The sequence below is a fragment of the Hyaena hyaena genome, unplaced genomic scaffold, assembly GCF_003009895.1.
Source record: "Hyaena hyaena isolate Hyena2069 unplaced genomic scaffold, ASM300989v1 scaffold_57, whole genome shotgun sequence".
NCBI lineage: Eukaryota > Metazoa > Chordata > Mammalia > Carnivora > Hyaenidae > Hyaena > Hyaena hyaena.
Genome location: NW_024080690.1, coordinates 1,351,227 through 1,420,822, shown reverse-complemented (window position 1 = coordinate 1,420,822; position 69,596 = coordinate 1,351,227). Strand labels below are relative to the sequence as shown.

The 69,596-nt window shown below is 49.2% G+C and overlaps 2 protein-coding genes across 6 annotated transcripts; one reads left to right on the top strand and one right to left on the bottom strand.

Annotated features, from left to right (window-relative positions):
* The first annotated feature begins 22,695 nt into the window (after positions 1–22,695).
* Positions 22,696–31,963, top strand: FAHD2A (fumarylacetoacetate hydrolase domain containing 2A). 4 transcript variants are annotated; one of them, XM_039231737.1, is made up of 8 exons: positions 22,696–22,805; positions 25,107–25,354; positions 27,370–27,586; positions 30,016–30,075; positions 30,254–30,416; positions 31,361–31,469; positions 31,580–31,667; positions 31,780–31,963. In XM_039231737.1, the coding sequence occupies exons 2-8, from the start codon at positions 25,113–25,115 to the stop codon at positions 31,840–31,842; spliced, it is 942 nt and encodes a 313-aa protein (XP_039087668.1). In that variant the 5' UTR covers positions 22,696–22,805; positions 25,107–25,112; the 3' UTR covers positions 31,843–31,963. The 4 variants fall into 4 exon arrangements, with proteins under 4 accessions (XP_039087668.1, XP_039087669.1, XP_039087664.1 ...); XM_039231738.1 differs by having other exon boundaries at positions 22,696–22,860; positions 25,130–25,354; XM_039231733.1 differs by having other exon boundaries at positions 22,696–22,860.
* A 283-nt stretch (positions 31,964–32,246) lies between these two features.
* On the bottom strand, positions 32,247–46,265 carry GPAT2 (glycerol-3-phosphate acyltransferase 2, mitochondrial). Of its 2 annotated transcripts, none has more exons than XM_039231731.1 (22): positions 46,248–46,265; positions 43,888–44,017; positions 43,639–43,752; positions 42,885–42,958; positions 42,354–42,458; positions 41,981–42,109; positions 39,348–39,447; positions 38,834–38,967; positions 38,421–38,520; positions 38,113–38,325; positions 36,649–36,768; positions 36,397–36,479; positions 35,942–36,060; positions 34,704–34,774; positions 34,354–34,612; positions 34,117–34,265; positions 33,908–33,985; positions 33,311–33,442; positions 33,110–33,230; positions 32,957–33,022; positions 32,666–32,721; positions 32,247–32,363 (listed from the first exon to the last, which is right to left on the bottom strand). In XM_039231731.1, exons 2-22 carry the CDS (start codon positions 43,948–43,950, stop codon positions 32,247–32,249), a joined length of 2,403 nt encoding a protein of 800 aa, XP_039087662.1. In that variant the 5' UTR covers positions 43,951–44,017; positions 46,248–46,265. The 2 variants fall into 2 exon arrangements, with proteins under 2 accessions (XP_039087662.1, XP_039087663.1); XM_039231732.1 differs by having other exon boundaries at positions 38,197–38,325.
* Between the last annotated feature and the right edge of the window lie 23,331 nt (positions 46,266–69,596).

The following is a 69,596-nucleotide window of genomic DNA, read 5'->3' as shown; positions in this document are numbered from 1 at the left end:
AGGGATTGTCTGCTGAGTCCACTGAAATGGAAGCAGCTTTCCCTTACCCCAGTCCTAGCTCAGTAGGTATGAAGTGGGTGGGGCTGCCCATACCCCTCAGCACTAGTGGGTTCAACTCCAAGGTCATAATAGGTCCTGAGAAGAGGTGACAAGGACCAGGAGTTGGGAGCCAGGGAGCCCAGGTGAGAGAACAGGCCTTAGAAGGGGCCTCTCCCTCCTTTCCTGTCTGCCTCTGTCTCCCTCGGCCCCCAGCTTGGATGAGCCCCCCACTACCACTTCCTGGTTGGAGGCCTGGAGCTGTGTGGCCATGCCTCCACACACAGGCTCACCCAGCACCCCCCAGCTCCATACCAAAAGCACAAGCATCCAGAGCGGCTCAAGTTGCAGCCTATAAGGAGGGCCAGGGACACTCCGCTTTTCCAAGATCACAGCCCCATAGTGGGCTGAGGCTGGGTTGCAACGGCCGCAACACAGGCGGCCCTGAGGAAGAAGTATGGGGGTCAGTTCTGTGCCTCAGAGCGGTGGGGCAAAGCCCATCCCTGGCCCAGTCCACCAACATTCAAAAGCACAAACCCCAAGGTCTCTCCTTGACTGGGTCCCGTTCTGGGGACAGAGGAGGCTGATGTCAGCCTGAAGACAGAGCCAAGAGCGAGGGCTGAGGGGCCTGAGGCTGAGTGGTAGGCCAACAGAAACTTCCAGGAGAGAGAGATTGGCTGCTCCCACCCACCCAGGGCTCCCCAAGAAGGCACCCAGTCCCGGGTCGCATGGGCCTTTCCGAGGAACATTCCCATACAATACATTCCACCGGCTGCCATCCCATCTCTGCTCAGGCCTGGCCTTAGGGTGAGCAGGGCCCTCAAAGGAAAGGTGGGATGGTGGAGATTGGCCTGGTTTGGCCATGGGCAACCCTTGGCACCTATACACAGGTGGTCCTCTCCCTCGGAGTTGCACTGACACCCCATCTCCAGTTTGACTGGGGGGTCTTTCTTCCCTCCTCCAGGAGGGCATCAGCTTTCCCTGGCTCAGGGATCTTCTCCCTCTCTGTCAACCCCCAGCCCAGCCCTCCCAGCCGGTGTAGCTGTGCTTCTGAGGGGCCAAGGCCATAGGAAAGGGTCACCACCAAGCCGCTGCCCCCTCTTGGCCTTGGGCCAGACTGGCTGCACGTCCATCCGGGAGGGGTCTGTCTCCCTCACTGGGACGTGGACTGGCCGCATGTCTGCATGGCGGAAGCGTCTCCCTTGGGCGCAGCCTGGGAGGGCGGTTCCTGTTCCCAGCGCCCACCAATATTCAGTCCTGTATATTTTAATAAAATAAACTTGACAAAGAAGAGGGACTCTCATTGGCTTTATCCCAACTCTGAATTCCAGTACAGCCCCTCCCATCCCTGCTGCTATTAGCCGTGGCTCCTGCCCTGTGCTGTGCTGGTAAATGTTTGACATTCCCCGAATTGCAGCACTTGCCAATTTCCACGCTCACTCGCTTGCTGGATTTCAGGCTCTCCCTGAAGGTGGTGTCCCTGAAGGCGGAGTCGGGAAGAGAGACCCACAGTTGGGATACTTTTACGAGAAGCTCCAGTTCTGCAGCCTGTCCAGAGCCAGTGGGGTACGGTGACTTCTTGAGGTGCCATTTGTATTTCATTCCCAGACCATTTTTCTTTTCCAGTTCCAGGAAGTCATTTCTGCTTGTGTCCCCTTGGCTGGAGGGTATGGGTTACAGGGCAGAAGTAGAATCTACCTGAAGGCATCTTCCTTTCCTGGTTTTATTTTCAAAAGTGAGAATTTCAAAAATTCTCAGTGAGAATTATGCCAGGGGAGAGGCAAGTAATGAGAACCTGGCAGGGAGTAGATGAAGGGGTTTCCTCAACTCCAGGATGGGGTTACCTGCAGTGCTTCAAGGACCAGACCCCAGGCCATGTGACATCACCTCCACAGTGAACACCGACTCCATGAGTCACTAGGTTTGGCTGATGGGCATCTCAGCAGTAGTTGGGAGAACAGATGACAGGAGCCCACTTCCACCACCACATACACCAAAGGCTCCACTCCACCTGAGCGCCAGGGCCTTGGCACAATCCAGGTAAGGAAGCCCTGACCTTGCTGTCTAGGATGGGATGTCCTACATTTGCCATGGGCTGACCTCCGTGCCGAGCATGTTCACTCTGGTCACAGCCTAAAGGGCACAGATGGGGAAGCTGGGCTAAAAGATGTTAGGTCCTCCCAGGCATTAAAGAATGGAGCCAAGAAGTGGCTCTAAGCTGGGCATAAGCACTGAATCACCTACTTCATGGTGGGCTACAGAGCTCAGAGTGGGGAAAGCCCATCACCCATCCATGTATCCATCCTTTCATCCATCCATCATCCATTCATCTATGTATCCAACCTCCATCTATCCATCCATTCATGCATCCATCCATCTCCATCCATCCATCCAATTGTGCATCTGTTTTCCACTCATTTCCACCTCCCTCACCTGGACACTCAGTGCAGAGATGGTGACCAGGCTACACCCTCTGTGTGGCTGGGTGGCAATGAAGGGTCCAGAAGGATCCCTGAGTTCAGGGACAGGAGACCTTAGTCCTGACCTAGGCCTGAACTTGGACAAGTCCCATACTGTCTTTCTCTCTCTCTTTCTCTCTCTCTCTGGGTCTTGATGTAGAAGAGAAGGAGGGAACACTTCCCAACTCATTTTAACGACTGGTATTACCAGGATTTTTAAAAAGTCAATCATAGGACAAGAAAGAAAAATTATAGGACATTATCAACTATAAAACAAAGATATAAGAAATAAGAATATCAATAAACTTCTTTCAATGTTATATGTACATGACGTATGCGATATATCATGGCAGATAGGGGTTTGCCCCCCAGAAATGCAAGATTTAACATTTAAAAATATAGGCTTTTTGTTTCCAATAACATGGGGTATCTAGGTATCCGGATTATTGTTTCCACCTAAAACAACTAAAAATCTAGAATAAAATAATTTCTTAGAAGCATCATCGAACTGGCCAAACAGTAAAGCATTCTTGGACCAGGAACTGAGTGGATGTGGAAATTCAGAGATGTAAGCAGAGCCCCGGATGGATTTAAAAAAAATTTTTTTTTTAATGTTTTATTTATTTCTAGGAGAGAGAGAGAGAGAGAGAGAGCGCGTGAGCAGGGGAGGGTCAGAGAGAGAGGGAGTCACAGACTCTGAAACAGGGACCAGGCTCTGAGCTGGCAGTCAGCACAGAGCCCGACGCGGGGCTCGAACCCACGAACCGCGAGATCATGACCTAAGCGAAAGTCAGACGCTTAACTGACTAAGCCATCCAGGCGCCCCCCCTTTTTTTAAAAGAAAAATTTTTTAAATGTTTTATTTATTTCTAGGAGAGAGAGAGAGAGAGACAGTGTGAGCAGGGGAGGGTCAGAGAGAGGGGTGAATGGATTTTTTGAAACGGGAGATTGGCTGTGCTTTGGTTTCACATCCTGCCAAAGCCTAAGGTATAAGAGATAAAGCCCAGGATCCACCCTGGTGAGGAGTCTATCAAGAATCCTTCCTCCATAAGACTGGGGCACCAGTGACACCCTTGGAGATAATTAAGGTGAAATAGAAGAAAACCCAGCCATTCCCGCATTCTCCTCTCCCAGGAGACTGTAAGAAAAGTTGACTACCTCAAGCCCTCAGTAAAACTGTAGGATAATTCACCCCTAAAATTAGAAATCATGAGCTAAACCTTACATGAGTTTGCAACCCAAATTCACACAGAAAATATGATTGAGAATTTAATCTGTAGTGATCCTTGTAAAGTTAAGGAAAATGAACAGATTTCAGTCAACAATGACTTGAGTATTCAAAGAAACAAGGCACCATAATTGATATTTAGCAGAAACAACAGTCTGCATCAACAGACCCAGAGGGCTTCAGATAATGGAATTACCACACGCAATTATAAAATGACTATATTTGGTATGTTTATAGAAATAAAGGCAAACTTGAAAAGGTGTGTAGAAAACATACTATACTGAATGCCTAAGCATATCTGAAAAAAGAATCAAGTAAAACTTCTGGGAAAAAACCTATAATAAGTACATTTAAAACTCAAGGAATGGGTTTAACAGTAAATCAGACCCAGCTGACAAAAGAATCTGACTTGGGAAATCTAAATCTAAAATTATTCAAATTGTAACTTAGAGAAACAAAGAAATAGAAACTTCTGATATAGGTAAATGAGCAGAAAATAGAATGAGAAAGTAAACTTTATTTATTTATTTTAAATTTATTTCCAAGAGAGAGAGAGCATGAACAGGGGAGGGTCAGAGAGAGAGGGAGATACAGAACCTGAAACAGGCTCCAGGCTCTGAGCTGACTATCGGCACAGATCTGACGCGGGGCTCGAACACATGAACTGTGAGATCATGACCTGAGCTGAAGTTGGACGCTTAACTGACTGAGCCACCCAGGTGCCCCGAGAAAGTAAACTTTAATTCTCAATGGAGTCATGGAATCCCTAAAGAAAAAAATGGAAATGACAGAAGTTCCAGACTTGACCAACACCGTTTTAGTCACAGCTCTTCTGGTGGAAGAAGATTGGCTCACACAACCATGGGACTGGCAAGGATGACATACGCAGGGCAGGGTGGAAGGCTTGAAACTCAGGCAAGAGTAAGTCCAAACTTTGCGATCTTGAGTTCAAAATTCATAGGGCAGGCCAGCAGGGTAGAACATGGGGCAGAATATCTACAGTAGTCTTGAGGTAGATTCCTTCCTCTTCCAGAAAACCTAAGTTTTGGCTCCTAATGCCTTCAACTGATTGAATAGACCCACCCACATTCTGCTGGGTAACCTGCTTAAAGTCTACTGGTTGTAAATAGTAAGCACATCACAAGAGACCTTCACAGAGACACTTAGATTAGTGTTAGGCGCCATAGTTTAGCCAAGTTGACACAGAAGACTAACAATTACTGAAACCAATACACTGATTTAAGACATTCAAACAAGTCCCAAGCTAGCTAAATAAAGGAAACTGTCGCCCAAGACGTATTATAGTGGAGCTGCAGGACACCAAAGATCACCGAGCCAGCCAGAAAAGGAAGACCCACAGATTGACAAATGGCATCTCACTGGCAACGATGATGCTAAAAGACAGCGGAATATCTTCAGTCTGTCCAAAATAACTGCCAGCCTGGAATTTTAGACTGGGCAACATAAAAACGTTTTCAGAGCAACACAACTTTGCCATCAACAGACACTAAAGAAAATTTTGAGAGATTTACGTTCCCCCAGCTACGAAGTCCGAGGTGCAAAAGCATGAAGAGCACAGAGAGCAGTAAGTGTTAAGTCCTTGTCTCTGCTCCGGGCACTGCCTCTGTGAAACCTGGCTGCTCACTGCCTCTACTTCCCTGGTGTTTTGCAGTGTCTTCCTGCTACCAAGCCGCTTTCCCTCTGGAGGGCACACTCACGGGCCCCAGAGGAACCTTCCATCTGCAGACCACCCTTTCTGCAGGATATGGCTTTTCACCTGCTAAGCCATCAGCAGCTTATGGGTTAGCTGCTATGGGACAGGTGTCAGGGCTGGTCCAGTCAGCTATGTGGGCCAGGAAGAAGCAAATCGCCACCCGGTAATCAAGAGAAGTCCAGGCTAGAAGGGCTGCCCAAGGTGGTGGGGATGGTAGGGACTTAGGGAGGCTTCTTATCAAAATCTCCTCCTCCCCTCCACCTGCCCCAAGCAAGATAGAGAAGAACCGTGTCCTTATACATCCCCATAACCTCCAGACATGCTATACCCCTAAGGCTCTGTGACATTTAGGGCACAGGACCTGTGCTTTGGTTCTGGAGCTTTCTGTTTCATCCTAAGCACATCAGTTTACCTTGCCGAGCCTCTGTTTCCACGCTGTAAAATGAACAGAAAAACAATCCTCTAATAGAATTGTTACAATGATTAAAAATGGGTATTTACAAGCCTCTTGATAAATATGAACATCTTTCCTTCTTACCCCACAGAAGTTTTCGTATATTTCCCCCCTTTCTATATAAGGGTGACTCATACCAATAAGCCACCAGAGAAAGGACAGATGTTTCAAAAGGAGTTTCCAGGCCTTGGAAAGGAATCTGTCATGGTTCCCAGTTTCTCTGGTAACCCCAAAGCCTATTTGGGGACCAGCTGGCTAAGGAGGAAGGAGCAATCTGTGCCAGTCAGGCCACATCGGGTATCCCACAGTCCACGTGCCCCACCCTCCTGCCACCACTCACTTCGTGGCCAGGCAGACCTGCCCCAGACAGGAGACATGGCCCGGAGCAAGTGCCGAGGGTCCTGTGGTCTCGCTTGTCTCATTCACTCATACAGCCTGTCCAAGAGGCCTCTTCCTTGTTACATTTACTGCAAGGAATGGGGAAAGTGAGGCCCAGAGACACTGGGTATGGGGCCTGTACCCTTCCCTGTCGTGTCAGCTCCACATTTTCCAGAGCAATGACCAGTCTACGATTTAGAAGATGAATGGCTTCTCTTTTCCTTCCGACGGTGCAGGTTTTATTGGGAGACACCGTTTGCTTGTGGTTACAAGTACCGTTCTCCCCGTTGACCACCAGGGGGCGACCGCCCTGCAAACAGGCCTCCTCACAGATTTCCTGTCCTCCACAGGCTCCCAAGGAAACTACTTGGGAGGAAAGCTACTTGTCATTTCTTTCATAGCCCAAAGGCGTTTTCGTATTTCTGCCTCATCTCTCCACATGGTTTTCCCCCAGAAAACTGAATTGATCAAGTAACAATTCCACAAGAGTCTACCAAGCTGGGTGCTGGAAGAGAGAACACACTCAGTCCCTCTTTTATTAACTAGGACACACATAAGCACTCATCAGACTGCATAACTGTTACCACACTGAGCAGATTTAATTCCAGCCCATGGCAAGTAAGTTAACGTTTGGGTGGGGTGCCTGGGTGGCTCAGTGGGTTGAGTGGCCGACTTCGGCTCAGGTCATGATCTCACAGTTCGTGGGTTCGAGCCCCATGTCGGGCTCTGTGTTGACAGCTAGCTCAGAGCCTGGAGTCTGCTTCAGATTCTGTGTCTCCCTCTCTCTCTGACCCTCCCCTGCTCATGCTGTCTGTCTGTCTCTCTCTCAGAAATAAAAAATTAAATAAAAAAAAAAACCAAACACTTGGGTTCACCAGTTAGCCTTACCCATTAGGCTTTTGAAAATCCTAAAGAAAGTTTGAAAGACCCAGTGATACCCTATAGGGTCTAGAAAACCAGACTGGAGACAGTAGTTTGTCGCAGAAACATCTGGGTTGTCAGAGACCCTCTGGGAAAGAGTGGTGTGTAGAGCACGCTTTAAACAGCTGAGGGCATGATCCTGACAGAACCAAACTTTGAAACGACCACATGGTCCCATAAAACACTTGCAGGGACTGAGATCTTTTTGCAGTCTCTCAGCACTCTCCTGTCTCTAACCTTTACTCGGCACCCTAGTCTCAGTAACAGCGATGCTGCCCTTCAAGTTTGCTGCTGCCTCAGAGGCTCCTGAGGTCACAGAGCTGTCTGTCCTCCATGAGCTTCTAATCATCATAGGTGGTTTTCTGCCTCCTCCACACCAAGCAGGGACACTCCTCTTCCCTGCACCTGCCAAGTTCCAAATTCCTTGGTCTACGCTAAGGGAGGCATCATTCTACACTTATTGGCTACCTTCTCATACACTATGTGTGGGCTGCGATGTGAGGAGAGCACGGTGGATAAGCCAATGTTTCTGCCTTTGGGAAATTCAAGTCCTGTGGGGACACAGAAGGCAAAGCATCCAAGGCAGGGATTCAGACCACGACAGAAGTTACCACGAGGCACATGCCAGGGTGGGGGACAAAGCTCACTGGGAAAGAATGCCGGAGGACCTGGACGTCCCACAGAACTGTGAGTAAAACAAGAGGAAACAGGCTCAAAGAGAGGAACTGAGGGGCCCGCCTCAGTATAAGTATTTGTGATGTCCGTTTAGAGTGGCTGGGAGCCTTTTCCCCCCTGTCTGCCCTGCCTTCCCGGACACGTTTCCCGGTGGGAGCTGTGCTGCAGTGAGTAAAGCTTTGAGAGCAAGTTGTGAGGCTCCCTCAAGCCAGGTTCTGTCATCTGGGACACGGCTCCTTGTTCTTTTCATTGGTCCATTAACCTTCTCCATCCCAGACAAGCTTCCAAGGCCATGGACACTGCTATCAGCTCAAAGCTGGGACTAGGTCCCCCCACCCCCACCCCGCCTGCCCCCTCACCCGCTCCCATGAGTCCTAACCCTTCAGGTTAGGGGACTACCAGAGGCAAGCTATCTGCGGTTTCACATGGGCCAGCTCTAACCACATGGACTTTATCCGACCTGGCTTGTTGTAAAGAGAATGTGCAGAATCTGGGCTGCCTGCAAAGTGAGGTCTGCAGGGTTCAGAGATTAGAGAAGAGAGTGGGGTATACGTAGGGTCAATCTGCACAGGGCATGGTGCTTATAGGCCAGAACCAGAGACCATGCATGTGGCCCCAGAGTTCAACCTTTCCTTAAGCAGGGCCAAGACGAGGGATCTGTAAGAAACTCTCTATCCATTGTACCCACTCTCCTGCCCATTCACGCAAGAAATTGCACATATCTTGACGGGGACGATACAGGTTTAACTAGACCTTGGCCAGAGCTGAGACCTATCTACATGTAGCCTCCCAATCTCGCCTGGGGAGCCCTCCTCCACTCCTCATTGGCGAAGCCTCGGTGGCCACGCTACCTCTAAGACCAGACTAAGCTAATCAAGGCAAAGCCTTTCCCCGTCAGTGATTGGTTGAGGGGCGGGCACTTGACCCTAATACAGCCAATGAGGTCCAGGGAGACATGTGCTGGGCATGCTGGGAAAAGGCGCTGCTGCTTTACTCTCAGAAGCGGGCGGGTGTGAGTCCTGGCGTTCTTGCTGCAGCTTTGTGCCTTCCGGGAGCGGTGGGAATGAAGCCGGTGCAGAAGATGGCCTGACTGAGGGATGGAGAGAGACAAAGCAAGGTCCAAGGAAGGCAAGTGGGGGAGGGGACGCTCTTGAGCTCAAAATCAAACTGTACCTTAAGCAAGCTCCCTCCCACTCTCTAGACTCTTCGCTTATGAGCCACTTAGTAATAGGATTCCCCTCCCCACCCCCAGCCCATAAGCCAGTTAGAACTGGGTTGACTGGCACTATTCCTCAAAAATTCTCAACCGCTGTGGCCCCTAATGTCAGGCTCAGCTGTGCAGTAGTGAGTGGAGTCTGCGTTCCAGGCTCCAGCGGGCCCTGAAGGAAGCGGGGTGGGGGGTGGGGGTCAGGGGCCAGAGTGCCCAGCACTGTCTCTTCTGCCAGATTGTGGGCATCTTAGAAGTGGGAGCCATGGTGTTCCCTCCTGGGGCCCAGGCCTGGCACTGTGACTGGCGCACTGGGGAAGAGAGTGGTCAGTAATGCTGCTGAACTCAAGGTCATAGGGAAGGAGGCCGTGGCAGACAGCCCAGGGTGGGGCCAGGTGTCAGGGCCCTGATCCTAATGGGTCACGGGACCCGCTTTTCCGCGGCACCTGGGTCAAAGTCATTTTGAAACATCTCCTCTGGCCTGCACTGTAGCGCCCGGTCTGAGCACTCACCCCCAGCCCAGGCCCCCTTTTTTCCACTTTCCTGAGCAATTCTGGTTGTGTTCTGATCCAGGAGCACAGCAAATGAAGCCAGGCAGTGGTTTTTCCCAGTTTTGAAAAATTACCAAATACAGTAAAACATCCAGAAACTAAAAATAAAGCCCGAAAGAACAGGTCATCAGTCAGTCCCCCACAGCCAACTGCCAGCCCAACCAGTATTGTGAAATCCTCAAGTTCCCTGCTTTGTTGACAAACTTCCCTAGCCCTGAGTGGAACTTTGTCCTGGGCAGAGCAAATGGGGCCCAAAGGGAGGTGGCCCTGGTCTCTGACTTGTGTCGCCCCAACCCTAGGCCGTGTCCCCTGTGTATGTGGGACAGGCATCAAGACACTCCAGCTCCCATCCACCCCAGCCTGTTAACTTCATTCATTCATTGGGGGAAAAAAAAGAAGAAGAAAAAAACCCAACAAGATTTGTACACCCAGCACTCTGTGGGGGTCTGAGGACAAAATCGCAGATATTTGCAGACCCCTCCCTGGTGTAGCCTATAATTTCTTGGAGACAAGACATTGATAAAGTCTTCACTGAAAAGATAAAGCAGATCACTCAAAGAGCATAAATTTACAACCGGTGCCATGGCCACAAAGGTGAGGTCTGAGAACCTTTGGACAGGCCACGTGACCTCAGGAGGCTTCCCGAGGGAAGTCACGAGCTAAACCTGAAGGATAAGTAGGGGTGAGCCAGATAAGGGCTGTGGCACAGGAGGGAGACAGCACTGCCCAGAACTGGGCTAGATTGATGGGGCTTGGAGCCCAGAATCCTGAGCAGAGATGGAGGTGAAATGGAGTGGTCCTCTGAAGGCTTGGGCCTCAGCCTGAGGGCAGGAGGAAGCCACTGATGAGTGTATTATTATCAAACCATTGTTTTGAAAATGCCCCTCTGGGGCACCTGACACAATCCTTTAAGTGTCAGACTTTAGGTCTTGATCTCCTGTTCTGTGAATTCGAGTTCCACATTTGGCTCTGTGCTGACAGCTCAGACCCTGAGCCTGCTTGGGATTCTGTGTCTCATTCTCTCTGCCCCTCCTCCACTTGTGCTCTGTCTCTCAAAAATAAATGAATGTAAACAAAAAATTTGAAAATGCCCCTCTGGCTGAAACATGGTTGCCAAATTGGAGGGGCCAGAGAAGATGCAGGGAAACCAGAGGGGAGGCTTTTGGGGTCAGCTACGACAGCATAGCAGTCACTGATTATTATTACATTTCATGGTGATGCTTGTTCAAGGTCTCTCATGCACTTGCAATTAGGCAGTGGCTGGGGTAGGAATCATCTGATATTTGAAATTTATAGCAGATATGGAGCTTCTGGAAAGCACTGATAAGAGAATCCTTACCCTGAGACTGTAGAGCATGCCTATACCCTCTCCTGAAATAGCTACTCTGACTTTGAAAAACAGCTCTGGCTTGCTGTTGGGTTTTATTAGACTCAGCACCTAACCGTAGGGTGTTAAGTGGCCATGCAGTCTGAGCTTCCCAAATAATCTGCATGTTGTTGGATCCCTCAGTTATAAGGATGGGCTTGTGCAGCATCAGTCTGTAATCAGATGGAAATGGTAGCTGAGTCCAAGCTCAGGCAGGTGTGGAAGATACAGCTAAGTTGCATGCACAGGTGACTTAGATTCTTTTCACACCAACTCAAGTTGCATTGCCGCCTCCTCTCTCTCAACCCGCAGGGAAGGCTTCTTGGGATAATCTTTAGGATCAGTTAATAGAAAATAAAAAAACTCTGGGGCACCTGGGTGACGCAGTCCGTTGAGCGTCTGACATCGGCTCAGGTCTCACAGTCTGTGGGTTCTAGCCTCACGTCAGGCTTTGTGCTCACAGCTCATAGCCTGAAGCTGCTTTGGATTCTATTTCTCCTTCTCTCTCTGCTCCTCCCCTGCTCGCTCGCTCTCTCTCTCTCTCTCTCTCTCTCAAATAAACATTAAAAACAACAAGAAAACTCAAGCATGGTCTTCATATGGGTTTGCATGATATGATGCTGATACTTCCCAAAAGTTACAAGGTAGCATGACCACACTCAGGGATGACCTTGAAGGTCAACGGTAAAGAAAAATGTTCCCTGTGACTAGAACTTTGGGGAATATGTTTGGTTTTCTGGAGATGGCCAGAAGTATGAATCTACTGGTTATTGATTCATGATCAGTTGTTAATGGTTTGGCTTTATGGTCAAGCACTTGGAAGGAACAGGAATGAAAGATTGGTATAATAGAGTTATACCAAAGACCAGAACCTAGATAGATAGATAGATAGATAGATAGATAGATAGATAGATAGATAGATAGATAATTTTAAGGAATTGGCTTATGTGATTGTGGGGGCTTTGCATGTCCAAAATCTAATGGGATAGGCCAGCAGGCTGGCGACTCTGAGAAGAGCTGTAGTTTGAATTGAAAGGCCATCTGCTGGAAAAATTCCTTCTTGCTTGGTGTAGGGTGGGTAGGTGTCAGTCTTTGTCCCATTAAGGCCTTCAATGGATTGGAAGTGGCACATGTACATTATGAAAGCAATCTGCTTTACTCAGACTCCACTGATTTAAATGTTAATTTCAGGAAACCAATATTACACTGTAAACTAACTAAAATTTAAATTAAAAAAAAGAAATATCTTGCGGAGAAAAAGATAAATGTTAATTTTGGGGTGCCTGGGTGGCTCAGTTCGTTAAGCATCCAACTCTTGATTTCAGCTCAGGTTATCATCTCACGGTTCATCAGATCAAGCCCTGTGTAGGGCTCCAAGCACAAAGCCTGCTTGGGATTCATTTTCTCTCTCTCTCTCTCTCTCTCTCAATAAATAAACAGTTTTTAAAATGTTAATTTCATTCAAAGAACACTCTCACAGAAATATATAGAATAATGTGTGACCAAATTTCTGGGCACCGTGAGTTGACACATAAAATTACCATCACAACTGATGACAAGTAAGTCTGGAGAAAAGGTATAGGGATGGACCTCTCTGAAAAGACACAGACTATGAAGATATGAATGCACATGCGAATGCCCACCAAAAGGCATCCATTGCAAAGGAGCACAACAGTAGGTAGACAAAATGGATACTTACTAACATATTCTGGATGTTAATTAACCTCTCTCTCCCCAGCCACCCTAGTGCTCGCTCAATGGGCCCATGAACAGGATGGCAGGAATAGGGTTCATGCATGGTCTCAGCAACGTGCTCTTCCCCTTACCAAGACTGACCTAACACAATTGCTAAGTGCCCAATCTACCAACAGCAGAGACCAGGGTTCATCCCTGATATGGCACCATTCCTTGTGGGCACCAGCTAGCCATCTAGTGGCAGGTAGATTACCTTGGACCTCCTCCATCACAGAAGGCACAGAGATTTGCCCTGACAGGACACATATTAGTAATAAAGTTTAATGAAAAATACACTCGTAGTAAAGGTTAATGAAAATTTACAGAAACCAAAACAGGCAGGACAATTAAGGGCTCAAACATTTTGGGAATGAGAATTTAAGTCACTCCTCTAGGTAAAGAACCCTGACCAGTTGAGGTTCTCATTGAGGGCAGGGGAAATACAGAGTGTGCAGTGAAAGAAGAAAGCTATCAGTATCAGTTACAGCCTTGTGACAAATTACAGAACGGAGAACTGTAGTAGTTTTGCTTCTTTTTTGTTTTCATTGATTTTTATTTTAATTTTTTCATCATAAGTGAACTTTTTAATCCTTTATTCCCCCAACCCCCCAATCCACCTCCCGTTTGGTAACCATCAGTGTGTTCTTTATAATTAAGAGGCTGTTTCTTAGTTTGTCTCTCTTTTCTTTTTCCTTTTTTCACTTGTTTTATTTCTTAAATTCCACATGTAAGTGAGATCATATGATATTTGTTTTTCTCTTACTGATTTCTGACTGACTTAATCTGACCGACTCTGTAGCTCTCTTCATGTTGTTGCAAATAGCAAGATTCCATTTTTTTCTTATGTCTGAATAATATTTCATCATATACCACATCTTCTTTATCTTTTCATCTGTCTATGGGCACTTGGGCTGCTTCCTAGTTGTAAATAATGTAGTAAACATAGGGATGCATATATCCCTTTGAATTAGTGTTTCTGTATTTTTTGGATAAATACTCAGTAGTGTGATTACTGGATCATAGGGTAGTTCTATTTTTAATTTTTGGGGGGAACCTCCGTACTGTTTTCCATAATGGCTGCACCAGGTTGCATTCCCACCAACAATGCATGAAGGTTCTTTTTTCTCCATATACTCACCAACATTTGTTGTTTCTTGTGTTTTTGAGTCTAACCATTCTGACAGGTGTGAGGTTATATAGCTCATTGTGGTTTTGGTTTGCATTTCCCTCATGATGAGTGATGTTGAGCATCTTCTGATGAGTCTACTGGTCATCTGTATGGTTTTTTTGGAGAAATGCCTTTTCATGTCTTCTGCCCATTTTTGAATTGGATTATGTGTTTTGAGGACATTGAGTTGTATCAGTTCTTTGTATATTTTGGATACTAACCCTTTATCGGATATGTCATTTGTAAATATCTTCTCTCATTCAGTATGTTGCCTTTTATTTTTGTTGGTTGTTTCCTTTGTTGTGCATAGTTTTTTTTATTTTGATGTGTACCCAGTAGTTTATATTTGCCTTTGTTTCCTTTGCCTCAAAAGACCTATATAAAAAAAGGTTGGTATGGCCGATGTCAAGAGACATTACTGCCTATCCTCTCTTCTAGGATTTTTATGGTTTCAGGTCTCACATTTAGGTCTTTAATCCATTTTTAGTTTATTTTTGTGTATGGTAAGAGAAAGTGGTCCAGTTTCATTCTTTTGCATGTGGCTGGCCAGTTTTCTCAACACGAGTTATTGAAGAGACTGTTTTTCCCCCATTGTATATTCATTCCTTCTTTGTCAAAGATTAATTGGTCACAAAATCATGGGTTTATTTCTGGGCTTTCTATTCTATTCCATTGATCCATGTGTCTGTTTTTGTGCCAGTACCACACTGTTTTGATTACTACAGCTTTGTAATATAACTTGAAATCTGAGGTATCACACCTCTAGTTTTGTTTTGCTTTTTCAAAATTGCTTTGGCTTTTCAAGATATTTTGTGGTTCCATACAAATTTTAGGATTGTTTGTTACAGTTCTGTGAAAAGTTTTGCTTATTTTCTATTTGATCTTATGTTTGGATATGCTAACCATTAGTTTCTCGCTCCTTCTCAATTTTCCTTTGTACACAAGTTGTCAGAACTTAATTTTACATTTTAGGCAACAGAAGATTCTAACAGGGGACTTTTACTAAATTTGAGCAATGATCAATATAGTGAGTAATGGGTACATTGACTCCTGGGGAAAGGGTGAGAACTCTTCACTCCTAAGAAGGATAACCTCATATTAGATAGAAATCGAGAATTGTTTTATTTGATATACAGAATTCAGATATGTGTCAGGGGTGTATATGGAAGCAGAGTAGTTAATGGGTTGGGCTGTGCCAGTTACCTACTTATTGCTTGTCAGCTCTAGATTCACCTTTTTTTGCGGGGGGGGGGGGGCTACTCTGTAAAAATGGACCCAGACCCTTTAAATATTTTCTCCTTGCCAGAGGCATTGGAGAGACATTCCAGGAGGAAAGGATTTTGCTTCCTGTTTTCAGCATTCTCACTAGACAGGCTCCTGCGGCATGGAAAACTTCTTCAGCACCAGGATCCTGCTGCAGTCCCCACTTCCCCAGGGCCTAGCTCCTGCAGTACCTACCTGGTCCCAGCAGCTCTGGTAGCCAGCAGCCTCCCTGGGCACTCCCTCCCTCAGGTGGCTTTGTAACCAAGAGCTTCCAGTAAAATGTTGCCAGTACCCTAGAGCTTGGATTTCAAGTGAGCTCCAGATTTCTAGTAGGTTTCACCGGCCCAGCACTAACTCTGCCATCTCCAACAAGGGGGGGTGGGGTTATCAGCCTTGGCAGGTTTCTTCCTAGGGTGCTTCCTCAGGTCTTAAGGGCGCCATTGACTCCTTATATCTGATACTTTTATATTCTTTAGAGTCTTACTGGGCAATCCCTCATGACTCCAGTCCCTTGTTCAAGTTAATACTTCCTTATACTAAACTTAAGTCTGTTCATATTACCATGTGATTTCTTTCCTGATTGGACCTGGACTGATGCAATGTCGAGAGAGAGAGAGAGAGAGAGAGAGAGAGAGAGAGAGAGAGAGAGAACCAAGAAGAGGCTGTACCACCTTTTATTGCCTAGCTGTTAGAGGCTGAATTGTGTCCCCTCCCCCCCCAAGTTCATATGTTGAAGTCCCAACCCCTAGTACTTCAAAATGTGACTGTATTTGGAGGCAGGTCTTTTAAAGCGGTGATTAAGTTAAAATGAGGCTGGTAGGGCGGGCCCTGATCCAGCGTGACTGGTGTCCGCACAAAAAGAGGAAATCAGGACACACAGACACAAGGGGTGCATGCACAGAGGGACGACCGTGTGAAGGGCCAGCAAGAAGGTGGTCATCTGCAGGCCAAGGAGAGAGGCCTCAGAAGAATCCAACCTGCCAACACCTTAATCTCAGATTTCTAGCCTCTGAAGCTGAGAAAACGAACATCCGTTCTTTAAACCACCCGATCTCCTGGCAGCCCAAACAGACTACTACACTAGCCTTGGCGGTCAGCCAGAGTCATCCTCTACACTGTACTTAGAAGTGAGTCACTAAATTCAGCTCATAGAAAATTAGGAAGATGAAAATTAGATACCACTTATTGTTGGGAAGAGTATTAAAGAATTTGTGAACATGTTTTAAAATCTATCAGAGAGACATAGTAGGAATGCAGCCATGTAGGATGTAATGGTGGCTTGACCTGGGATGATAAGAAGTCAGACAACTCAGACTTGGGATGGTAGTATTGCTAGGACCTGAAGATGGGGTGGAAATGAAAGTGAGTGAGGGAAGGGCAAAGACTGAATTCTGGCTTGGGAGCTGCTCAGCTGGACAGATGGTCATGACGTCCCCCTGAAATAGAGAAGAAGACAGTGTTTAATGTGGAAAAGTGAAGTTGAGTCTTGGACATGTTCTTTACGGTGCTTTTGAGAATCTCAAACTGTTCATGTCCGATAGACAGTTGGATTTGCGTGAGACTTTGGTGGTAATTAAACCATCAAGCATGAGAAAGATTGCTTAGGGATCCTGCTGAGTGCGGAGAAGAGCAGTAAGGAGCATGCCTTGAGAGATGCCGGCACCTATAGGTTGGGTGGAGGAGGGTGAGTTTGAAAGAGACGAAGATGGAGGAGGAAATTCAAGAAAGTGTGGTGTGACAGGAGACTTAATCAGTTCAAACTATGTGTGACTGCAAGGAACAGGCATCCAAAGTAACAGTGGCTTAAAAAAAGATTTTTTTCCTCTCGTTTGCATGAAATACCAAAACCCCCATCAGTAACCCCTAGCAACCATTAATCTGTTTTCCATCTCTGTAATTTTGAGATGTTCTATAAATGGTATCATACAGAATGTGACCTTTTGAGATTGGCCTTTTTCACTCACCGTAATGCCCTTGAGATCCATCCAAGTTATTGTGGATATCCAAAGTTGTTTCCTCTTTATTGACAAGCAGTAGTTCATAGGATGGATGTACCACATTTTGTTTAACCATTCACTTATTGTAAAACATTTTGGTTGTTTCCATGGTTTCAGCTATTACAAATAAAACTGCTATGAACAGTCATGCATAGGTTTTGATTTCTCTGGGATAATGCCCAGGATTACGGTTTCTGAGCCATATGGTAAGTGCATGTTTAGTTTTTTAAGAAACAGCCAAACTATATTCTAGAGTGGCTGTAGCATTTGACATTCACATCAGCAACATAAGAGATCCACTTATCTGCATCCTCTCCAGCATTTGGCATTGTCACTTTTTTTTTTTTAACCATTCAAATAATTGTGCAGTGATCTCTCTTCATGGTCTTAATTTACACCCGCCTAATTTCTGTAGAAGATATTGAACATCTCTTCATGTGATCTTACGCCATCTGTATAGCTTCTTCAGTGAAATATCTCTTTATGCCATTTATCTGTTGATTGTTTTTTTTCTCTGTTGATTTTTGAGGTTTTTCTTTTTTTTAACTGAAGTATAGTTGACACTGTTTTACATTAGTTTCAGGTGTACAACATAGTGATTCAACAAGTCTATATACTGTGAGTTTTTTATATGTCCTAGGTGTGAGGTCTTTGTCAGATATGTAGTTAGCAAATATTTTCTCCCTGTTTGTATGTTGTTCTTTCATCTACCTAACATCCTTTTGCAGAGTAAAAGTTTTTAATTATGATAAAGTCCACTACTTTTTTTCTCCCCTGTATTATGCTTTTGGGATAATGTCTAAGAACCTTTCACCAAACCATATGTCTTAAAGATTTTCTCCTATATTTTCTTATAAAAGCTTGCTAATTTTAGGGGGACCTGGGTGGCTCAGTCGGTTGAGTGCCTGACTCTTGATTTTGGCTCAGGTCATGATCTCACAGTTCATGGGATCGAGCCCCGTGTTGGCATCTACACTGACAGGGAGCCTGTTTAGGATTCTCTCCCCCTCCCTCTCTGCTCCTCCCCTGCTCATTCTCTCTCCCCCCCCCCCAATAAAAAATAAACTTAAAAAATAAAATAATAAAACCTTGATAACTTTACATTTTAAATTTAAATCTGTGATCCATTTTGAGTTAAATTTTGTTTTGTTTTTTAATTTTTTTAATGCTTTTATTTATTTGTGAGAGAGAGAGAGCACGAGAGCATGAGCAGGGGAGGGTCAGAGAGAGAGGGAGACACAGAATCTGAAAAAGGCTCCAGGCTCTGAGCTGTCAGCACAGAGCCCGATGCAGGGCTTGAACCCACGAACCGTGAGATCATGACCTGAGCTGAAGTTGGACACTTAGCCGACTGAGCCACCCAGGTGCCTCGAGTTAAATTTTGTATAAGACATGAAGTTTAGGTCAAGATTCATTTTTATTTTTTTTTTAATGTTTATTCATTTTTGAGAGACAGAGCATGAATGGGGGAGGGGCAGAGTGAGAAGGAGACAGAATCTGAAGCAGGGTCCAAGCTCTGAGCTGTCAGCACAGAGCCCAATGTGGGGCTCAGACTCACAAACTGTGAGATCATGACCTGAGCCGAAGTCAGTTGCCTAATCGACTGAGCCATCCAGGTGCCCCAAAATTCACTTAAAAATTTTTTTTAATGTTTTATTTATTTCTGAGACAGAGAAAGAGAGAGACAGCGACAGCGTGAGCTGGGGAGGGTTAGAGAGAGAGGGAGACACAGAATCTGAAACAGGCTCCAGGCTCTGAGCTAGCTGTCAGCACAGAGCCCAACGCGGGGCTCGAACCCACGAACAGTGAGATCATGACCTGAGCCGAAGTCGGACGCTTAACTAACTGAGCCACCTAGGTGCCCCCCAAGATTCATTTTTAAAGAGATGGATACCCAGTTGCTCCAGCACCATTTGTTGGAAGGACTATCCTTCTTCGTTGAATTGCTTTTGTATTTTCCTCAAAACCAGCCGGGTATATTTCCTTGGGTCCATTTCTGGGTTCTCTTTTCTGTTCTATTGATCTCTGTTCCTCTGCCAGTACCATACAATCTTGATTACAGTAACTACATAATAAGTCTTGAAATCAGGTCGATTGATTATTCTCGTTTTATTCTTCTTTTGCAAAATTAGCTATTTGTTTTAGATAGCCTAGTTCCTTTGCCTTTCAATGTAAATTTTAGAAGAGTCTTTTTGTAGAAAAAATCATGATGGGATTTTGATAGGAATTGTGTTAAACCTGTATATCAGTTTGTGGAGAATTAATACCTTTACTACGTTGAGTCTTCCAATCTGTGAACAGGGTTTATCTCCTTACTTATGTTGATATTTGATTTCTTTTTCTTTTCTTTTTTTTTTTTTATTTCTAGGAGAGAGAGAGAGACAGCGTGAGCAGGGGAGGGTCAGAGAGAGAGGGAGTCACAGACTGAAACAGGCTCCAGGCTCTGAGCTGGCAGTCAGCACAGAGCCTGACGCGGGGCTCGAACCCACGAACCGCAAGATCATGACCTAAGCGAAAGTCGGACACTTAACCGACTAAGCCACCCAGGCGCCCCGATATTTGATTTCTTTTGTCAGTGTTTTATAGTTTTCAGCATACAAGTCCTGTATGTGTTTAGATTTGTACCTAAGTATTTATTTTTATTTGAGCAAATAGTATTATATTCTTAATTTCAGGATGCACATTTTCATTGCTAGTATATACAAACACAACTGATTTTTGTATGTTGATCTTGTAGTCTGTAAGCTTGCTGATTTCATTTATTATTTCCAGGAGGGTTTTTTTCCCCCTGCAGATTTTCTACGAAGACAACCAAGTTTTCTTTCTTCCTTTCCAATGTATAGGTTTATTTCCTTTCATTGCCTTACTGCTCTAGCTAGAATTTGCAGTACTGTGGTGAATAAGGGTGGTAGGAACAAGCGTTCTTGTCCCTAGTCTTGAGGGGAAAACATCCAGTTTTCCACCATTAACTATATTAACTGTAGGCTTTTTGGTAGATGTTCTATATCAAGTTGAAGAAGTTCGCTTCTCAGTTTTCTGAGAGTATGTGTTATGAGTGGGTGTTGGCGTTTGTCAGATTTTTCTACATTGATATGACTTTGTGATTTTTTTCTTTAGCTTAATATTGAGTAGATTTTGGATATTGAATGTGCCTTGTATTCCTGCAATAAACGCTGTTTGGTCATGGTAGAAAATTATCTTTATATATTGCTAACTTACATTTGCTAATATTTTGTCAAGGACTTTTGCATCTGTATTCATGAGAGAGATTGCTTTGTAGTTTCTTTTATTGCACTGTCTTTGTTTTCTGGTATCAGGGTGATGTTAGCTTCATAAAATGAACTGAGATGTGTTCCTTCCTATTCAGTTTTCTGAAATAGATTACGTTGAATTGGTGTTCATTCTTTAAACATTTGGTAGAATTCTCCACTGAAACCATCTGGGACTAGATATTTCTTTTTCAGAAGTTTTTAGAAATAATGTTTATTTATTTTGAGAGAGAGAGTGAGTGTGCACAGAGAGAGGGAGGGAGAGAATCCGAAGCAGGCTTTGTGCTCCCAGGTTCCCCCCACAGAGCCCAACTTGGGCTCAGTGAGATCATGACCTGAGCCAAAATCCAGAGTCAGCCGCTTATCCAGTTGAGCCACCCGGGTGCCCCTCAGGACTTTTTAAGTTACAAATTCAATTTCCTTAATAAATACAGTGCTATCCAAATTATCTATTTCATTTTGGGTGAATTGTGACAGGCTGTATTTTAAAGAATTGCTCCATTTCAAGATTGTCAAATTTACGTGCATAGCTTTGTCCATAGTATCCTCTTATTATCTTTTTGATCATGATCTTTAATAACATCACCTGTTTCATTTTGTCCAGAAGGCGAAGTCCCCTCCTTGGCATTTGGAAGGTGCAGTCCCCAAATTTTGCCTAAGTTATGTGTTCCCCTGCCTCCCTATTTCCCTTCAGTCTTTCTGGCTGATCCTTGCCTGATGGGTCTCCTGACTGGGGTTTATATCAGGCTCTCTTTACCGCATTCCTCCTGATCACACGTACCCTCACAAGTCCCGTTTCTATCTGTATGCTGACCTCTACCTTCAACTAGACTAGAACCCCAAGTTCTAAGACCTGTGTCTCCATGTCCACCCTGCAGTGCCTCCTTGAATGTGTCATAGGTACATTAAGTACAACCCATCCAAAAACTGAGCTCACCATCCTCTCCCCAGACCTGTTGCCATTCCAGAATCCCTGTCTCCATGAATGGCACAGCCATTTACCAGCCAGAGACCTAAGAGTTGGCCTTAGACCTCCTTCTGCCTTCACTGTCACCTCCTGTCATCATCAAGGGCTGTCAGTTCTACCTTCTAAACATCTCTGGATTCTCTCCATTGCTGCCACACACCATGCCACCTGCCCCACTGCTCTCATTTGCCTTGGACGAGTGACCAGAGCAGAAGTTCGCAAACGCAAGTCTAACCATGGTACCCCCTGTGAGGTGTCCTGTGTGCTTAGATAAGGCTCAGACTCCTTCTGGGACAAGTAAAGCCCTTGATGATCTGGTCCTTGATGAAGTCTTGGGCATCTTGCCCAGATCCCTTTATATGTCTTCATATGCCAGAGAGCATATGAATCTGGCTACAGAGCTGGATTGTAACTGCCAATGTAATTAAAGCACCTATAAACGAGAATGCCCGTTCTCTGATGTTGGAGTTTATGCCTCTCGCTATCCTGCCCTAGGCCCAGCACAATGTGAAGACAGGGCTGCTTGAGAATGAGAGGAAAGGACTGCACTTGGGGGTCAAAAATGATGGTTCCTGGGGCACCTGGGTGGCTTAGTCGGTTGAGCGTCCGACTTTCGCTTAGGTCATGATCTCGCGGTTCGTGGGTTCGGGCCCCGCGTCGGGCTCTGTGCTGACTGCCAGCTCAGAGCCTGGAGCCTGTTTCAGTCTGTGACTCCCTCTCTCTCTGACCCTCCCCTGTTCGCGCTGTCTCTCTCTCTCCTAGGAAAAAAAAAAAAAAACATTAAAAAAAAATGATGGTTCCACTACTCACACTCTTGTGTCACCTTGAGCAAAACACTTCCGCCTCGGGTTTCACATATGTAAAATGGGTGCAACCATCCCGCCTCTTCTCTGTGACATGTCAGAATCAGAAGACAAAAATACTCGTTGTGAACCAGCACGCCATAATTTGGTCTCCTCCACCACACTTTGCCCAGCAACCAGAACGGTGCCTGGCCCGACGCAGGGGAGGCTAGCGAGGCGCCCAGCGCGCAAAATTTCAGGAAGCACTCCCTGTCATTGTGTGCAGTTGCAGGGCGCCCTGACAAGGAGTGTCTGCCGGAATTTTGCCCGGGGTGGGGAGAACTTGAAGGCAGTGGGCCTCACCTGCTTCGGGCCGCCCAGACGCCCAAAGCAACCCTTGAAAGACAACCTGCTTTCCAGCGCTAGGCCCGCCCCCTCCGAGGCTTGGCTTCCGGGACAGAATGAGGCGCCCTTCTATTGGCTGTTGTTCTCTGGCGTCACCAAGGAGCGCCCGCTCGTGCTAAAGTCTTATTTAGTGGCGCCGCCCGGAGCACTGCCCCTGTAGTTCCTCACGGGTCGCGGTTTGCGAACACGCCGCAGGTGTCTAGGTGCCCGCTAACCTCAGGCCCCAACCCGGTGAGTCCCAGCCCGACAGCTCAGGGAGCTCAGCAAGACCCGCCGCCGCACTCAGGTAGGTTGGGGTGGAGGCCGGGCCGGTCTCAGCCTCTTTCCAGGTCTCCCGCTGGCGTCAGGACCGGACCGGGGTCTCCAGCCCCTGTGACCACACGGACCGGGTGAGGTGGGCCCTCGTGAGTGCCCGCGTGCCAGGGTCACAGCTGGGGGACCAGTTCAGGGTGCCAAGCGAGTGGGTGGCAGGCTGCGATGCTTGTGCTGTTTCTGCCTCGAATCTCTGTCCCTTTGCTTAAGGACATTTTTCCAGAGTTGAACTGAGCTCTTGCCCTGTTGCATCTTGATTACCGCAGAAGCACTTGGGGCCACTTTCTACCTGGTACTTTGGCAGTACTTTGGCCTCGGTGCCCCGTTTTGTAAAATGAGACCTTGTACCTGAGGCGATTGCTGTAGGGTGGAATGGGAGCCTGAATATGCCTGTTATGTGATAAGGGCATAGTCAGTGGGGCCTGGGGTTATCTTGGAATGCTTATGACCAGCCCTATCCCTGAAGCGTGTGACCACGTTTTCCCAGGCTGACAGCAGGCAGGGTGTCCATGGGGCTCTTGGAGATCTCCTGTTGGAGCTCTAACCCCCATCACCTCGAGGATACTTTAGGCCAAGCCAAGAATTTCAGTGTCAGCTAGACTTGGATTCAAGTCCCAGTTATTTTCTCTCCTTGGGAAATTGAGAAAATCTCTTCATCTTACTGAGCATTAGTTTTTTCATTTGTAAAATGAGATTAACTGTACCTTACCTTCCATAATTGTCAGGAGAATTAAATCAGACCTTTTAGGTAAAGCACTTAAAATAAAGACCTGGCAGTCAGCTGGAGCAGTTACTATTTTTTCAGTGTATGGAGGTCTGAGTGCATGCATTTTGGCTTAAACACATTTTTGACAGTAGAATGGTGGTATAAGAGAGGAGGGCAGAAGTTTCAAAGCTCCTGGTTTTCTGGCCAAACTTCTTGGCCACGATAGTGGTTAGATCAGTGACCTGGGTCTAATGAGTTTTTAATGGAATGTGGCAAATTGAATCATTAGGGTGAGGACCAGGAGTCTGGGTCTGCCTCCACATGCCTGAGCTTTATAAAGGGCTACATTTTAAAGCAAGGACCCATGCAGGTCAGAGACTATTTGGAATGAAGGCCAGACTTAGATTAAAAACAAAACAGGAGAATGGGGTTTGCCTCTGAGTAAAGCCAGGAACTTAAAATAGGACCTGAGCCCTGTTGATACCTTCTAAGTGATTTGAGAAAGAAAGAAAGAAAGGCAGCCATATTGACAATCACCAAGCTTTCCCAAGGAGAGTAAAGTCAAGCCCCTGCTTCTGGTATTTGTTCATTCAGCAGAGAGTAATGTAGAGCCTTCTGTGTGCCAAGCACAGTGCTGTGGAAAAGCATTGAAAAAGACAGATGTAGTCCTAGAGCCCAGAGAGGAGACAGCCCAGTGATGCCTGTCAGGCTTAGGCCCAGCCCTTTGTCTGCAGTCTCTTCCCTCAGGTAGCCTGTAATTCAGCAGGAGAAACTGAATAATTACTGTCTGGAGAGGCTCATGGGAGTTGCTTCTAGAAGGCTGGGGTAGCCTGGTAGGGGTTTTAGCTTCGTAGTGTGAGCAGTGGAAAACATTTTCAGTAGGAGGGTAATAGGATCAAACTGGCATTTAAAAATTTGCCTATGACAGCTGTGAAGCCCGTTTTACTAGTGGTCACTTGCCCATGCTGGGCCCCACTCTTAACTAATTTCTAGTCCTGCTTATTTTAAGCCCAGCCCAGCTCAGCTCAGTATCACTTCTTCGAGAAACTGGACTAAGGCGGGACCCTTATCTTCATAGCAGTGGTTCCAATTGCTGGATCTTACTTAAAACATCATTGTTCGTATCCGTCTCCCCTGAGAGCAGGATGGCAGGACTGAATGTGTCTGATCTGTACTGTTTGCCCAGTGCCTCAGAGATGCCAGGTACAGTGTAAACCTGTAGAAAGCACTGGTTGAAGGAACACTGGAATCCCTGCTATCTAGATTAGTGCCTGGCATGAAGTAGTCACTCCTCTAGAAATGTTTCATTACATGCATTGAATTGGGGGAGGGGGGGAAGGTCACCTTATAAAGTGTAACAGTGAAATAACTAATACATGTGGACTACTTCTAGGGTGGTGTTCTGGGAATGGCTGATGGATAAAAGGGCTTGGGCTGCAGCTCAGGGAACTTTGTGGATCTTGATGGTGGTTTCAGCTCCTTCTGTCCCCTAGGACCTAATTTTTTCTTCACAGGTTCTGATGCTGGTCTCTTGTAGAAGGTTGCTCACAGCTTTGCTGCAGGCTCAGAAGTGGCCCTTTCAACCCTCCAGAAATATGAGACTGGTGCAGTTCCAGGCACCCCACCTGATGGGACCTCATATGGGCCTGGAATCAGGGAATGGTGGGGGGGTCATCAACCTCAACGCCTTTGACCCCACACTGCCCAAGACAATGATGGAGTTCCTGGAGCAGGGAGAGGCCACCCTCTCGGTGGCAAGAAGGTAAATCAGCAGGCGGCATAGCCCTATAATGGCTGTCCTGCTGCCTTCTCCATCATTCCACCCCATCCCAGCCCTGGAAAGCAGAAGCAGCTGGTAACTCTTTTGCAAGTGAGTAGGGTAACTCTACCTTTCCTTTCTCACCTGTTCTCTTAGTGAAGAGCCTTAGAAATCTTGTATGACAAATTCCTCAGGCCCAGGGATGGTGATTAACTCTCCCAAGGCCACACTTCTGGCGGTGGAGCCAGAACTGCTTCATCACACCTGCCTTCCCCAGGGTATTAAGTTCCTGTCTGCCTGAGGAGTCTGGGACCTGGGGTCGTAGGAGGCATCTTGGGAAGCTGGGGGAATGTTTGGACTCTTAGCTCCTTGAAGGAGAGAGGACTGCAAAGAGGTGTTCTTAAAGATAGTTCTTGGGTTTGGGCTAGGTGGGAACTTTCCCAAAGCCAGGGTCCATATGGAATTTGATGAAATTAAGTAAATTAAGAACCACTTGGAGTTACTTTTACATATTAAATTGGCAAAAATATAAATGTTTGACAGCACACAGTGTTGGTAACAGTATGTTTCCTATACTGTCGTAGTCTTGCAAGATTAGAAATTACTGAGCCTCGGTGGCTCAGTTGGTTAAGCATCCGACTTCAGCTCAAGTCATGATCTCACAGTTCATGACTTTGAGCCCCACATCAGGCTCTGTGTGGACAGCTCAGAGCCTGGAACCTGCTTTGGATTCTGTGTCTCCCTCTCCCTCTGCCCCTCCCCTGTTCACACGCACACACACACACACACACACACTCTCTCTCTCTCTCTTTCTCTCTCTCTCTCTCTCAAAAACAATAAATAAATAAAACATTTTTAAAAATTAAAAAAGAGGGGCACTTGGGTGGCTTAGATGAGTGTCCGACTTCAGCTCAGGTCATCATCTCACAGTTTGTGGGTTCGAGCCCCACATCAGGCTCTGAGCTGACAACTCAGAGCCTGGAGCCTGCTTTGGATTCTGTGTCTCCCTCTCTCTCTGTACCTCCCCCATACCTGCTCTGTCTCGCTGCCTCTCAAAAATAAACATTAAAAAATTTTTTTAATTAAAAAAAAAAACACTTCCGTATCCCTCATCGGGTAATTGGATGTATCTGTACTGTGCAAGTATACACAGCCATGTGAAAAAAGAGAAGGTATATACGGTTATGAAGAGATCTCCAAAAAAATATGTATTAATTATTGAGTTTATGTATTTTGAGAGAAAGTGCACATGCACCCATGTGAGCAGGGGTGGGGCAGAGAGAGGGACATTGTCAGCACAGAGCCCAACGCGGGGCTTGAACTCATGAACCGTGAGATCACGACCTGAGCCAAAATCAAGAATTAGATGCTTAACTGAGCCACCTATGTGTCCCTCCAAAAAAAAAAAAAAAAAAAGTTTTTAAAAAGGTATATTTGGTGTCATTTGCATAAAAAAGGACGGGAGGAGCAGAGCACACATAGAAAAGCCATGAAGAGCTACAGTGTCCAAGTATGGAGCAGGGTGACTAGAAGGGGCAGAAGAGAAACCTTTCCATTCTTCCCATTTGCACTTTTTAAATTCCTTTACGTGACATGTATTGTCTAATGGGGGAGAGTAAATCAACATTAGATAAAAATAAACAGTGTTCTGGTATCAACGGGCCGTAGCTGGGTTTGATTTGCACATTGATTGTGATGATCAATAGATCTAGAAATATATATTTTTATTTTGAGAGAGATTGTGCACAAGAGTGGAGGAGGGGCAGAGAGCGAGGGGAAGACAGAATCTCAAGCAGGCTCCAGTTGTGAGCATGGAGCCCACTGCAGGGCTCGAACTCAAGAACCATGAGGTCATGACCTGAGCTGAAAAAGAGTCAGACGCATGAGCCACCTAGGCGCCCCTAGAAAATATATTTTTAAAAAGTAAAACTTGTAGCTGCTGCAGTACCTGCCCAGCCTGCCCAAGGGTTGCTGGCCTGCTCCCAACCAGTCCCTCTCTCCTGCTCTTGTCTCTGCAGCGCTCTGGCTGCCCAGTTGCCAGTCCTGCCACGGTCAGAGGTGACCTTCCTGGCCCCCGTCACACGGCCAGACAAGGTGGTATGTGTGGGAATGAATTATGTGGACCACTGCAAAGAGCAGAACGTTCCTGTGCCCAAGGAGCCCATCATCTTCAGCAAGTTTCCCAGTTCCATCGTGGGGCCCTATGACGAGATCATCCTCCCCCCAGAGAGCCAGGTCAGTGTGTCCTTCCTCACTGCCCTCCTGAGTCACTGGGGCCCAGCGCATGGGTGCTCAGCACTCAGCGTCTGGCCTGAAGGAGCCACCTATTGCTTAGTAGTGCATTAAGCAGACACTACTGGGGATTATACGCTGAGGCTGGTCTCAGGAAAAAAAGAAACATCTTTTACTGATTACAAAAATAGTGCACCTTAATTGTAGAAAAATAATAAAACTTAGCATGCATCTTCCAAGAGTAAGTACAGTGTCCTACGTGACCATAATAACCACTGTCACCACTCAGAAAATTAACATAATGCCCATTGTATAGTCCAAATGAGAATATTCCCAATTGTCTCCAAAGATGATATCTAATTTGGGTATGTTTTTATTTTTTATTGAACCAGGATTAGTCAAGGCCAAACATTGTACTTGGTTAGCTCTCTCGGCCTTTAAACAGGGATCCACAGACTTTCTCAAAGGGTCAGTTAGTAAATAACAGACTGAACGCTATAGCGTGTCTGTTGGAACAACTCAACTTAGCCACTGTCATGGGAAAGCAGCCGTGGCTGATACATAAATGAGTGAATATGGCTGTTTCTAGGAAAACTTTATTTATAAAAAGGCAGTGAGCTGGATGCAGCCTGTGGGCCATAGTTTGTGGACTTCTGCTATTGAACAGTCCCCCTGCCCTTTTCTAGCTTTCATGACAATGAATTTTTGAAGGATCCTCGCAAGTTCTCATAGCATATCCTACGCTCTGGATTTGTTGGGTTTCCTCATGATTAAATTTAAGTTAAACATTTTTGTCAGGTATTCTGCATAGTTCATTTGGACTGCTGCAACAGAGTATCACAGACTGGGTGGCTTTTACCAAGTTTATTTCTCACAGTTCTGGAGGCTGGGAAGTCCAGGATCAAGGTGCCGATACATTTGGTTCATAGACTACCGTCTTTTTGCTGTTTCCTCACATGGCAGAAGGGACAAGGATCTCTTTTATAAGGGCACTAAACCTATTCATGAGGGCTTTGTCTTCATGACCTAGTCCTAACACTATTGCATCGGGGATTAGGTTTCAACATATGAATATGCAGTCTGTAGCAATAGATGTGCACTGCACTCCATTGGGAGGCCAACTTTTTTTGTTGTTTAATTTTTTTTTATTTCTGAGAAAGAGATAGAGACAGCATGAACAGGGGAGGGTCAGAGAGAGAGGGAGACACAGAATCCGAAGCAGCCTCTAGGCTCTGAGCTGGCTGTCAGCACAGAGCCTAACGTGGGGCTCAAACCCACAAACCGGGAGATCATGACCTGAGCTGAAGTCAGACACTTAACCAACTGAGCCACCCAGGCGCCCTTGGGAGGCCAACATTTGATCACTTGGCTTACTTGATGTTCACTAGATCTCTTCATTGGAAAGGTGCATTTCACTGTGGTAATTAATAAGCAGTCTATAAGGTAGTAATTTGAGATCCCGTGATGATCTTATTGCCCCATAACTTTTCATCCAGTGATCCTCACCTGAATCCATTATTGTATTAGGGGGTTAGATAAAAGGTGATTTTTCTGTCATGCCTTCTACTCTTACTAGCTGGCATTCTGTGAAGAAAAGCTGCCTTCCCACCCCAACCCCCCCCCCTTTTTTTTTTTTTTTTACTCCTATCCCTTTAGTAGCACTGTGTATTGATTTTTATTTCTACCCAGTATGTTGTAATCTATCACTTAGATTCGGTTTGATATTCAAATAGTCTCAGTTTGGCCAGTGGGGGACTTCAAGTTGGTCCCATCCCTGTCACTTTTTGAGTATTTCTTTGCTCTGGCCAAGATATTTTAGGCTCATCTTGTATTCTGTCTCAGGCCTGGAGTTCTCCATTTCCCTTAAGGTGCCCAGTTCTGTCTAGTGGGAAGCAATACTAGAGACCAAGATCAGGTGTCAGAGCAACTCTGGTTGTTAATGTTAGAAAGAGCAACCAGTTTGAAAGGCTAAGTTGTATCTATTTTATAGTTGCACTTTGCAAATTGTGGGAAAGGCTGAGCATGTTTTCCATTTTCTGTGGCCATGCCCATTTCTTTTCATTTAAATGAGTAATACTCAAAAGCATGTAGACTGCTGTTGGCACACAGTAGGGTTAGCTGTTATTACTTGGTATTCATCCTTTTTTAAAAGTATCAAGTGACTTGTAAATTCAGACTCCTTGCCTTCTATGGTCACAGTGGAGAGCCGTGCCTGCATGGAGTGGGATTACCTGCCACTGCCCAAAGACTATGGGTCTATAAGCCACACCTCCCCACCCCCCCTTCACTCCATCTACTTCATGGTGATTAACAAATGTGGGCCCGCAGCCAGACCCCACTGTTAGAGACCCAGGCCTGGAGGCACATGGTGTGACCCCTCAGCATGGGAGTTGGCCCCAGAGCCAAGCAGCCCGCTGCTTCTTTCTCTTCAGGAGGTGGACTGGGAGGTGGAGCTGGCTGTGATTATTGGAAAGAAAGGCAAGCACGTCAAGGTAAGGTGGAAGAGGAGGTGCGAGTGGTCTCTGGCCTTGGGAAACCGTTACCAACTTCTTGCTCCTGCCTTATTCCTTGCCCATCTTTGGCTAGCTCTGGCTACTAACATTTTGTTATGGGGGTTGGTGTCACCATGATGATCTAACTTCCAATCTGGCCAAATCCCATCCCCTAAAGGCCACAGATGCCATGGGTCATGTGGCCGGCTTCACCGTGGCTCACGATGTAAGTGCTCGTGATTGGCAAATGAGACGCAATGGAAAGCAGTGGCTGCTGGGAAAAACCTTTGACACCTTCTGCCCCCTGGGCCCTGCCTTGGTGACCAAGGACAGTATAGCAGGTAGGTCTTGGATACCCCATGTGGGGACTCTTCCTGCTCTTGCATGGGTACAGCAGACTAAATGAAAAGCAGCACTCAGAAGCTGGAGGTGCCTTTGGCTGACTCCTTAGAGAGCGAGTCAGCCTAGGCCATGAGTTGCACAGGCCTCCTTCCATGTCCCTCATGCAGAGGTGGAACTCCCTGTAGCTGCCACAATCCAGGAGCGTCTTTAGGTTGGAAAGCAAAAGTTAGCTGTTGAGCATCAGAAAATGGCTGTCAAAAGCCTGTGCCTTTTCCACAGTAAGGAAGAGGTGAGAGCACCACCAGGACCTCCGCAGCCAGTGTTACCAGGGTGGCACCAGTTCTAAGCAGCAAGGGCATTGTGATTAAGAGGGCAGAACACAGCCATCTGGGTGGGGGTGTGTCCATGCAGTCCAGCTTTATACCACCTGATGCAGCCAGTCATCAGTGAAGTGAAACTGTGTTCCAGTTGCTCTAAGGAGTGTGAGTGTATAGGCAAAAAAAAAAAAAAAAAAAGTGCCCATTAGGGCACTAGTACAGGTAAGCTGTCCCTGCTGCCAGATGCAGGAGTCCCCTGCCTATTTTGTTACCCTGTTGTGTTACAGATACCACGTCATTTCTGTATCTGCAGCTGTCAGCCTCTGGTGTGGACAGATGTCCATTTAAGGCAAAAACAGCCATTTTTCTCTCCCACTTGAGGGTCTGGGACATCCCCTCCTAAACTCACCCAGGCAGACACTTCTAGGTGGTAGATACACGGAGCTCTGATGTGTCCATAAAGTTCCGCTGAGTCTGGGTGGGCATAAAGTGCCAAGAACATATGCAAGGAGACTAGCAGACCTTTCATCTGGCAAGTCACAAAGCCTCCCTCTGCATTTGCTTTGAGTAAAGGGAGGGGTTTGAGGGAAAACAAGAACTCTAAGGTGGTGCTTTTGCATTTTTAGATCCACACAACTTAAAGATCTGCTGCCGAGTGAACGGGGAGGTGGTCCAGAGCAGCAACACCAACCAGATGGTGTTTAAGACTGAAGAGCTGATAGCCTGGGTCTCCCAGTAAGTAGCATGGGGCCCTACCTCACACACCCACCTGAGATTGAGCTGAGCCTTCCAGTCCTGGCTGTGGCCACCTCAGCCCCTGGTCTCACCTGTCCCATTTGCCCCAGGTTCGTGACTCTTTACCCAGGGGATGTCATCCTGACTGGGACGCCCCCAGGTGTTGGTGTGTTCAGGAAACCTCCAGTATTTCTCAAGGTAGGTTGACTAAAAGGAGGAAAGGGAACAAACACCCAGAATTCCTGGCAGCCTTGAGAAATCCAGGCCTCAGAGACCAAAGGACTGATGTCCTCATGCCCTGCTGTTGCAGAAGGGCGATGAAGTTCAGTGTGAAATCGAAGAACTAGGCGTCCTGATCAACAGGGTGGTGTGACGGATCTTACCACGAGCCCTGGACTTAAGAGGTGGGAGCATCCATGCCTGCCTATCACAGGGAGGAGCCCAGGAGGGAGAGGGATGGAGCCCTTCAATAAAATTCTCAGCCCAAAGCAGCAGCCTGGCTTCTACTACAGTTTATCTTTTAGGGCTTCGGGGAACCAAGGTAGAGCATTCTTAGGGGGAAGAAGAGAGCAGATACTTCTGGCCTTGGGAAAAGTCCAGTCCCTTTGCTTAACACACCAAAGGATGGATAATACAAGAGTCGGCAAGGGCCAATGAAACAAAAGATTTTATATAGAGTTCAGGTAAGGGTGTGGAGCCTCCTTCCAGTCTTCTGGCTCCAGGGCATGGCTATGATCTGGGGCTGAGAAATCTCCGCATGGGCTCTATCCCACAGCTCTAGCTACAAAGGAACTGCCGGATGAACTGTTCGAGCTTCTCCTGGTTTTCCCAGCTGGTGAATGCAGGGGACAGGTAGAGCATGGGGCCTGCAGGGCCGGGTGTCTGCTGCAGCACCTGCACCACAGAGAAGGGCTGTGAGTGCCCACCACAGAGGCTGTGACTGGCCCTCAGCAAGCTGCAGTGAGAACTGGGGACCGTTGGGCCTTAGCGTTTGAGTACAAGTGCTGCCTCTTAACCCTTCTAGGAGGAGAGGGGTTTAGGAGACCAGGAGGGTCGGGAAAACCTACCTTCTCCAACTACTGTCACTACATCTATTCTTGGGAGACACCAGCTACATCCCAGCTAGGCATTCCTGAGCCGCGGTCACAGGGGTAAGGGACAGGAGGTAGGAGGATGGTGAAACTGGTCCCTCTTACCCCCAGGTCTCTGAAGGTCCAGATAGCACTGATGGCAAGATTTGGATCTACACATTCTGGAAGGAAGAGAGAAGTAAAGGCTATAAGGAGGGGCAGGGAACCACTGGGCATAGGCTTCTCTTGTGTTGAGAAGGAAGTAACCAAAAATAGGGCTCAGACTAGATGTGAAGACCCTCTGTTCTGCAGCCCCTCCTTCCTGGAGTTGTAGTTGTCACTGCCCAGCAGGGGGCAGCAGCCACCAGCAAACCCTCCCCCGCTTTCAGGAGTCTGGGCTGGCTGCTTAGGACTCACCAAAGAATCCTTCCTCCTGAGCAGTGGCCTGTAAGAACTGGAATAGCTGCTCAGTGTAGCCCGACTCTGTGGGAGAGAGAAGACCTAGGCCTGGGGCCCCTGCCCTGAGCTCCAGCCTCCCTCGGTGGAGGGCCCGGGAAGTGTGGGCCTCACCTGTATCAGGCAGCTGTCCCTGGTGGAGGAAGGTGGCAGCCTGTGCAAAGGCCTTGAGCAGCGGGCTAAGCAGGCGGCAGAGGAAGAGAAAGAAGTCAGGGCAGCGTGACTGCTGACTGAGCTAGAGGGGGACAGACCAGAATGAGGGCAGCTCCCATTGCCTGCCAGCCTCTCTCCCCACTCCGGCTTCCCCCAGCTTACCCTGAAGAACCGGCCCTCAGCCTCCTCAAAGTCATCGCTGTCACTATCTGTAAAGTCTCCACTTGGTTTCCACAGCAGCTTTGCACTTAAATGCTGTCGCCCTGTGTCACAGGCTGGCCTGGAGCCCGGAGTCTGAGGACCATGGGTGTCATTGGTCCCTAACAGGTTCAGCCCTGAGCCTCCCACTTCCCTAGACCAGTTCCATAGCAGACCAGGCATATAGGGACTGAAACCAGAAAAGGAGACCTAGGGAGCCCAAGAAGACCCCAGGGCCACACCAGACTGTGGCACCTGCTTAGCTAACTTGCAGGGTGAGAGGAAATGAGCACTGACTTTCAAGGACCACAGTTCTGTGGACATTGGGGGGGGGACCAGGAGGTATGCAGAGAACCTCAGAGGCACAGCTGTCCAGCCTGTCATGATAGGGAAGATGTGGCAAATCCAAGGCAAAGAAGAGCAGAGGCAGGACCCAGGCCTCCCTATCTGCCAGGGACATGCCCGCCCCCACAACATGCCGGGGCAGAGGAAGACCCTGGGGAAGCTGTCACTCCAGGTGTGAGGAGGCAGCCAGGCTTTGTCTCCACGTGCTCTGCCTACCTCCTCGGCAACCAGGAGCCCACACTGGATAAGACGGTCCAGTACCTCTTGACAGTAGCAGTAGGAAGACTGACAGGGCTGAGGAGAAAAAGCATTCATGGAGCCTGGCCAGAAGCAGGGCAGAGACCTGCCATAGGCAGATTTAGGGGGATGAACTGGGCAGGCATGAGCCCTGGACCCCTTCCTACAACCAAGTCGGGGAGGCTGACCTGTAACAGCAGCAGGTCCTGTGGTAGCAAGTGCAGCAGTAGCAGGATCTGGCGGTACAGCTCGTTCTGGCTCAGCAGCTCAATGCCCTGTAGCTCCCAGGGTCCCTCAGGTGGCACTCTGCCTGCCAGCAGCCCCCGAACAGCACAGGCTTGGAGAGGAGAGGGCCGCAGATGAGGAAGGAAGCCATTCCCTCACCCCTACACACGCCCCACCCAGCCCAAGCCCTGGGGACTCACCACCCACAGCCTCGCTCAGGAAGGCAGGCAGCAGCTCAGCACTTAGGTGTGCCAGGTGTGTGAGGCTGGGGCCTGGCCGAGGAACTACCAGCAGGTCCCCCTGATGGACACGTAGGAGGGTCACATGCGCCTGTAGCAGCCTCAGTGTGTGCTGCACAAGGCACCGCAGCTGCCCAGAGAAGCCCACGTCAAAGCCACGCAGTAGCGTCTCCTCGGTCAGCCATGAGAACTCCCCCAGGAGCTGTGACAGGAACACACCCTGGGGTGGGGGGTGGGGGGTGGACAATATAGGAGATGAACAGGAAAACAGGAACGCCCCCTCCCCCAGCCCGGACTACTCTGTCCCCTACCTTCTGGTGCTTGAAGAGCAGCAGTGTTGCCATGATGGCCGTGCTCATCACTGCCGAGCTTGTCACGCTGGCTGGAGCCGGAGTGAGAGGGGGATGTGAATGCTGGTCAGGGCCTGAGGCCCAGCAGCCTAGTCCCTCCATCACCCCGGCAAGTCTTCCTAGTCAAGAACATTCCTGGGGTGCCGGGGTGGCTTAGTTGGTGAAGTATCCCACTTGGGCTCAGGTCATGATCTCACAGTTCGGGAGTTTGAGCCCCACATCAGGCTCTGTGCTGACAGCTCAGAACCTGGAGCCTGCTTCTGATTCTGTGTTTCTCCCTCTCTCTGCCCTCCCCCTCACACTCTTGTCTCTCTCAAAAATAAACATTAAAAAAGAAAACCCAAAAAACCATTCCTCCCTCCCCCTAGCAGCAGCCACAACCCCACACACAAGGGGAGAGAAAGCCTGGTCCTGGAGCGCTGCCCTTCCCTCTGGAGAACCAACATTTATCAAATACATGCTGAGAGCTCAGGGACATTCCCTGCCTCTCACAAGCCCACTCATCAACCTAGTCTTTGCCACAGACAGGGCACTCAAGAAGAGTAATAAAGAGGGGGCGCCTGGGTGGCTTAGTCGGTTAAGCGTCCGACTTTCGCTTAGGTCATGATCTCGCGGTTCGTGGGTTCGAGCCCCGCGTCGGGCTCTGTGCTGACTGCCAGCTCAGAGCCTGGAGCCTGTTTCACTCTGTGACTCCTCTCTCTGACCCTCCCCTGCTCATGCTGTCTCTCTCTCTCTCCTAGAAATAAATAAAACATTAAAAAAAAAAAAAGTAATAAAGAGAATTCAGTTAACCTAGGGTCTGGTTTAGAGGGTTCTCTTAAGTCAATCTCTTACATGCATAATTCCGTGCAGTTGACATCCTCATTTACAGCTAAGGGGTAAGGTGATGAACCTAAGGCAGGACCAGGTATGGCCTTGGGTAGGTGGCTCATCCAGCCATCTGCCCCCTGCACAGTGAACCCTCCATGGCTTAGCCAGCCAGTGTGCACTCAAGTAGTGGCTCCCTCCTGTTCTCCCTTGGCTCCTGGCTCCTCCCCAGGGCCAGGGAAGGTTCCATTCCTCTTCACATGTCCCAAGTGGACCACACAGGAGTGGGCATAAGGTGCAGAAACCCGTTTGGAATGGAGGGTCCCAATGACTGGCTGACCTAGTAGAAGGACTACTCAGGAGCCTCCCCTAAAAGGCCCAGATCCCCTCACCATTCAGGACATGACGGCTCAGCCTCCTGACCAGAAGCTGGTTCTCTTCCTTGAGTGCCAGAAGGGGCCCAGATGCTACAGTCCACTCTTGCTCCTTCTCCATGTCTGGGACAACAGTGCTGGGATAGAGGCACAGATCACAGGTTGAAAGGACCAAACCTAAAAACAGTTCTGGGGAAGCCAAGCTTTCTCAAAGGTGAGGGTGTTTCCCCATCCCCACCCCCAAGGCAAGCGATGGCTCATGTAACTCTAGCCCCTTCCAGGCCTGTGTGCCATGTCCCACAGTCAGATTACAGGCAAGGAGCCTGGCACTGTTCTAGATGACCCATGGATGATAACTGGAGAGGGAAGGCTGGAGGAGCTGGTGATGGGGGAAAGGGATGCCAGCTTACAAGCAGGGTCGATAGAGGGCTACCTGCCCTGTCCCTGAGACCCACACACGCCCATGCCCCTACCATTGGCCCAGCACGATGGGCTGCAGCAGCTGCTCCAGGGTCTGCCTGCTGCCCCAGCAGCTTCTGGCGTTGATGGTGTATTCCTGCCCAGGACAAGGCTCTTAGGTGGCCGACCCGGGCCGACCAGGAAACCTGCACACAGCCCACCTGAGGTAGGCAAGGCTATCCCTGCAGAGGGCGTTGAGGGCCAGGCTGCCAGAAGCCAGGGGACAGACCCCAGGAACTCCCAGCCTTACCCGTCAGGCTGCATACCTGTAGGGAGAAGGGCTGGGCCAGGTGCACACGGACACAGACCCGGCGGCTGCGGCTACAGCCTCGCAGGATCCGCAGGACAGCCAGAGCTCCTGTCCATAACCCCAGTGGGGCCGAGGCCTGCAGGGAGGGGAGGGGAGTGAACAGAGTTCCTGGGGGCACTGTTTCCTCTCTGTTTTATTTTGGGCCCAAACTGGTACACGACCATGACCTCTTCAAGCTTATTTTCTCAACTATGAAATAGGAGAAATCCCTCTCCAAGACCCAACTGGGTCTTGTGAGGATAAAATGACTGGATAACAATAAGGGCCTTGGTAAGTGCCATAGGATCATAGATTGAAGAAGTCCTTTGAACTCTCCCTTTAACTCTTGCTCTATAAGGGAACTGGCCACAGACAGACACATGAAACGATGCTCAGCATCCCTCCTCATCAGGGAAATACAAATCAAAACCACACTGAGATACCACCTCACGCCAGTCAGAGTGGCTAAAATGAGCAAATCAGAGAACTCTAAATGCTGGCGAGGATGTGGAGAAACGGGCACCCTCCTACACTGTTGGTGGGAATGTAAACTGGTACAGCCCCTCTGGAAAACAGTGTGGAGGTTCCTCAGGAAACTAACAATAGAACTCCCCTAGGACCCAGCAATAGCACTGCTAGGAATTTGCCCAAGGGATACAGAAATGCTGATGCATAGGAGCACATGGACCCCAATGTTCATAGCAGCACTCTCCACAATAGCTAAAACATGGAAAGAGCCTAAGTGTCCATCAACAGATGAATGGATCAAGAAGATGTGGTTTATCTATATGATGGAATACTACATGGCAATGAGAAAGAATGAAATCTGGCCAAGTGTAGCAACAGGGATGGACCTTGAGGGTGTTGTGCTGAGCGAAATAAGTCAGGCAGAGAAGGACAAATATCAGATGTTTGCACGTACAGGAGGATTAGGAGGAACTTGACGGAGGAACAAGGGGGAGAAGAAGGGCGGAAATGGTGGGGGAAAGGGAGAGAGGCAAACCATGAGAGACTCTTGAATGCTGACAAAAACTGAGGACTGATGGATGTGGGGGGGAGGAGGACACTTGTGGGGATGAGCACTGAGTGTGATGTGGAAACTAATTTGACAATAAACTATTTGTAAAAAAAAAAAAAAAAAAAGGGAACTGGCCACAGGACACAATGTGTATCTTCTCATGTGGCGCCTGGGTGGCTCAGTTGGTTAGGCATCTGACTTCTGCTCAGGTCATGACTTCACAGCTCATGGGCTTGAGCCCTGCATCAGGCTCTGTGCTGACAGCTCAGAACCTGGAGCCTGCTTTGGATTCCATGTCTCCCTCTCTGCCCCTCCCCTGCTCACACTCTCTCAAATATAAATAAAAAACGTTAAAAAAATTTTTTAAAAGTGTTCTCTAGAGAGGGTATCCGTTTGGGGTCCCCAGGGGCAGGAGGCTCTCACGTGGTATGCATCACAGGGTGCATCTGGAACCAGATCATAGGTGATGGCCACTGGCACCAGCATAGCATCTGGGACAACGCCCACCTGGACAGCTTCCACCACCAGTCCCAACCAGGTTTGGCCCAGGGCTGACAGCCGAGGCCCCTGGACCCCAGGAGGCTCCTCCAGGAATATAAGCAAGGGCTGCCTGCTGACCAACAGCTGCTCCATAGCCTGGAAGAGATAGGTGGAGGCAGATATCAAGGCCAGAGTGGCAACAAGCCCCTGTGCTCTGGGCCGGCCCCGTTGGAACCACTGGGGACACTTACGGCATGGACCACAGCCCTTGCGAGGACCCCCTGAGAGCTGTCCAAGGTGAGGTTGGCCTCTGGGGGTAGGAAAAGCCCCCCAAGCTTCTTTAGCAGAGCTCTGTGGGGCACAAGGCAAAGCTTGATGAGAGAAGGGGCTCAGGAGATGGGACCACGCAGGAGGCTACTGAGAGCTCTGGCCACCAGGGCCAGCCTGGATCCTGCCTGAACATCCTGAAGCCACGTATGGCCCTAGGACCCATAGCTAACCCTCCATCTGAGCCCCACAGGCTGAGATGGCAGAATTGGGAGCAGAGAGACAATGAAGGCTTCTGGGGAGCTGCTACCAGCAACACCCCCATACACCTCAGCACACACCCCTGCCCTGCACTGGGGACTTCTCCCCTGTATGCATAGGTGAACAAAGCTTTTACCTGAGGGTGGGAGAGCAGGTGCGGGGCTCCCAAGCCACACGGAGCACGCCCAGGCCTTGGGAGAGCAGCACAAAGGGCAGCAGGATCCCGTCCAGGAGGGACTTGTGGGTAGAGAGGAGGACAAGCGGCAAGCCCTGCTTGGGGACAGCCAGAGGGAAGTGTCAATCCGCCCCCACCCTGAAAATGCAGGAAGCTGAAACCCAGCACCTCCAGACCAAGGGCAGCCCCAGAGGGAGGGAGGGTTCAGCTGAGCAGTTCTTCCTCTGAGCACATTTCCCAAAAGTAGAGGAGCTCTGTCAACAACTTTTAAGGTACTGCGCTGATGTAATGGTTGTTAAGACCATGATGAAAAGACGTTAGAGGAAGCCCCATGGGAGCAAGACCGTGAGACACGAAGAGAAGGTCGTCAAAGAGCAGTGGATTTTTCCCACCAGCTGATGGGGCTGGTCCCAACTTGGGGCTTGGCCTGGCCTCTGCTCCCGCCATCCCCATCCCGATGGAGGGCGGGCCTTACCGCCTGGGCAGCCTTGTGGACCATCTTCATCTGGCCCTTGTGGAGCTGCACACTCTTGAAGACACGGTTCAGGAACCGCAGCAGTGCCCAGCTGAACAACCTGGAGGGTGACAGCCAGTCTGAGGTGTGTCCGAGCCCCACAGCATCTCAGGAGGCTGCCCAGCACTCCTCTAAGGCAAGTACCATTACTGTCCCCACTTTATGGAAGAAGGAAGTGGGCCTTAGGAGGTTACAGAAGCTGAACAGTAGAGAAAGCTAAGAAGTTGTTGCGCAGAGACTGGAAGGCAGGCCTGACACCAAACCCCATGCCCGTGAGGTGCTGTTACTTTCCCAAGACTTCATGGTGCAACTGCCTCAAATCAACTTCAGAGCATCTCTCTGGCCTCCATTTACCCCAAGGGAAATTAGAGTACCAAGACCCTCTCTAGGCATAACCCAGCCTGGTCTTTGAAAGCTGCTGGGAAAGGTTAAATCTGAAGGAAGGAGTTAGTGATACAAAAAGAGGAAAACTGAAAAGGACAAGTCCCTGAGGCAGCGTTCCCCAGAGGCCCAGTGGGGGGACTGGTGTGGAATGAGGACAGAAGCGCAGATGCAAGCACTACAGAGATATGGGGGACAGGCAACATGTCCTCATCCAGTAGCTTCTATTTCTCCATGAAGCATAAGATGGGGGCATCAGTTGACAGCAGGTATACCTGAGGAGTGGTCTGGATCACAGTCTGGCTAAATGCTGTGTGCCTCTTTGAGAATCTCATAAAGGAAGCATTTGGCTGCTTAGGTACAGAAAAGGCAGGTAGTGGAGTTCAAACAGAACCAAGGGACTCCTTCACAAGGGCATTATCATCATGTGATTATCATCACGAATTCCAGTGCTCTGGAACTGAAGCATATCCAGGAGGGAAGAAAAGACAAGAGAGGGGCTGATGACTGGTGTAAAGGTGGTCTGGTCAAGAAACTAGAAGTCTCAGCAAAGTCAAAGAATTGTCACAAGGAAGGCTGGTCAAAGTTACTGACAACCTCTACTTCTTACCATAACCAAGCAATTGACCACTGAACGTTTTCAAGACAGCTAAGCACACCATGCACAGCCCTGTGCCTTCTTTCCCTCAATGACTCATTCATCTCTCGGCTTGAAACATCATCTGTATGCTAAAGCTTTGCAAATCTATGCTCCTGGCCCCAATCTCTTCTGAGCTCCAGACTAAGCAACTGCCTCTTCAACATCTCCACCAATATGTCAGGTATCTGAAACTCTTTATATCCAAAACATCCTTTGTGGGCCAAACTCACTCCTCCCCAAGCCTGCCTCCATCCACACCACCAGGCACTCTGCCAAAAACCCAGCTCTCCCATGATTTCTTTTCCCCTCATTGCCCTCACTCTCAATCCATCAGTGACTCCTGTTAATTTCACTTTGGTCTCTCAATCCATTTTTCCAACCCCTCCTGTCACCACCCCATGCCCCATGGGTGGCATCTCATCTGGACTAACAAAGCCAAATAGTCTGTTCTCTACTCTTGATTCCAATTAATCTCATCATTTCCTGCTTAAAACCTTTCCGTTGGTTTTCACTGCACTTAAAAATCAAATCCAAACTTCTTGAACAGCCCTGCATATCTTGTCCCTTCTACCTCTCAATTTCACCTCCAACAGCTCTCTCCCTCACTCACCAGCTTCCAACCGCATCAGCTTCTTGAGCAAATCTGGCCCTTTCCTATGGCCATACCTCATGCTACCCCCTCCAGTAGGGCTGTTCCCTCCTTCCTTGCCCCCTCAAAGTTAATTCCTTTTCCCTTTATCTCTCTGGCTTACAAGTCCCTTCCTCCCCTGCAGGTATTCTCAATCCTAGCCCTTGTTCTGTCCTCATGTGTTTACTCTGTCCTGAGCATCCCTCCCTTCTCGAGGAACAGTGCCCTGCATCTAAGAGGAGCTCAGGCCTGTGTCACAGGAGTGTGGGAGAGAACAGGGGAGCCCGTAAGATAAGGGAGACCAGCCATCTCACCTCCCTCCACAGGAACCTGACCTGGGGAGATAGATGAAGAAGGACAGAGAGGGGCGCCTGGGTGGCTCAGTCGGTTAAGCGTCTGACTTCGGCTCAGGTCATGATTTCATGGTTCGTGGGTTTGAGCCCCGCGTCGGGCTCTGTGCTGACAGCTAGCTCAGAGCCTGGAGCCTGTTTCAGATTCTGTGTCTCCCTCTCTCTCTGACCCTCCCCTGCTCACACGGTCTCTCTCTCTCTCTCTCAGAAATAAATAAAACATTACAATTTTTTTAAAAAAAAGGACAGAGAGGAAGCTCAAGTCTGGACCACAACCAAGGCTTGCCGGGGTGACCCCCAAGCTCCTATCCCCAGAACAGACAGACAATGCCAGGCAAGCAATGGTGAGAACATGGGCTGGAAGCTGGCTCAGATCAAAGCCTCACCCCATACCTGACTGGCCCCACCAAGGAGCCAGTTGTCCTCAAAAGTTCTCACAACAGCCAGATCAGGCATTCCCTCAGGCTCTCTGGTAAACACACCATCCAACTTCCCAAGAGGGAAGTCTAGTCTTTCCCCAAACCTAGTCAACATCCACTTTCTAGAAGGACAGAGGCCCCTTCCCAGAAAAGAATGCCCCTCAGCACAGAGTTACCTGAGCAGGAAGGGGCGGGGTGGAGCCTGGATATGGGCCAGGATGCGCTGTACCTCTTTCTTCACAAGGCCTGGCATTTGGCCTTCCCCAGCCCCTCCTGGGTCTCTCCCTGAGAGGACATTCTGCACCCTGTGGTGTAAGGGGGAGTGTTGTTAGGTTGAGGCAGGACTAAGATGTCTCAGGTATCTTCCCTCAGCACCACAGCATCCCCAAGAGCACAGGTTCCAGTATTTGTCCTCCATCTTTAAGGAAGGGCCCCAGGCAAAGCTAATGCTCTAGAAGTCAGCCCTCTCAACCACCCCTGCCTAGAGCACATGTCATCCCTTAAAGGGTCTCAGAAGTACCAGCCAGACCCCAGTCCATGCCTCCTCACCCAGTGCTTTCCATGATCTTCTGTGGGGCATCCGGACAGGATGGTATGTGCTGCTCCAGTGACCACAGGAAATAGCAGAGCCTCCGAACCAGCCAGCCCCGAAACCTGAGCACAGGCCGCAGGGTAAGGGGAGGATGTTTCAGAGGGCCCACACTCCACTAGGGTCTACAGAGCATGCTCCATCAGAAAGGGATCACACCTGGGTCCCATGGCCTGAGAACACCTGGGTGTGCATGGAGCAAGAAGCAGCAGCACCTGCCCCTCTGTGCCCCATTTCCTCCCCTCTCCCTGCTAAGTGGGGTATAGGTTTAGGGCCTGACACACTGTGGGCAATCCAAAAATGCTCACAGAAGAAACTGCAGGAGAGCTCCAAGCCTGCCTCTCCCCACCTGTTGAGTATGGAGCATAGGGCAGGGGCCCTTCTTTTTCCACCAAAGAGAAAAATAATGACACTACAAAGCAGGCCCCCAAAAGCCCTGCACCCAAAACGCCCTGCCGACCCCCTTCCAGCCACTCCCCAGCTCTGACTACCTGGTGTTCTCCTCCTTCACCAGGATCACATTGCAGAAGCCTAGATCCATTATGCTTCTGTGGAAGAGGGACTCCTGCACGAGAGGGGCCAGGGACAACATGTCCTTGGGGGCCTTCACAAACCAACAAAGGAAAGCTCCTGCTCTATCTTCTGTAGTCTTTGCCTGATGGACTATTGAGTATACCAGGCGACAATTACACCACAGCATTTCATTTCTCATCTGGAGACTTAGGAAGAAGAGTTAGTTCCACAGTCAAAACAGAAGTGCTGCATTCTCTACAGAATCATCCTCTTGGAGAGTAGCAAAGAAAGTCTCTGAGAAGTTCTCTTATCAACATCAGAGAACATGTAGCCTGGATCTCTGCCAGGACCCTGGGGCTCATCGGCACCAGCACATGGCGTGGACACGAGGTCTTCAAGCATGTGTTGCATGCTGTGTGACTTTTAAATGGGCAGTGTCCCCAGAACAGAATAAGACTCATGCAGGCATGGCCAGACCCCAGCCCTCTGGCCACACCCTAGCTCCTCTCTCTGCACTTCTCCACCCAACTCCCCCAGGCCTGGAAGCCAGCCCCAGGCCAACATCACAACCAACACTGGTGTATCCATTCCCCTGAAAGATCAGAGCAGAGGCATGGGCAGGAGAGGGGGGACCTCGGAAAGACATGAAGGAAGCTGCTTCCCAGAGCCGTGGCTCTCAGAGTCAAGTTTCCCCAAGCCTCCTGGATGGGGCCCAGCCCCACCATCACTCACCCAGCTCTTAGGAGTGCAGGTCTGGCAGCAGCGACCCACAAAGGGGCGGTATTTCCCCAGGAATGGGGTAAGAGCCTCCAGTTTCATCCCAAAGCTTGAGGACCACAAGCTGGTCTGGAAAAGGGCCAGAGGAAGAAATTAGAGGTCTCAAAGTCCTGAGCAGGGGGAAGGAAGCTCCAGAAGTGAGGCGACACAGGAGGAGAGGTGAGAGGACAGAGGGTATTTTGGCAATGGGAAGGGCCACATTACCTCCCGGCTGTTCTGGGTGTTCCTCTGCTTGGTTTGGAGTCTGGCTTCTAACATGGTATCCATGGGGGCCTATAAAATCTGGGAACTAGCCACTTCTGTGCCTCTCTCTCTCCCCCCACAGGAACCTTACCTAAGGAGAGGAAGAAGGATGGAGGGGCAACTGGAGTTTGGGCCACAACCAGAAGTTTCTGGAGTCACTCTTCCTCAGTCCCCACCTCCAGAACAGACGGACAACACCCGGACCAGAAGTGGTGAGGAGCTGGGCTGGAAGGTGGAGGGAGGCTCGCTCAGATCAAAGCCCCACCCCATCCCTGACAAGGCCTACAAAGGAGCCAGCTGTCCTCAAAGGGTCTCACAGTGTCCAGATCAGGGGCTCCCTCAAGCTAACATGAAAGGGACCGGCTGTCTCACCATCAACAGCCACCCTGCCATCTCACAGCACAGCTGGGGACTATAATGGAGACTGAGACCCATTCTTGCACAGGGAAAGAAGGCTGGATTAGCAGGAAAGAGGCATCAGACTGATAAAGAGGAACAGGACCATCACCTGCTCAGCTGCTCTTCACCTTGCACCAGAAGACAAACAGCAATTTATCTATCCAATCATTACAGGGATGTGAGCCTAGGGCACTAGGTGGGGGACAGCTGGGGGGTCAGAACACAGACCTGTTCCCCAGGAATGCTCATCTGGTTGGGAACAGGACAGACTTTTCCACAGTGGGTGCCCTTTTAATAGTACTCTCCACAAAAGCTCCCACCTGGCATCTCCTCAACACCCTCCTTCCCACCATAATTTTCCCCTGAACTAACAAACATCTTTCTTCCACACAACAACTCTGAACCTCTCCTGGCCTAGAAACTGAACGCTAAAAACCCTTCTAACCTGCTTTCTCACAAGGTCACTGATGGGTAGGCTGATCCAATTATTTATGTTACCCCACCACACAATGCACAACATGTCCATGTGGAAGTGCCCTCTCCCTTCCCCATCATCCCACCAAATTCTGTCCACGGCTCTAAATCCTTGATGCCTCTGGACCATCCTCTAATTTTTGCCTCTCTTCCTTGGTTCCCCCAGCCCAAGCTTGCTGGGTAAGAAGCCTCCTGCAGGGCCAAGGCTTCATTTCCCCACATCATCTGAAAGTCTCCGGGGGGCAAGGGCTGCACAGAGGAGACACCCAGGAAGCGCTGGATGACTGCCTGGAACTTCCTCTCCCAGAATTCCTCTGGGTCTCTCCTCCTCTTCCCAGTTAGCACAGTTTAGAACCATGAAGCCAAGAGGAAGGAGGATTGAAATTCCTTCAGAGCACAAGCTCTGGTAGACTCATTCCAAATGCACTTCCTACTTTGAAAAATGTTCTCACAGCCCCATTCACAGACACTTGGCACGGGGAGTTCCCAAGCCGAGGCTGCAATGGGACGAGTTCTGCTTGTTTTGCAAGGAAGATGTCTGCTCCCCAGCGTCGGACCACCCCTACTCTTAAAATCTAACCCCATTAAATCTGTGCCGACCCTAAATGGGTAATGTAAAACACAAAGCAAGGGGTAACTCTCATTCACCCCAAGTCAACTACTCAGTTCATAGGATCCAGAGGTCAGTTCTGGGATAGATCTTTCTAGTGCTCAAGTCCCCCAAATGGGGACTTCTGTCAGTCTGTAGCTCCTGCCTGGACATCTACAGCAGAGGTGGCAAACTGGCATCGCAAGGGCCAAATGCAGTTCATATACGTATTTTATTTGACCATATAATACTCTAAAACTTAATTAACCTCGACATTTACAACGGGTGAGCTGGCTCTATTAGAAAAACAGGTTTCCAACTGCAATTGTATTTAAAAAAAGAAAAAAAGACCCACCGCCCCAACCTGAGAGTTAGCCTCCCTGGCTCATCTGTCACCTCAGTCACACCCGATGCCCCGCCCGTGTGCACCGCTGAGTATGCAGCCCCGGTCAAGGGATAACATCCACACCCGTTCCCCTTTGTGGAATGTGCTCCCAACAAGGAACCGCAGCATGAACGTGGCGTGCCCGGGGAGCGGGGGGAGGGGCGGGCTCAGAACTTGGGCCTCTCACCGGACCCCTCTGGCAAAGCGTTCCCAGAGCTGTCTCAAGATAGAAGAAAAGGCGACTGCGTCAGTGGCAGGGTCGAACGCCCAACATGGACGCATCCCCTGGGTCTAGGCTGACGGGAGGCAGCTCATTTACATGGCAGGCCCTGCAAAGTCCGCACTCCGTCCAACCCTCGCCAACTCCCAAAAGGTTCGTCCGAGCTGAGCTGGCTCCCAAAGCCGGAAGGCCCCAGCACCATCCTCGGCCTGGTCCCACCTGCCCCGGCGCAGGAGCAAACCCATGACTCTCACCTCACACCCGCCGCCAACTCCCGCCAAAGCAGCAGCTCCGTGTGGAGGCCGGAAGGCACGGGCTGGCGGGCTCTGCCTACCGGCTAAAAGAGGGCCTCAATAACCAATTGGAACGCGCGCCGGGCTCGAAGCCCCGCCCCTGCGGCGCCCCGCCCCACGCCACGCATGCGCTGCCTGGCCACGTGACCCTTCTGTGGGTGGGTGGGCCAAGTTGACTGCAGACCGGAAGACTACCTTCTAATGGTGTGGAAGCCTCGTGCAGGTCACAGGCGTGTAGGTGCACACCTGTGTGTGTGTGTGTGCTGGGCCACCTTCGCCCTCCCAGGCGGATCCTGCGGGTACGTGGAGACCCCGGGAGATGTCCTTGAGACTCGAGGATACCCGAAGGTTGAACAAGGACTCCCGGACAGCCAGTTTCTAATGCATTGATTTTCCTTCCCTAGGTACACATGCCTCCCAACCTGAAGTTCAGAGTCTAGCAAAATTCCAAGTTGGGAACGTTTAGAAAAGAGAATCACCAGAAGCCAGTAATGGATCGTGGAAAAACAAGTCAGGCCTCCCCAGCGTCATTTCCCTCCTTGATTAGAACCCTAGACCATAGTCAGGCACGGGCTGCTGGTGCCAGGTGCCCAGGCTTCAGGTGGTCCTGTGATCCGTGTATTTATTCTTGTGGTTATTTGATAACCCGACTCCTGCTTTGGCCCTAAGCTTCAGGTAAATGAAAACTGCATTAATTCATTCATCTTTTGACTGTTCCCAACATACATCATGGGACCAGCAAGGGAGGCAAACCTTATAGAATAAATGAGGGAAGGAATGACAGCTGTGTTCCCACACTGCTCCCATGTAATGAACACACTTGATGCACAAGAGAATCCCAGTTTCAGAACATTGTTGACACAGCATAAGCAAAACCACATGGAGGCCTGGGTGCAAGGGAGAAAAGGTTATTCACATCCCTCCCTCATCCTGGACTCACTGCCCTTGATGTGACTGCCCCCAACCTATCCCTTCAGGGTGTAGCCATCTCTCTGTCTCCTTTGTGCCACTTTGTATGTACCTACCCAGGCCGTATGTTTGTGTCTGTTGACTTTAACCCAGGTTTGCAGTGCCCTTTCAGCACTTGCAAAATCCATGTTTTCCGTCCTGCCTTTCTTTTCTGGGTGCACTGGCCTCAACTAGATGCTGAGATTCTGAAGCTGAAACAAAACAAAAACAAAATCACCTTTATTTAAAAGTTGTGAGTTGCCCCCTAAGAGAACAGATTTGAGGCTACCCGACACCCCCTTTGTTCTGGGAACACTATCTATATCGGCAGTTGAATTTCACAGTGGTCTGAGATAGGTTCCCACCTCTCCTTCTGAGGGAGATTTAATGTTGAGATGTAGCCCCAAGCATTCCCAAGATGCCTCAGACTGGAAAGACGGCAGAAACCAAGTCTATCAGTGAGCAGAGTATGTTCTCAGTCATGTTGCTTCTTTGGAAAATCTGTGTTTTGTTTTTGTTGTTTGCTGTAATTTGGACATTTAAGAAGAAGCCTCACCTCTCAGACTTGGATCTGAGTTGGGGGGTTAAGGATTCAAGAAGGTGCAGAAAACACAGAGCTGCAGTGCAGCCAGACCTGTAGGCCAGCTGCTTTGGAGAATGACTGTGGCTGACCTGACCTTGGGTGAAGCAGGGAAGTTCATCTGGGCTTGGACCCACCCAATCTGGACTGGAACTCAGGAGCCCCACCCTGGGTTCAAGCCACACTACATCACCCAGCATGTCACGATACTTGTAGCTGACTCCCTGGGCCCAGAGAGACAAAGGCCCTTCCTGTGGCTGGCAGCCCACTGCTGTTCCCTGAATTAGAAGGGCATCTGGGAAGGAGGACTTGGGCTGGCATTCATCTGGGCAAAGGGGTCACTGGCCCCTCTCTTTGGGCCTCACCAGGGGGTATCAGACAAAAGAGTCCCTTTCTCAGATTACCACCTCCCTTTCCAGGTCTAGGAGCTCAGCACAGTTACCTTCAGAGGTTGTGCTCTGTCTTGTACTTCCCTTCCACTATTCCAGAACCTTCCATAAAGTCGTGTTAAATATTGCAATAAATTGCACAGTTGATAATGGAGGAGTGAAATCTAGGGACTGGTGGCTGGAAAGTGGGGAAATGGAAGCTGCAAAGAGATGCTCACCACACAGGCCACTTGTTCCCTAGCCAAAGTTGGCAGCTCTGTCGAGGAACACTTGAGCCAAGAAGCTGGGGTGGAGGATGGGGAATGAGGAGTGGGAATATGAAGTCCTTGTATAATAATTGGAATCTGGGATTCTATGAAGACCGGAAACAGTGTGAAAAAGGGTGGATGGCCTGAGGAAGGAGGGTGTTTTGTGTTACAGGGCTCTGTCCCTCACCCCAACATGTTTATCAACAACTTGAATATTGACCCAGAAGGGTCATGTCCCTCACCCCAACATGTTTATCAACAACTTGAATATTGACCCAGAAGGTGGGTTTGGCATTCTAGAAGATACCATAAAAAAATAAGGAATAAGGGTATTTGCTGGCAGAATTAGGATTCAAAGAGATTCTGAGAAATGAGAAATTAGAACCCAAATCAGCCTCAACCTAAAAGTGTCTGGTGATCCTGAGGAATGACTGTCAAGTAGAGTGGGCATAAAGCTGGACTTTTTGTGGTCTCTGTCCAAGGGGACTCTTTTCCTTTCCACTGACTGTAACTCAAATAAACCCAAGCCAAAAGATAATGGATTGGCTCCCATAACTAGAACGTGTAGGTGCGCTAACTTCAGGCATAGCTGGATCCAGTGATCAATGTTCTCAGTCTCTGATTCTCTCTTGTGTGTCTATACTACCTGTATTTGATTGGTTTTATTCTTCTTGATATCTTTCTCCTATACCAAGATGATTGCCAGTGACCTAAGACCCATCTGCTTTAGCAACCTTAGAAAGAAATGTCTGTCTCCCAATATCCATGTGAAAACCCCAGGGAAGACTCTGATTGGTCCTGCTAGGATCATCTGCCCACCGTCTGGACCAATCACTGTGTCTAGAGGGTATGGTGCCAGGCCACTGCCCCCTCTCCCTAACTATGCAAAATGAGGGGAATTACCTTGATTGACCACCACAGCAGGAATGGGATGTGGAGAGGTTGATTCCCTCAGGGAAGGGGTGCTGGCTGACAAAAGCAAAATGCCCATCATGGTTTCTGCCGCTAACTTATTACCAACACTATGTTGGGACCATTTGTTTGGTATCTGCTATGTCCCAGGACCAACACTGTGGACTCTTAATAAATGTTTGTTGAGTGATGAATGAACTTCCTTCTCTGTGGACCTTAGTTCTCTTCTTCTATTGAATAAAGATAATAATCTGTCTACTTACCTCACACGGTTAGAATATGCCTCAGGAAGACTGGAGTGGTTGGGTTTAGAAAAGCACGATCAATCCTCCAAACAGCATTGATGGTGGTGAACCAGCCAATGCCATCATGTGATGCTAGCTAGTAGCGTTGGACAACCCTGGGGAAAGCCAGGAATCATTCTGTTGTTCTATGATCCCCTTACCCCTTGCCCTCACCTCAGGGGAACCCAACCCTTGTGGGTGGGAAGCTCAACTTCCCACTATATGCTTTTCTCCATCATACTTGGATTTTGTCTACCCAGAAAACACAGGGTCTGGAAGAGGGTGTCTCCATCCTATTGCTCAACTTGCCTGGGAATGGAAAGTGGTGCTGAGGAACATTCTAGAGCCACTCTCTCTTCATTTTTGGAGATTAACCCCTAGCATTGATTTAGCAAATTCCATCCATTGCCTGCTAATTATTAGGTGGAAGCAAAGTGTGGGTGTAGACACTCCCCAAGTAGAGTCATCTCATGCTCTTGGGAGGGTGGCCTCATATATGACAATGTTACCTCTCCCTAAATTAATCTATAACATCGCTACAATCTCAATAAAAATTCCAGCTATAAAAACTTACTCTGAAATGTGTGAGGAGGAATAAATTTCTACAGATGCCTAAGTAAAAGGGGGATGGGCAGGAATCGCACCCATTAGGATGGCTACTAAGAAAACAGAAAACAAGTGTTGGTGAGGATATGGAGAAATTGGAACCCTTTGCAGCTGTTGGTAGGAATGTAAAATGGAAACATAGGTAAACAGTGTAAAATAGGAAAACAATACAGTAGTTCAAGAAATTAAGACTAGAACTTCCATATGATCCAACAATTCTTTTTTTTAATGTTTATTTATTTTGAGAGAGAGAGAGAGAGAGAGAGAGAGAGAGAGAGCAGAGGAGGGGCAGAGAGAGAGGGAGAGAGAGAATCCTAAGCAGGTGCAATGCTATCAATGCAGAGCCTGACACAAGGCTCGATCCCACAAACTGGGAGATCATGACCTTCTAAAACGAAGAGTTGGAAGCTTAACCAAGTGAGCCACCCAGGAGCTCCAAGATCCAGCAATTCTAATTCTGGGTACATACCCCAAAGAATTGAAAGCAGAATCTCAAAGAGATATTTGTGCACATATGTTCATAGCAGCATCATTCAGAGTAGCCAAAAAAACGGAAGCAACCCAACTGTCCATCCACAGATGAATGGATAAACAAGCTGTGGGACATACATACAATGGAATATTATTCAGCCTTAAAAAGGAAGGAAATTCTGACACATGCTACAATATGGATGAACCTTGAGGGTGAGTGAAATAAGCGATGCAGAAAGAGACTGATGTAAGTGTATGATCCCACTTATATGAGGTACCAAGAGCATTTAAATTCATATTTGCATTGAAATATGAATGGAAAGCAGAATGGTGGTCACCAGGGGCAAAGGCAAGAAAGAAATGATAAGTCAGTGTTTAATGGGTTCTGCTTTACAAGATGAAAAGCATTCTTGCAATAGATGGTGGCGATGGCTACATAGCAATGTGAATGCCCTTAGCAATGCCAAATTGTGCACTTAAAATGGTTAAGATGGAAAGATTTATGATACGGATTCTTTACCATAATTTAAAAACCAACAACAGAAATAAAATGTCATGCTACACCTATGTGGTAGGCAGAATTCTAAGATGAGCCCCAGTGCCCAAGCTCTGTATAATTTTCTGCCTTTGAATATGGGCAGGACTTATAAGCTTGCCTCTGACCAATGAAATATAACAAAGGTAATGGGATGTCAAGCCCTGATTGGGTTATGCATTGTGAAAAGTGTGAACAGAATTTGCCGATGTAATGAAAGCCCCTAGTCAGTTGACTTTAATTTACTCAAAAGAGAGATTATCCCAGGTGAATCAAACCTAATCAGGTGAGTTGTTTTTAGTTTTTATTTTTTTTTAATATTTTTATTTATTTCTAGGAGAGAGAGAGAGAGACAGCGTGAGCAGGGGAGGGTCAGAGAGAGAGGGAGTCACAGACTGAAACAGGCTCCAGGCTCTGAGCTGGCAGTCAGCACAGAGCCCGACACGGGGCTTGAACCCACGAACCGCAAGCTCATGACCTAAGCGAAAGTCGGACGCTTAACCGACTAAGCCACCCAGGTGCCCCAGGTGAGTTGTTTTTAAAATAGTATGTAGAGGGGTGCCTGGGTGGCTCAGTCAGTTAAGCATCTGACTCTTGATATCAGTTCAGGTTGTGATCTCGAGGTCATAGAATCAAGCCCCCAGTTGGGCTCTGGTGTTGTGGAACCTGCTTGGAATTCTCTCTCTCCCTCTCGCTCTCTGCCCCTCCCCCATTCTCTTTCTCTAAATAAATAAATAAACAAGCATTAAAAAAAAAAAAAAAGGATATAGAGATCAGAGACTCTCCTGCTGACCCTGAAAGAAGCAACTCACCTCGAGTTCTACAACCACAAGGAGATGAATTCTGTCAAAAGCCTGGAGCAGTCAGAGGCAGTTCTTTGTCTATTTGAGCCATTGAAGAGAATGCAGCCTGCCCAATACCTTGATTGCAGGCCAAGCAGGACACCCAGCTAAGCCAGACCCCAGACTCCTGGTCCAGAAAATGGGAGGTAAAAAATGCATATTATTTCCAAGCCATGATATTTGAGGTAACTTGCACACAGCAGTAGAGAACTAAGGCAATCTTTGAGACAGGCCAGATTTCACTGGATAAAGCCCAATGTTAGTGTCGGGCGGAAACATGGAGATGCCAGTGAGGGTGCCACCATGGAGGACAGACCAGAGCAGTCATGGTGGAGGTATTGCCGTCAATAGCACCCAGCCCTACAACCCTGTGACTCCATTCCCAGGTGGATGCAAAAGAAGTGGACACAGGTCCACAGGACGTGTATAGCATGATGTTCTGGGGACAAGGGTTGTCAGAGGGAACCTAGGTGTCCATCCCAGGGAGAGCGGGAAGAAAAATGGGAATGGCTCACACTAGGAGTTAGGCAGCAGCTAGGAGAGATTAAATGCACACATAGCAACGTGGATGGGCCTTAATGCTGAGTTTAAAATGTAAGAAATGACACCAGAACCAAAACACTACCATTTGCAGGAAAAAAAAAAAAACCATAAAGACAATATGCATTTTGCAAGAGCACCTACAAGGGGGTGGAGGAACGCATCCCATTAGCATGTTGCCTCTGCGGAGGAAGGCAATGGAAGTGGGGTAGAGATAAAAGAGAATAAGGAAAACAAGAGAGGCGTTTTATGTTGACCAAAATTGATAATGCACTAAGGAATTTAACTCCACTTGAGAGTATAACGAATTGTACCTAAAGTTTAGCCGCAGCTGAGGCGACAGCAAGGTCCACTCCCACAGAAGGGGACAGCTGTGCAGGGAGAGAAAGGAGCAGGGGATGTGGGGATGTGGAAAATAAGAAAGGAGACATTAATTCTGCCTGGCAGGGGCGGAGTCCTGCCTTTATATTAGCAATGACTTTTAATGGGAATGACAGAAAGCCCAGCTAAAATTGTTCTTTTTTTTTTTTAAATAAAGGTAATTTATTGACTCAAATTACTCGAATAGTCTAGAAGTAGTTTTCAGGTATAGATGGATTCAGGTACTCAGATAATGTCATCAGGATGTCCCTGGGTGCTCCTCCAATCTGCTTTCCTCTGGGTTATTTTCCTTCTTAGGCTGACCCCATTGGATGATAAAGATCGTCCCCAGCAATGCCAACTATATACTCTCCAGCCAGCGAACCCAGAAGTGTGGGTGGCCCTTGTCCAGAGGTCCCCACAAAAGTCCCAGGACTAATCCTCTTTTTTAGCCCAGAGTCACATGCCCAGAACTGAACCAATCCCTAGGGCTCTGATGGCCACACAGGGGTGATGTAATCACTTGGGACAATTTGGGAATCCTGATACAGAGAATGGCCCAAGCAAGAGCTCAGCAACATGAAGACGAATAGCAGACCAAGAGGTTCCTTGCTGCCTGGCTCAGGAATGGCCGTCCCAGGGCGGCAGCCACCAGTGGAGTCTCTGAGCAGAATGATCAGATCCACAATCTGCAGACCACTTGGTAGTTAGTGGTGGGTGGCCTGGGGAGGGGGGGTGACATTCTGGCCCTCTAGCATTTCCTCTGAGAAAGAAAATGCCTCAAGAATTGCCTCCCTCTAAGCCACTCTCCCTGCCAGAGTCTCTTTCCCAGAAAGCAAAGAGGCTAGCAGGCTCAGAGTGTTTTCAACACAAATGGTTGGGGGAGGGCCCTCTTGGGGTCCTGGGTCATTGCAAGAGAGCTCATACGGAAGCAAATCTATATAATCAGTTGCCAGAAAAGTACTTAACTGGCCTGTATTCATCCTGCACCAGGAGAGCTGCAGAGACAGAATGGTCCCAATCCCTCAACAAAAACCCATTCTGGGTTAGCCCCAGGGTCTGGGGATTCTCCAGCACTTAACCACCAGCCTCTCTGCCCCACCCCGCCCACCAGCACCCGGTGGGTGGCTACTGGCATTGTCTCTTGAGGGCTTTGGGGGCAATGCTGGGCTGGGTAGGGCTATGGTGGGGGCAGGCATGGGGATCTGAAGACCTTTCTTTATGCGGCCCCCACAACACCTCCCCTCAAACCACACCTCCGGCTGCCTGGGGTTTTGAACACAGTTCTCAGCCTTTTTCATGGCTGTAGTGGGCAGCAGGTTGCATAATGAGCAGTTAGCTACAAGAGGCTGAGCTCCAACTGTGTGGGCAAAGAACAGGTAGCATTGCTTTGCCCCAGAACAGGGCTGCTTGGTGCGGGTCTGCACCTGCCTCTGGAGCAGAAGATGCAGCAGAGGGAGATGTATGGATTAGTGAGAGTGCTTTCAGCTGAAAGAAATAGAAGGCCCAACTCAAAGGGGCTTAAACAATAAAAGGGAGGCATCTCCTGCACAAAGAAACCCCAAGGAAGGACAGCTTAGGGCTGGTGAGTTCAGTGCTACAGAAACATCAGTAGAGACTCAGGTTTCTTCTACCTTCCCATGCTGTCCTCTGTGGGCCAGCTCTGTTCCCGGGACAGCTTCTCTCGTGATCACAACATGGCTGCCACGGTTCCAGGCATCACATCCAGACATGACTGCACAAAGCAGAGGAGACCACCTCTTCCTGGTTACTTTTTTTTTTTTTCTCCTCCTGGTTACATCTTTTCAAGAGTAAGGGAACTTTTCCCAGAATCCCCCTACCAGCTTTTCTGTCTTATCTCACTGGCCAGAATTTCATCACACACTCATGCTTGGCCAGTCTCCAGCAGAGGGCACTGGATTACAGACTGTGGATGACCCCAATTCTAGAGGATAGATTCTGATACTCCAGCAGCATCTGCGGCATCAGGATGCAGAAGTTCTTCCCTTCAGAAATCAGTGGAGAGGGGTTTGGGGTCCTAGCCCTGTTTTCTTCACTAGTCAATGTCCGATCCTGGACAAGTCTGATCCCCTTGTCAGTCATCCACTTGGCAAACACAACTTGCAAACACACCCCTGCTTTGGCTTGGTGGCAATGTGTCCAGCCAGGGGAGGGATCACGATTGTACAAACAGTTGTGATAGTACCTCTATCCTTTGTTAAATACATGCCCGGACAGTCTCCACTGCAATTAGGTGGAACCATGTGACCCATTCCCAGGTGATGATAAAGAAGGGGGACCCTGCTGGGGTATTTCTGGGAAAGATGGAGAAAGCCCCCTCCTCTTTTCTTTCCCTTGTCTTTCTCCCTTCTTTCCATTTTGTTCACCAGTAAGTGAGGACGTGATTTTTGGAGCTAAGGCAGCCATTTTGCAATGAGGGGAATACGATGTAAATCTCAGACTTGCTAACTTCACATTTTCCCTTTATTGGGCTGTGAGACAATCCTAAAACCACTTGGGTTTGTTATGTGAATAAAATAAACTCCTATTCAGTTAAGCCTCCATTGGTTGCGTTCTCTTTACTTGTAGCCAAACTACCTTACCTGACACGGAGCTCAGTTTCTTTATCAATAAAATGAAAAGAATGACTCTGATGGTGGCCATCTTCCTTTGGGTTCTCCTCTTTGATGAAGGAATCCTCCTAGAATTTACCCTTTAGAGCACCGAGGAAGACCAAGTCCCTGCTGACCTTTCATCTGTCCTTGCAAACCTGAAAGCACAAAATGATGACAACAGAGAGTCTCTGAAGCCCTTTCCTTTCCTACCAGGAAACTCCATCCATGACCAAAAGGACATAGAGGAGGATCAATTACAATCTCATATAACAAAACCATAGGAACTGACCATAGTGTCTTTTTTTTTTTTTAATGTTTTGTAATTTCTTTCTGAGAGAGAGAGCACGTGTGAGCAGGTGAGGGTCAGAGAGAGAGGGAGACACAGAATCTGAAACAGTCTCCAGGCTCTGAGCTAGCTGTCAGCACAGAGCCCGACGCGGGGCTCGAACTCACAAACCGTGAGATCATGACCTGAGCCGAAGTTGGACACCTAACTGACTGAGCCACCTAGGCGCCCCCTGACCATAGTATCTTAAGCAAATAAGGCTTTGGGGTTTTTTACCTCAAGTAATAAAAAGTCAGAGGCTGGGAGGCCACCGGGGTTCAGGTGAGGTTATCAGGGACCAGGGTCCTTTCAGCTTCCTACTTTGCAGTCCTTGGCAAGTGCCTTTGTCTTCATGGTCACAAGATGGCTGATGCTCTTTCAGGCGTAGCTTCGTGCTCCTGAGAGGAATAAGGGGAGAGGGAAAGGCCAAATTCAAGAGTCACTGAGTCTCATAAGAAAGCCCTACCCAGAGGCCACCTGTCATTGGTCATACTGGGTTATGTAACTGTCCATGCTTTGAGGGGAAGAAGGGGAGATTGGCTGTTGGGTAGATAACTAGCCACATGGACCATCAGGTTTGGGGTCAGAAGACCTGGGACACAGTCTTAATACTTGCTGCTGCATCTGTGATCCTGGCAATTCAGTGAAAGTCTTGAGCCTCAGCAACTTCATCTGCCTGGTGTCCACACGAGAGTCCCCAAAAGGCTGAGGTGCTGGTTTGGGGACCCAGGGCTGGTGTGGGAAAGGGAAAGGGAAAGGGAAGGGTGGCTTACTCAAGGCTCTTTTGATATTGTTATAGAAATTCATTCAACTTCTCTACAGAGTCAAAAGAGGTGAGTGGGGATTTATTGTGAGAATGTGTGGCACATCTCAGACCCACTGGGCAAGGGCAGCAGTCAGACCTCAGGCGGGACTGGACCACAAGCTGGAGAGCCCTTGGAGACAGAAGCAGCCGCCCCTTCTGGCCCTCCTGGCCTCCAGCTTACCTGTCTTGGATTTTTCCCTCATGCTGTCTGCACCTTCTATGCCTCTGGATGAAGAGAGGCTTCCTCAGCCCACAGCTCCCAAGTTCCCCTGGAGAGTGGACTGCTGGCATGTCTGCATTTTTATTGCCGATTTGTGGCAAAGAGCATCTGATGGTCCAGCTCATCCTTGCGTCCACTCTTATCCCATCAATTCAGCCGTAGGATTAGATGACACTGACTAGCACCCTGAAGACAAAGCACTGTCCACCAGGGGAGGGGTGACACAGAGGCATGAGAGTCCTCCTCGGGGTTACCGGAGGCAGGGTCCCGTGGAAAGGATCACTGGCTGAAGGCAGACTTTACGCATTTTTTGAGAGAGAGAGAAAGGGTGAAGGGATAGGGCAAAAAGAAAAAAGAAAGAAAGAGAGAGAGAGGATTCAAAGCAGGCTCTGCGCTGACAGTGGAGAGCCCAACGCGGGCTCCATCTCAGGAACTGAACCGTGAGATCATGACCTGAGCTGAGGTCAGACGTTTAACCACTTGAGCCACCCAGGTGTCCCCAGACTTTACATGTTCTTATGTGTCCAAAGCTTTGTTCACTTAAGTCAAGTCGGATGCTCCCTTCTCCCCCACCCCCTCCTCAAGATGGAATCACTTTCCTTGGGACCATATGATTCCCAGAACAGCTTCCAGGAAACTGTAGGGAAGGAAACAGGGAATCAGTCACCTCCAAGATCTTGCCAGTGTGAACGGGACAAGAAAGCAGATGGGAGCGGAAGAACAAACCTCAAAGATAAGCACGTCCTAATCCCTGGAAACTGTGACTGCATTAGGTTATATGGCAAGGTAGAATTCTGGCTGCAGATGGAATTAAAGATTGGGGAGCTGACCTTCAAATAAGGAGATGATCCTGATTATCCAGGTGGGCCCAATGTCATCACGAGAGTCCTTTAAATGTGGAGAGGGAGGTAGAAGAGTTCCTGTTGGAGAAACTGATCTGAGACTCGAGCAGTAGTTGCTGACTTTGGAGATGAAAAGGGGCCACAAGCCAAAGAGTGCGGGCAGCTCACAGAAGCTGGAAAAGGCAAAAATAAATGGTCCTCTAGATCCTGGAGACAGGAACACAGCCCTGGTGCCATCCTGAGTTTGACCTAGTGATGCCTGTGTCAGGTTTCTGACCTCCAGAACTATAAGATAGTAAATTTGTATTGTGTTAAGCCACCATGTTGGTGTATTAAGTGCATAATACTTACCGCAAGTTAGTACACCCATTTCAAGGGCTTTCCACATGGTGGGAGTGATGGAGATGCCCCTGGGGCAGTGATGCGCAAGAGAAATAAAATTTTAAAAATTTCTGCATTTCTACATTTCTAGTAGCCACATACAAAAAGTAAGAACAGGGGCACCTGGTGGCTCAGTTGGTTAAGCGTTCGACTTCAGCTCAGGTCATGATCTCGCAGTTCACCGGTTTGAGCACTGTGTCAGGCTCTGTGGTGACAGCTCAGAGCCTGGAGCCTGCTTCAGATTCTGTGTCTCTCTCCTTCTGTCCCTCCCCTCCTCTCTCTCAAAATAAATAAACATTAAAAAAAAAATTTAGGGGCACCTGGGTGGCTCAGTTGGTTCAGTGTCTGACTTCAGCTCAGGTCATGATCTCATGGTTCATGGGTTCAAGCCCCGCGCTGAGTTCTGTGCTGGTAGCTCAGAGCTCGGAGCCTGTTTCAGACTCTGTGTCTCCCTCTCTCTCTGACCCTCCCCCACTCATTCTCTGTCTCTCTCTGTCTCAAAAATAAATAAACTATAAAAAATGTTTTTAATTTTTTTAAACAACAGGTAAAAATCAGTTTCAATAATATGTTTTAAAGCAATATGACCAGAATACTACCATTTCAACATATAATCAATACAAATAAATGAGACGTTTATGATATTAGTGAGATAATCTATGGTGTTGAAGAGCCTAAGTAACATCATTCTGAGATTAAGGCCTCCATTAACAGCAACCTCAGGCTGCATGTAGCCCCAGTTCCTCAGATTGCTCAAGGCTAAAGCCATCCTGGGACTGCCCTCGGATCACCTAATCAAAAAACATTCCTGTGGCCTGAGTCAAGGCTGGGAACTGTAGACAGTTATTCTGTACCAACTAGCCAATTTCTCACCGCTTGCCTGAACCCCACGTGGGCCCTTTGAACTCACCTCATAATTGGTCATTTTCAAAGGAGTCTCAAAAGTCGTGATTGGGTCCCACCAAAAGTAATGAACACCTCACAGATACTGAATGGTCAAAGCTGTTACCATGGGTGCTGTACAATTGTAATTGGTGCTTATGTGACTTATGTGATGATGCTATATGTACACCGTGTGCACTGTAACACCCCCATCCCTTACCCCATAAAAACCCTATTTGCTATTGTTCTTTGCTTCACCTTGCTGCCACTACACCTGTAGGTGGGTGAGCCCCTGCTCGAGCTTGTAATAAAGACCCTGTTGTACTTGCATCGGTGTCGGCTCCTTGGTGGTCTCTGGGGACTTGCGAATCGGGCACAGCAGTGTTAGATATTAATGAGATGTTCCACATTCTGTTTTCATCCTGTCTTTAGGATCCAGTGTGTATTTTACACTCACAGAACATCTCAATTTTTCCGACCACATTTCAGGTGCTCCTCAGCCACACATGGCCAGTGGCTACTGTGGTGGACAGCACAGTGACTATACCTCTGGCTGTTCAAGTGGCAGCAGCTGACCGTAGCCGAGACAGGGATTCATTTGTGAGAGAGACAAGGAAAACTGCCAACCCCTCCTGATCTGTGGCTACGTGTAAGACATCTGAGAGTCAAGTTCTTTCCTAATCAGGATCCTCAGTGGCTGTGGGGCACCCCAATTGTGTTTGTGTATCTCAGGGACCAGAGGGGTCAGTAGGCTCAGTCATGGTGGGCGGGACAGCCCCAGAGAAGATAGGCGTGGCCACTGGCTTGGTGGAAATGACAGCTCCTTGGATTGAGGGTGGAGAGTCCCATGGGAACATGCACAGGCTGAGAAGGAATTTTAAAAGCCTGTGCCTGGAATATTCTGCCTCTAAAGAATCAGGTGAGCTCAGAGCAGGGAGCCAACTACAGAGAGAGTGTGAGACGGCTTCATATTTGGAAAGTAGACAGAAACTGTGGCTCGGGCTTTGGATGCAGAGCATCAGAAACTCCAGGAGGAATGAGATCAGCTGGAAAAAAATGGGTTTGATCTTATAGACCAAACAGGAACAGTGGGGAACAGGCCAAAACCAGAGTGGAGGAGAACAGAAAGCCGCCTCCATGGCTGTGACTCTGCTCCCCTTCTATGGGGGAAGGTGGGACCAGCTGGGAACAGGCTGAAGGTGATGCCAGAGGTAGGGGTGGTAGACTAAGGGGTGGCCAGGAGAGGCCGTAAAGCAGAGCTGCTGCAGGAGAAGGGCGGAGGGAGGGCCTGGGGTTGGGGGAAGGGGCACATGCTCCAGATAAGTCACAGGAGTCACTCATGTCCTAAAAGAACCAAGGGAAGCCCGCAGGGGCCAGCAGCTCTGGGAGAAGCACTTACCTACTGGCCCAGCCAGCCCTCCCCGGGTGAGGATGATGGTAGCAGCCCTCAGTCCATCTCCCCACATTGCAGACAGAGAGAGCTGGAGAAGCCAGAAAGAGAGGGAGCTAACCTGGCATCCCCCCTCCCCAGGAGGGCACAGTCCATGCCTCCAGCACCCCATGGAGCTCAGTGGTTAAAATCTGCTAAGCACTTAAAAGTTCCAGGGCACCTGGGTAGCTCAGGTCATGATCTCACAGTTTGTGAGTTTGAGCCCAGCATGGGCTCTGTGCTGACAGCTTAGAGCCTGGAACCTGCTTCAGATTCTGTGTCTCCTTCTCTCTCTGCTCTTCCCCTGCTCATGCTATCTATCTCTCCTTCAAAAAAAAAAAAAAAAAAAAAGACCATAAAAAAAAAAAAAGTTCCAACCACTTGTTGTGGCCAAAACATGTCCCTGGTCTTTGACGTTGACCTGGGACAACATTGCCTTTTTTTTTTTTTTTAAAGGGGGTATGGGACCTGAGAATACCTTTCAGCCAACTTAAATGTCATCTCGCTTATTCTCACCATAATTACTCAAGGTGGGTATCATTCTTACCCATTTCATGCAAAAGAAAACAGAGCCCAAAGGGGAGCCTGGGTGGCTCAGTTGGTTGGGTGCCCGACTTCAGCTCAGAACATGATCTCACAGCTCGAAGTCCTGTGGGTTCGAGCCCCGCGTCAGGATCTGTGCTGACCCCTCAAAGCCTGGAGCCTACTTCGGATTCTGTGTCTCCCTCTCTCTCTGCCCTTCCCCTGCTCATGCTCTGTCTGTCTGTCTCTCTCTCTGTCTCTCTCTCAAAAATAAACAAACATTAAAAAAAGAAAAAAAACAGAGCCTCAGGGAGGTTAGGGTCACTCATGTAATAGTCACCACTGGCTTGGTTTGCTGCTGTAACAAACATCTTTTAAACTCTTATAACAACACAGTAGTTCATTCTAGCTCCCACTGTATGTCTTTAGGGGGCTGACAGGAGCATCGGCTCCACACAGGTCACTCAGGGATTCAGGCTGATCGAGGCTCTGCTCTCTGGAACACTGGCCTTCTCAAACTCCCTGGCAGGAGAGGACACGGCTAGAGGCTTGCACACTGGCTCTTCTATGCCTTGGGGTAGCCCTGCCCAACTAGAAAGGAGCAGGGAAGTCTGGGAGAGCAGCGAGGATGTCCAATGAGGCACACCCAGTCAGGAAATGAGAGCAAGTTTCTAACTCAGGAGTGTCTAATGTCACAGTCCTTGCTCCCAAGTCTATATTATACAGCTTTGCCCCCAGTGACTTTGGAAGCTTGTTGTGAGCTGTATGGCAATGCGCAAGTTCAAGGGATGTCAACACCATGACTCCCAGATAGTCTCATAAATCTCCTTAGCCCCTCCCTAGGGAGAGAGGACTCTGCAACCAAGGGCTCTCTCAGGCCAAGAGACAATCTGAAGACACTACCCCTGCTCTCTGGGCCTCTCCCCTGCATTCCAGCCTGCACACTATGTCCCTGGTTAGTCCAGTGACCCTCAGCTGCCCTCAGGTTCCTGAGCTGGAAGATTCCTTTTCATTCCTGTGGAATCTGGAGCCCCAGTTCTCTCCCACCCCTGGCGCCTGCCCCAACTGCGGCAGCAACCAGCCCTGCTAATCTGTTAATTATCCGCTGCTAGCAGAGGAGCCTATTAATTGAAAACTCAGCCCCCTCCTTTAATTGCCTGCCTGCCTTCCAGTTTTCTTGGTTTCCTCTCCATTCTCTGCAAGCCCTGAGGCCCTTGGCTGTCTGCCTTTGAGTTCTAGATTTCTTCCTGGCCGTTTGTTTGTTACGGTCTTTTACAGAGCTGATCATTGGGGCTGCTGAGGCCCTGGTGTGAGAATCAGGGAGTCACACCCACTCCTGCCTGATCTACTGTGGGCGGCGGGAAGGCAGCTAAAGCAGTTTGTCCCAGGAACTAATGGAGAGGTACTGGGCCAGTGGGAGGACTCACAAGGGAAGCAGATTTTAACTTAACTGATCGGTACAGAGCTGGCCAGAGGAGCTGGCTGCCTGGGGTGGGGGGTGGGGGGCGCTGTTAGGGGCCTCAGAGGGGGCTGTGCAGGTACCTGGAAGGGTCCCACCCTGAGTCACCCCCTCCTGCCCACACCCTCTGCCTAGAGGCTTTTCTGACTTCAGTCCTTTGAATCTCGCCCCTGGGCTCATTCACCTCTCCTCTCCCGGACACATCAGCAGACTGGCCAGGCAAAGATAGAATTTGCAAGTGTCAACAACCTGATGAGTGAAACAAGCAAAGTTCAGAAAAATGGGGATAATATAATCCCATTCTTTCTAATAAAACTGAGTGTGGTATACATATATGTTTGTAACATTTTTTTTTAAAGTTTTAGTAAAATGCCCGCCAAATTGATGAGCAGTAATTTTTGTAGAGTGGGTGGGGAGAGGAAGGGAAGAGTAACATTTTTATTGTTACTGTTTAAATTATTTCACCAAGAAAGGGAGCACGTGAACATTTGTCCTCAACGGCTCTATGACCTTGGACAAACCACTTGACCACCATGAGCCCCAGCGACCTCATCTGTAAACAGAGACTTGTCCTCAAATCCCCTTTCACTCTCTATGAGGGCTTTTGGTTGAAAGCAGCCTAAACCAACCCAAGCTTATATAATAAAAAGGGGAAACATTTCGGGGTGCCTGGATGGCTGTAGGTTAAGCATCCAATGCTTGATTTCGGCTCAGGTCATGATCTCACGGTTCGTAAGTTTGAGCCCTGTATCAGGCTCTACACACAAGGTTCCACAATGTAGAACCTGCTTGGGATTCTCTCCCTCTCTCTCTGCTCCTGCATGGTTTGTGCATGCTCTCTCACTCTCTTGCTCTTTCTCTCTCTCAATAGATAAATAAGCTTTTAAAAAAAAAAAAAAGGTGAAGGAGAAGCTTTTCATAAAAGGACACAGGGATTTTATGCATCCAGATCTTAGGCAAGAAACAGAATGTTGGGGATATCTCTCCATCTCTTCTTAACTGTGTTCCTGTTTTCTTCTCTCTTTAAAGAATGACTTCTCTGCTTCCATATCCCCATGGGGGGGGGGGAAGCAACCAGGTTTACATATTATGGGTCTAGCCCATTAGAAAGGCCTAGGTCCTAATTCTAAAGTCCTAGGCAAGGCTCTTATCGGCCAGCTTGGTGACTATCAGTCAGGATAGGCTGGGGTATGCCGTGGTAACAAATAGCCTCCAAATCTCAATGGCCTTAAAGCAGTAAAATTTCTTACACATGGAGCATGTCCACCGCGGGTATAGTCACCCAGTGAAAGAGATGAGGTGGACTAACACGGACTCCTAAAGCTTCCGCCTGGAAGTCACACACACACGGCGCTTCCAGTGACATTTGATTGGTCAGAGCAAGTCAGATGTCGCAGGCCTGAACTGCAGTGGATGGAGAAGTCAGCTCCTGTGATGAGCCTGGAATCGAAGGAACAGCCCCACTGACTACCAGAATGACTACCCACCACTCTCTTTTCACCTGCCTCATACCTACAGGAATTCCCACTGTGCTAATGAAATGCTGCCAGCAAAGGAGGCAGAAATTCTTGGGGAGGCTTCAATGTCTAGCCATTGTTAGCTTGCTCCTTTTCTGTGGTGCAAAAACAAAAATAAAAACACATCATGACTGGAAGCTAGAAGTCCAACAGATTGCTGGAGACTCCCTGTAAATCCCAGGGTTGCCAAGCACTGCCCCCTCCCTGACACTTTGGAACTTGGGGTCCCAGGAGGACAGCCTTCTCCTCAATCCAACCTTTTCCCCCTTCCAGCATGAAAGACAACACTTCTGAAGGTCGAGGCTGGGTGGGAGTGAGGGATGGGAGGGAACCTCTGGCAAATTCTACCTAAGGATCCACAATGTAAGTTCCTTGCTCCAGTGGTGCCTCAGTGCCTTCATCTTCAGAAACCACGTGGACATTAAGGAGTGGGTGCCAGGCAGAGGTGAACTTCAGGGTTCAGAGGCCTGAGTTCAAGCCCTGGCTCTATCACTAACTGGCTCTGTGACCTGGGCAAGTCAGTTAACACCCTGGGGCCTTGGTTTCTTCCTGTAAGCTGGGTTAATTCCACTGTCTGGATGCCTGATGGTCCCCCTGCATTCTTGAGAGGACCGGCTGCCATGGTGGGTGTCACAGCACCTTGCAAGTGGTGATGTCCTTGTTGTCATGGCCTGCCTGGGACCCTCGCTAGGGACCGGCCCTACCCTGCCTCACGCCTGCTGCTGGGAATGGTCCGCCCTGTCTCGTGCCTCCCCACGCAGCCATGAAGCAGTCACTCTGCCAGCTCTGGAGAAGAGCTCATCTCTGAGATTTTAGACAGAATAATTTCCTCTCCCTCTCACGCCTGCCTGTCCGGGAAAATCACACAACCCACGCAAGCCCCACCGTGTGCACCCACACGCTTCCAAAGCCATTGTTTCCCTCATCAGCCAGCAAAAAGCTTCCCATCTCAGCGAAGCTGAGGGAGGCATGGGAAGAGGAGGGGAGGCTGAAGAAAGAGGGCTGGCTCCCCTAACTAGAGGGGCTCCTCGCACCCGGCGGAGGGCTGACCTCCGGAACCAGGGGCCAGGCTCCTTCCAAACTCCTGGTTCCGGCCACAAAGCGAGGTCTGCATCAGGTCAGCCACCCCTGCCGAGGCCTTCACCCCAGCCACTGAGGAAGCCACATGGGGCAGGAGTACGTGTCAGTGCCCTGGCGTTAAGGGCTGTGGACTGAGAGGGCAGGGAGTGTGGGTCACACAGCCAGTTCATGACAGGCAGGATGAGAAGTCCCATGCTCTTTCTGCACTGTTTCCCAGAACTTCTTGCCACTGGGGGCCTGGACGCCAGACGGGCCTGGAAGGAGTTTCAAGGAGAGCCAAGGGACCCTGGGAGCCCCAGCTCCTCCCTCCCAGAGCTGGTGACACCCAGGTCTCTCCTGCCCAATAGTGCTGGGATTGGTTCCGCCGGCTCTTAGAAACAGCAGCCTCTCTTCCCAGCACACCTTTCGTCAAGGGGGCCAGGCTCCATCAGGGGTAATGCCTCAGACGTGCCCATTAAGTGCAGGCATCCAAGGAGCAGGCTGACTTCCCCAATTGTGATTCAGTCTTTGGGACTGGACAGGTACGCTTGGAGGGGGACATGCCCTGGCCTCCCTGCCCTCCAGTAGGAGGCAGGTTCTAGATCAGGGCCCAGAAGAGGCTGATGTGGACCCTTCCCCCTCTACCATCCAGGACCCAAGTCTGGGGACTGATGATGGATAAGGGAGTTCAGGGAGTAAGAAAGTGCGAGGCAGAGGGAGGGAAAGGCAGACAGCATTTGGGAGGAGACTGTAGATAGCAGACCCTTTTTCTGCAATAATGCAGACCTTTGCTCAAAACCTGTTTCCATGCCTCCTATTTCTCCCCAGACATGGCCTGCTACCAAAGGGCCTCGAGGAGGGAAGGCCGAAATAGCTGAGGCACCAGGGTCCGCCCTTCTTTTTGCAGCTCCCAGGTGGATACTGGGGCGGGTTCTCCTGGATAGGAGGGAGCTGATCCCAGAGAAGGAAGGCAGTCTGAGAGAGGAAGTGGCCTTCCCAGGCTCCCAGAGCTGGGTTCCAACCCTGGCCTCCCAACCCCCCACCCCGGGAAGCAGGGGACACGCCCCATCTCTACTGTTCCTACACTACCTCCTTCTGACCCCTCCACAAACCCCGCACCAGCTCCCCCTGCCGCTGCACCTGGCCCCATGGCCTGTCAGGAGCCAGGGAGATCACCTCTTCAGGAACCAAAGGGTTTTGTGGACAGAGACAAACCTTAGGGCTGGCCTGGGGACGGAGAATTAGCCAGTCCCACCATAACCAGGGCCATAAATACGCCATGTTCCTTGACCCAGTAATCCCACTGTTTGGAATTCCTCCCAAAGACATAATTGCAAGGGAAAAAGAGCTATATGTGTACGGCTGTTTATAGGAACATTATTTATAATAGTACAAATCTGGAATCAGCCAAAATGCTCCGCAAGTTGTGGAGCGGGTGGATGATGTGTCGATAAGGCAGAATATTTATGACGCAGCCAAGAAAAATGGCAACCGTGGAAAATTCTTCATGAAACGATGCTAAGGGAAAAGAGAACAGAAACATGTACATGTTTATTCAGTCGGCAAACGGTAACAGCCCTGGGTCTGGGCCGGGCTCCTACTGCTCCAGGCGCCGGAAAGACCGCCATGCATGGGACCAAGCCCTTACCCTCCTGGAGGGAACGAACATTCCAGAAGTGACCCATGTGGTAAACAAGGAATCATAACATCGTCAAGTAAGCGCCTCCCTAAGACAGGCAGTGAATGTCCCCCCCACCTCTCCCCTGCCCCAGCTGTGCTCTGCTGCCCACTGCGGGGTCCCTCTTGTCTGGGCAAGTGGGTCACCAGAATGTGGCCCAGCAGAGGACCACGGACTCCCAAGGGAGAAGCCTTTCATCAGGCAAGGGCTACGCCCAGGAGTGAGGAAGATGGGACCACCATGTGACAATGACGTACCAGGCCAAGGGCAGGGGGTGCAGCCAGCCTGAAAGGTCTTCTCCCCACGGGAGGGAAATCTGGCAAGGCACTTTTGGAAAGCCCATGAATGCTTGGGGTTTGTGGACGAGCCAGGGGGAGAAGCAGCCGCCCAGAGTGTGAACTAGATTGTCTACTAACCTGGCAAGTGGGGGCTCAGGATTGACTTGTGGGCTGGGGGTCCCTCCTGCCCTTGCAGGACCAGATCTGTATGTAGGATGTGTCCCATGGTGGCCCGTGGAGGTAAGGGGGTAGGAAGGAGGAGTGCTAGTGTAATCTAGAGGGGGGCTGGCTCCAGTCCTGCCCGCGCTGTTTGGCCCACTCCATTCAGACCCAGAATCCTTCCTCCGCAGCGCTTGCGTGGGAGCAAGAGATTCACAGAGCCCTGGAGCGTGGAGGGATGGAGAACCCGGCTTTCCGAGAGCAAGAGTCCATTTCCATTTCCCCAGAGCCTGGAGGGATCTTCCTGGGGTGGGGCAGAGCCCAGGCATGGAATTGCAGGGCACCCCACCAAGTCCAAGGTCCAGGTAGACCACTGGCTGTGGTCAGGGCTGGGGAACAGGGAAGTCCTCTCTGTCATTGCTATCCTGCCCCAAGCAGAAGCTCAGAGACTCCCAGCTCGGGGCCCGTGGGAGGCACCAGGCAAATAGAGGAGTCGGCAAGCTAAACATGCTATTAGCAGCGATGGAGAAGTGACGATTATCTGCACAGTTGTCAGGAGCATCTCTCTGCCCCCTCGAACCCGCACTCAGGGAGGGGCCACCTCTCATCTGCCTTCCCAGAGACGCCCAACCCCGGAGAGGAAGGTGAGGGGGAGGGCATTCTGGGCCACCATTCGCTCGCGCTATGCCCTATGCCCGGGCCTTTCCCTGGGGATCTGGCCTTTCATCTGGTGACAGGGGACATAATGGCAAGGCCCATCTCTCCACCCGTTTCCCTTGTAGCGGGGCCTTTGTTTCTCCATCTGTGAGCTGGTGGCAAAAGTAACACTACCTCACAGGGCTGTTGGGAGAGTCCAAGGAGATATTTTGTGTAAAAGCACCTTGCGAATGCTAAAGGGCTATGGGGTCACTGCTGTTACAATCCTTCCATCACAAAAATTTAATCTTCTCATTGTCTGTTTAATTCACGTGGAATCAAATCGAGGCTTAGGAAGGTCAAGCAGTTGGACCACAGTAGCACAGCTACAAACGAATAGGTGGTCAGTTCCAATGTTGGAGCCACGGGGAAGCTCAAAGAACATCTACCTCCATTCCGTTAAAGGGACCTGAGGTTAGAAAGGTGAACACAGAGCAAGATGGAGGACGGACAGCGCTGAAGGCCAGCTCTGCCAGTTCCCGCCGGGTGCCTTCTCTGGCCTTGTCCCCAGCGGGGGACGGCTGGCCAAAGCAGCTGAGAAATGAACCGACCGCAGAGAATTGAAGACCAACCCAGGCAGCACTCCCGGAGGTGCTTCATCTCTGAGGGGCTCTCTTGGGGACCCCGTGCCATAGCCTAGAGGAATACACACCTGGTGTTGGGAGTGGGGGCTCCACAGTCAGCTAATGAGAGGTGGACCTCGACTGGAGCGGTAAGAAGACTGCCCAGGGACCGCAGCCTGTCACACCTTCGAAAGCTCATGCACTGTCAGCTCTTGGGAACTGAACGCCTTCCCCCAACACTGCCCCTCCAACTGGGTCAGTCTCTGCACCCACCAGGAGAGCACCCTGGTGGGGGGGGGGGTAGGCTGGGAGGTGAGAGGCAGGGTGAGGACTGGTGTGCTTGGGGCCCTGCCCACCTGCCTGCCCCCGCCTCTAGTCAGCCTCATGAAAGTATTCAGGGGAAGAGCGGGCTGGGGAGGCTCGGATGATGTGTCCCACTTGTGTGGGAGGGACGCTGAGGGGGGATGGGGTGACTCACAGGACAGTGGGGGACCTGACGTGTATCAAGGAACCAAGTGGAAGAGAAGGGAGGTGGCGGCTCAGCGACGGGTGAGGAGGGGACGAAGGGTGGAGGAGCTCATTCCCAAAAGCCACCGGGCCACCTTGCAGGACTTTCAGAAGCGACGGGCTCATGCCCATTGGGATTCACTTCTGCTATGAGTAACAACATGTGAACAAGAAGGAAGTTTATTTCTCTCTCACACCTGCCTGTGGGGAGCCTGGAGCCGACCTAATGGCTCTGCTCTGTGAGGGACAGGGTCTCAGAGGTCAGGAGAGCCTCCGGCCCACCCACAGCCCCCAGGCACACATACAGAAGTCCTGCCTTTCTTCCCTCGGCTTGCGCTCAGCTGTGTGCCAGGGCTCTCTGGGCCTTAGCTGCCTGGTCTGGAAAGAAGGCAGAAGGATAGTGCCTGTGCTATCAGGGAGCACTCAGGGAAGGCTCTGGCCCTGGCCCCTGACTGACCCATCCTCAGCCTGGGCCTCTGGGGCCACAACCATGACCGGGGTCAGCGGCAGAGTGAGGGCTCTAAGAGGAAGTACAGGGAGCATCCAGGGAATCAGCAGAGATCGTCTTGGGTGGCCCCTTCTTCTCGCTTAGAGCCTCCTCCCCAACCAGATGCCCTGGGCCCTGGGCCCTTTTGGGACTAATGATGTCTGTCAACTT

Excerpts from the sequence above, each read along its gene's own strand:
- GPAT2 (XM_039231731.1), bottom strand. The coding sequence starts at position 43,950 with ATGGATACCATGTTAGAAGCCAGACTCCAAACCAAGCAGAGGAACACC. Across the intron at positions 38,521-38,833 it reads ACCTGCTCTCCCACCCTCAG|AGCTCTGCTAAAGAAGCTTG; the intron begins GTAAAAGCTTTG and ends TGTGCCCCACAG. Across the intron at positions 36,480-36,648 it reads CCCAGCCCTTCTCCCTACAG|GAATACACCATCAACGCCAG; the intron begins GTATGCAGCCTG and ends TGTCCTGGGCAG.
- FAHD2A (XM_039231737.1), top strand. The coding sequence starts at position 25,113 with ATGCTGGTCTCTTGTAGAAGGTTGCTCACAGCTTTGCTGCAGGCTCAG. Across the intron at positions 25,355-27,369 it reads ACCCTCTCGGTGGCAAGAAG|CGCTCTGGCTGCCCAGTTGC; the intron begins GTAAATCAGCAG and ends TTGTCTCTGCAG. Across the intron at positions 30,417-31,360 it reads GACCAAGGACAGTATAGCAG|ATCCACACAACTTAAAGATC; the intron begins GTAGGTCTTGGA and ends TTGCATTTTTAG.